Source organism: Diceros bicornis, unplaced genomic scaffold (assembly GCF_020826845.1).
Source record: "Diceros bicornis minor isolate mBicDic1 unplaced genomic scaffold, mDicBic1.mat.cur scaffold_95_ctg1, whole genome shotgun sequence".
Taxonomy (NCBI): Eukaryota; Metazoa; Chordata; class Mammalia; order Perissodactyla; family Rhinocerotidae; genus Diceros; species Diceros bicornis.
This window is the reverse complement of record NW_026691844.1, coordinates 701302-773390: the sequence shown is the minus strand read 5'-3', so window position 1 is coordinate 773390 and position 72089 is coordinate 701302. Positions and strand designations below refer to the sequence as shown.

Sequence of the window (72089 nt, the reverse complement as noted above, 5' to 3'; positions counted from 1 at the left end):
TCCTTCACCTCCTTGGTAAGATTTATTCCTAGGTATTTTATTCTTTGTGATGCAATTGTAAATGGTATTATCTTTTTGAGCTCTCCTTCTGTTAGTTCATTATTAGCATACAGAAATGTAACTGATTTTTGTAGATTGATTTCGTACCCTGTGACTTTGCTGTAGTTGTTGATTATTTCTAGTAGTTTTCCAACGGATTATTTAGGGTTTTCTATATATAAAATCAAGTCATCTGCAAATAGTGAGAGTTTCACTTCTTCGTTGCTTATTTGGATTCCTTTTATTCCTTTTTCTTGCCTAATTGCTCTGGCCAAAACCTCCAGTACTATGTTGAACAGGAGTGGTGAGAGTGGGCAGCCCTGCCTCGTTCCTGTTCTCAGAGGAATGGCTTTCAGTCTTTCCACATTGAGCATGATGTTGGCTGTGCGTTTGTCATAAATATCCTTTATTATGTTGAGGTACTTTCCTTCTATACCCATTTTGTTGAGAGTTTTTATCATAAAAGGATGTTGTATCTTGTCAAATGCCTTCTCTGCGTCTATAGAGATGACCGTGTGGTTTTTATTCTTTGTTTTGTTGATGTGATGTATCACATTGATTGATTTGCAGATGTTGAACCATCCCTGCGTCCCTGGTATAAATCCCACTTGATCGTGGTGTATGATCTTTCTAATGTATTGCTGTATTCGGTTTGCCGATATTTTGTTGAAGATTTTTGCATCTATGTTCATCAGCGATATTGGCCTGTAATTTTCTTTCTTTGTATTGTCTTTGTCTGGCTTTGGTATCAGGGTGATGTTGGCCTCATAGAATGATTTAGGAAGTGTTCCATCTTCCTCTATTTTTTGGAATAGTTTGAGAAGGATGGGTATCAAATCTTCTTTGAATGTTTGATAAAATTCACCAGAGAAGCCATCTGTTCCTGGACTTTTATTTTTTGGGAGGTTTTTTTTTTTTTCTATTTCTTTTTTTTTTTTTAATTTTTTGTTTATTGCAGTAACATTGGTTTATAACATTGTAAAAATTTCAGGTGTACATCATTGTACTTCTATTTCTGCATGGACTACATCATGTTCACCACCAAAATACTAATTACAACACATCACCACACACATGGGAGGTTTTTGATTACTATTTCAATCTCTTTACTTGTGATTGGTCTATTCAGATTCTCCATTTCTTCTTGGTTTAGTTTTGGGGGGTTGTATGAGTCTAAGAATTTATCCATTTCTTCTAGATTGTTCAATTTGTTGGCATATAATTTCTCATAGTATTCTCTTACAATCCTCTGTATTTCCGTGGTATCCATTGTAATTTCCCCTCTTTCATTTCTAATTTTATTTACTTGAGCCTTTCCTCTTTTTTTCTTAGTAAGCCTGCCTAAAGGTTTGTTGATTTTGTTTATCTTCTCAAAGAACCAACTATTTGTTTCATTCATCCTTTCTACTGTTTTTTTGGTCTCAATTTCATTTATTTCTGCTCTGATTTTTATTATTTCTCTCCTTCTGCTGACTTTGGGCTTTGTTTGTTCTTCTTTTTCTAGTTCTGTTAGGTGTAATTTAAGGTTGCCTATTTGGGATTTTTCTTGTTTGTTAAGGTGGGCTTGTATCACTATGAGTTTCCCTCTCAGGACCGCTTTTGCTGCATCCCATATGTTTTTGGTATGGCATATTTTCATTTTTGATTGTTTCCAGATAGTTTTTGATTTCTCCTTTAATTTCATCAATGATCCATTGGTTTTTCAGTAGCATGTTGTTTAATCTCCACATTTTTCTCACGTTCCCAGTTTTTATTCATGGTTCATTTCCAGTTTCATAGCATCATGGTCTGAAAAGATGCTTGTTATGATTTCAATCTTCTTAAATTCATTGAGGCTTGCTTTGTTTCCCAACATATGGTCTATCCTTGAGAATGTTCCATGCACGCTTGAGAAGAACGTGTAGTCAGCTGTTTTTGGATGGAGTGCTCTGTATATGTCTACTAGGTCCATCTCATCCACTTTTTCATTTAAGTCTACTATTTCTTTATTGACTTTTTGTCTGGATGATCTATCCATTGATGTAAGTGGGGTATTAAGATCCCCTACTATTATTGTGTTTTTGTTAATGTCTCCTTTTAGGTTTGTTAATAGTTACTTTATGTATATTGGTGCTCCTATGTTGGGTGCATATATATTTATAAGTGATATGTCTTCTTGGTGGAGTGTCCCTTTTATTATTATATATTTCCCTTCTTTGTCTCTCTTAACCTGTTTTATCTTGAAGTCTACTTTGTCTGATATGAGTATGGCAACACCTGCTTTCTTTTGTTTGCCATTAGCTTGAAGTATCGTCTTCCGTCCTTTCACTCTGAGCCTGTGCTTGGCTTTAGTTCTGAGATGTGTTTCCTGGAGGCAGCATATTGTTGGGTCTTGCTTTTTAATCCATCCTGCCACTCTGTATCTTTTGATTGGAGAGTTCAATCCATTTACATTTAGGGTAATTATTGATATATGAGGGCTTAATGTTGCTGTTTTGTCACTTATTTTCTGGTTCTTTTGTGTTTCCTTTGTTTCTTGTCCCATTTGTTTCGAACTGCCGATTCAGTTTGGTTGTTCTGTCTTATGACTCTTCTAGTTTTCTCTTTGTTTATCATATGTGATTTTGTTTTGATTATTTGTTTAGTGGTTACCTTGAGGTTTGTGTAAAAAATCTTGTGTATGAGATATTCCATTATCTGATGGCCTCCTATTTCCTTATACTAAGTCAATTCAATCACTTTCCTCTTCCCCTTCTAAGTCGTTCTTGTTATACCTTATTTTATCTTGTGTTGTGGCTGTGTGTTTACAGTGATGAGGTTAAATTTATTTTTGATGAATTCCTTCCTTTGACCTTGATTTTAGTATTTAAATGGTTGCTAACCTATTCCAGTAAAGATCTACTATTTTTCTGAGTTTGTCTACCTATTTTTCTCCTTGCTCCAAGCTTTGTATTCCCTTTCTCTTCTTTTTTTCAGACCTGAGGGCCTTCTTGAGTATTTCTTGTAGTGGGGGTCTCATGGCCATGAACTCCCTTAGCTTTTGTTTATCTGGGAGAGTTACTATTTCTCCATCATATTTGAAGGATATTTTTTCTGGGTAGAGTATTCTTGGCTGAACGTTTTTGTCTTTCAGTATTTTGAATATATCATTCCAGTCACTCCTAGCCTGTAAAGTTTCTGTTGAGAAATCCGCTGAGAGCCTGATGGGAGTTCCTTTGTACGTTACTTTTTGTTTTTGTCTAGCTGACCTTAATATTGTTTCTTTGTCATTGACTCTGGCTAGGCTTACCACTAGGTGTTGTAGAGAGGGCCTTTGTCTATTAATATATTTAGGTGACCTGTTGGCTTCGCTTACTGGTATTTCCTGCTCCTTCCCCAGATTTGGGAAATTCTCAGCTATTATTTCCTTGAATAGGCTCTCTGTCCCTCTTTCCCTCTCTTCTCCCTCAGAAATACCTATAATTCTTATGTTACATTTCCTAACAGAGTCAGATATTTCTCGGAGACTTTCTTCATTTCTTTTTAGTCTTAGTTCTCGCTCCTCTTCCATCTGGACCATATCTGTATTCCTATCCTCTAAAATGCTAATTCTTTCCTCCATATTGTCAGCTCTGTTCTTTAAAGATTCCAGATTCTTCTTTATCTACTCCATTGTGTTCTTCATCTCCATCAGCACTGATTGGTTTTTCTTTATGATTTCAATCTCGTTTGTGAAAAAACTCCTAATCTCATTGAATTGTTTGTGTTGTCTCGTATTTCATTGAGTGTTTTTATGATAGCTATTTTGAAATCTCTGTCGTTTAGATTATGGATTTCTATGTCTTCAGGGTTGGTTTCTGGGTGCTTGTCATTTTCCTTCTGGTCTGGTGATTTCATATATCTTTGCACTGTGGGTCCTGTGTTGGCTTTGTTTTACCTCATCCTGGAAATCTCTGGTTGCAGTTTCCACCTGCCACCACTGTGTGGTGGTAAAAGGCTGTGTAATCTAAGCCCCCTGCACTCTGCCTCGGTTTTTCTGCTGAGATCCGTGGGTCAGATCGCTTGGTCTAGTCTGCCGCGGATCACTTGGTCTGGTCTGTTCAGCTGAGCTGCAGGTTCCAGTTTGTGGGGAGGGGGTGGCTCTCTCTTTTGCCCTCTGGGTCCCTGGTGTGGGGGGCTTCTCGTTTGCCCCTCATTATCCGCTCTCTGGGGTGCTCAGATGTTGATGGTAGCCCTGTGACTCTTCTGAGTCCTCTCTCCCCACTTCCTCCGGGGGCCCAGTATGTTCCACTCTCAGATGTGCAGTAGTGTGGATCTTTCTGATCTAGATTTTCACTGTCTGGGATTCCGTTGTTGGTCTGTGACTGTTCCTTTTGTTGTATCTTATCGGGGGAAGAGTTCACGGGAAAACTCACTCCGCCATGATGCTGACGTCACTCTCCTAGCCTCTGTATTTTTTACCATTGATCTATTTGTCTATTTCTTTGCCAATACCATGCTGTCTTGATTACTGTAGCTTTATAGTAAGTCTTGAAGTCAGGTAGTGTCAGTCCTCCAACTTTGTTCTTCTTCAATACTGTGTTGGCTATTCTGAGTCTTTTGCCTCTTTTCCAGGTAAACTTAGAATTAGTTTTGTTGATATTCGCAAAAATAACTTGGTGGGATTTTGATTGGGATTCCATTGAATCTATAGATCAAAGTAGGAAGAACTGACATTTTAACAATATTGAGTCTTCCTATCCATGGACATGGAATATCTCTCCATTTATTGAGAATTTCTTTGATTTCTTTTATCAGAGTTATACAGATTTCTTCATATAGATCTTGTACCTATTTTGTTAGATTTATTCCTAAGTACTTCATTTTGTGCGGTGCTAATGTAAATGGTACTGTGTTGTTTTTAGTTTCAAATCCCAATTGTTCATTGCTGGTATATAGGAAAGCAATAGGCTTGTGTATGTTCACCTTGTATCCTGTTACCTTACTATAATCACTTCTTAGTTCCAGGAGTTTTCGTCAATTCTTTGGGATTTTCTACACAGATAAACATGTCATCTGTGAACAAGAACATTTTTATGTCTTCCTTCTCAATCTGTATGCCTTTTTTTTAATAATTTTATTTATTTTTCCCCCAAAGCCACAGTAGATAGTTGTATGTCATAACTGCATGTCCTTCTAGTTGCTGTATGTGGGACACGGCCTCAGCATGGCCGGAGAAGCAGTGAGTCGTTACGCACCAAGGACCCGAACCCGGGCCACCAGCAGCGGAACGTGTGAACTTAACCGCTAAGCCATGGGGCCGGCCCTCTGTATGCCTTTTATTTCTTTTTTCTTATCTTGTACTAGATAATTGCACTGGATACAGAATTTTAGGTTGACGATTTTTTTTCTTTCAACACTTTAAATATTTCACTTCATTCAATTCTTGCTTGCACGGAATTCTGATGAAATTCTTATCATTGTTCTTCTATAGGTAAGGTGTTTTTATCCTCTGCCTTCTTTCAAGATTTTTCTTTTTGTCTTTGTTTTCTGCAATTTGAATATGGTATGCCTAGGTGTAGATTTTTAGTTTTTTATCTTGCTTAGTGTTCTCTAAGCTTCCTGGATTTATGGCTTGCTCTCTGTTATTAATGTGGGGAAATTCTTAGTCATTATTACTTTAAATATTTTTTCTGTTCCTTTCTCTCTTTCTCTTCCTTTTGGTATTCTTATTATGTATATATTGTATCTTTTGTAATTGTCCTACAGTTCTTGAATGTTCTATTCTGTTTTGTTTTGTTTTCACTTTTTTCTCTTTGTATTTCAGTTTGGGAAGTTTCTATTGACATATACTGAAGCTCAGAGATTTTTTCCTCAGCCATATCCAGTCTACTGGTCAGCCTAGCAAAGGCATTCTGCATTTCTGTTAAAGTGTTTTTGATTTCTAGTATTTCTTTTTGTTTCCTAGTATTTCTTTTTGATTCTTTCTTAGAGTTTCAATCTCTCTCTTACATTATCCATTGTTATTGCAATGTTGTCCACTTTTTCCTTTAGAACCCTTAGCCTATTAATCATAGTTATTTTAAATTCCCAGTCTAATCATTCCAAAATCATTGCCATATTTGAACTTGGTTCTGCTGCTTTCTTTTTCCCTTCACACTGTTTTTCCTTGCCTTTTAGCATGCCTTGTAATTTTGGTTGAAAACTGGACATAACGCATTAGGTATTAGGAACCAAGGTAAACTGGCTGTGATTAAGTGTGATGATTTATGTTGACCTGGCTAGGAGTTACACTGTGTTTGCTGTGGCTGTAGCTCTCTGAGAGCTCAGGTTCCTCTCGTGTCCTTGTTTTTATCTACCCGAGAAAGTCCTTCATAAATAGAGTTTGAGCCTTGCAGTCTTTTCAACTGCAATCTGCTGTTATTGTGCAGGGGTCCTGTTGCTGTGTGGTGAGGTGTTGGGAGGGGGAGTGGCCTATGGTTCTATGATTAGGTCTCAGTCTTCTTATGGGCCAGTGCCCCTGAGATATGACCTTCACAAATGATTCTCAGCTTTTTTCCTGTCTTACATATCACAGGAAGGCTAGAGGCGGCTGGAGTTGGCTAATCACTCTTCCCCAGGTCAGAGGAAATAGTTTCCCTTGAGTGCTGGTCTTTGTTACAGAGAACTGGAGGAAGAACAGGGTGCTCCAACATATTTCAAAATGGTGGCGTTTCCTCTGTCCCTGCTCATAGCAGGAGGGGATTTTCCTCCAGTCTTCACAGTGAGAACTCAGTGAGGCTCCTGAAGGTAAAACTCAAGAAAGTGTAGGGGTCCCCTGGAGTTTGGAACTCTCCAGCTAGTCCACAATCTGCCTCCAGCAGTTGAAAAACTACAGTTTGTGTTCCTGCTGGTACTGGGTCCACCAGCGGACTTCTCCACTTGGGCTCTGCTCCTGGTAACCTGTGATTCTCTGTAAACACCTCTCTCCAGTGTTCAGGGTAGTTGTCTGCCCTGTGACCTCAATTCTCTGACAGATCTAAGAGGAGATATTGTTTTTTAGTTTATTCAGTTGTTTTCTGTTGTAAGGATGGGAGTGATGCGTCTAAGCTTTTCATGTTGCAGAGCAGAAACCTGAAGTCTAGGTTACCTTTCTACTGTGCCTGAGGTTCTCTCTCATGCTGCCAACAAAGAGACCTAATTCCACTTAAATGACCCATTTCCTTGCATTGACTTGATTTTTTTCATGCTATTGGTCTCTTCTCTTGCTTCTTTGACCTACTGAAAGCAACTTGTCCAGCAAGAAGGTGACAGTTGAAATCGTGGTCAGTACCTGGCCCCACAATGAGGTTGTAAGCTTCCAGGTTACTAGAAGGCAGATGACAGCTGGGCCCCAGCTTGTGTGGGGCTTATCTTGCCAAAACCAGCTCCAGGCTGAGCAAAGACTCCGCCCAGCACCCCCATCCTGCCCAGGTCACCTGCTGCTTCTCTGTTTCCCAGTCCTAGGGCTCTCGCTGACTGTTCTTCTATAAATCCACCCTCCAAGGGAGGTTTGGAGAGCATCCCAGGGAGGCAGCAGCAGTGAGAGATACACAGAGCCCCAGAAATGACATGGTTTTGGACCTTGGTCTACAAAGTCTTCTCCAAATTGTTGCTGGGAAAGAGGAAGACTGTAAGAGTTCCTTGGCCTCATGTGGACTGTGGCAGCCAGTACACAGGGGTCCGGTGGCTGGAAGAAGAGTCCCCCAAGTCTTATCAGCGTGGGGGGGGGTTCCAGGACTGAGTTCCAGGCCAGGACTTTGGAAGTAGGCATCACCACCAGACACGACATGGCCTGAAGTCAGTCCAGAGCTGCTAGTGGAAGAGCCCAGGAAGGAAGCAAGTGGAGTGTTGGGAGTAGGGCGAAGGCTGGGCCCAGGGCCACAGATGCCAAACCAGAGATGCCCATGCTGGAGGAATGCTGGGAGAACACCAGCATCATTAAGTTTGCAATAATTCTTTTAAATAATTTTTGAAAATACTTTAACCTTTAAGAATCAAAATGGCTACATTTGGAACACTATGTATCAGTCAGTTTTTTGACGTTAGAAACTGGTAGGCCATGGTCTTCAAGACAAAAAGCAAGCATTGCTGTCCTTTGAAACAGCTGGTGAATCTCGCGCTGCTGTGTGTGCATGAAAGAACCTGCTTTTATACTTGTATTTTTTGTGTTGAATATCTATTTTTAATTTGCATAATTATGTTTTGATTCTTCATGCTTTCTCATTTTATAGAATTAATTTGCATTGACCATAAGCTATAAATAAAAGAAATAAATGTGTGAAATAAGTGGCTAAAAGAGGAGCGGATTTCCTTTGACGAATGGGGGCGGGGTGGGAAGAAAACTGTAGATGGGGTGGATGTGGGGGTCTCCCAGGCCTTGGGAATGTAATGCTCATGAGAGGCAAGTTCCTGCCCTCCACGGAGAGGAGGGGGGTACTGCCACTCCCCTAAGCCAACCCTAAAAGAACATTAGGTAACTTTGGGGGATACCTGCAAGAAGAGCTTGGCATCTTATTTGATAAGACTGTTGATCTGCCCAAAGGAAAACTGGGGGTTTAGCCCTTGGAGAGAATCTGCCCAGCCCCCCAACAAGGCACACACAACAAGGTGTGAGTTTCCTGTGGGTCAAAGAACATCTGGAAAGCTGGCCATATTGAGCCATTTTGCTGCATCCTTTCTAAGCACGCTGTCTGCTCGGTGACAGGTCCAGCATCACAGGAGCATTGGGGTGTCCTGGAATGAAAAGGCAGAGCAGAGGTTAGGGGTTCAGCCAAACCTGCAGGAACTGAGGAATGGGGAGGACCCAGAGGAGGCTGTGGCTGCACGATGTTTCCCTCATCTCTCTCTCTTGCCTCTGGTGCTGAGGGAACAGCAAGAGCCTGTCAGAGGGAGGAAGGAGAGGTTTCTGGAGGCAGAACAATCCCTCCCCATTGCAGGCCCCCAACCTGTCAGGGGTCAGAACTGGATGTGAGTTCAGTGTTTGCAAACTGGACAGATCATTTAACAATTAAATTTATATGAACACTGTGGGCCCTGCCCAAGATGCTACTGAGGGACAAGAAAGAAGGATGCCACAGAGGCAAGCAAAGGTAGTGATGTGAAAACGCTAAAAGACATAAAAACATGTCATGTCACTACTTCGTAGGAAGACTGTTAAATCAGAAGGTTTCAACTGTACATTTTAAAAAGATTTTTTTGTGATTGTTTCCCATCGACATGAGGCAGAAAGAAAAGAAGCATTGACTTACTTTTTTAATGACAAAAGCAATACATGATCCCTGTAAAAATTTATGTACACCACAAAAATTTACAGTGCCACAGTACCCCATACTTTATTTATCTGGTTTCCTAGTAGCATGTAGGTTGTTTCCAACCTCACCCTGCTGCAGTGAGCAGCCTCAGTAACTTTAGGTACTGGTGTGAATATTTCTGTAGAACAGATTCCGGGATGTGGAACTGTTGGGTCAGGAATGTTCACATTTATAAATTGGTTGACATTACCAAAATTGACCTCAATATGGCTGCACCAATTTAGAAGCCTGGCAAAAATGTGTGGGAGTGCCTAATTCATGGGAATGTTTGTCTTCTCATGTAAGATTCCTGTGTGGCCAATGATGACTTGACTTGCACCTGCAGTGGAGGTTGAGGTCCTCTCTCAGCCTTTGTGAGTTAGTGTCCCCAGGCTGCCTCAAGCAGGAGAAGCCTCACAAGCAGACTCATCACAGGTGTGTTTGTTCACTGGACTGGGATCCACCCATAAGTGCTGGGTTCACCGGTTCCCAGTCTTGAGGGATAACGGCATGGAAAATGTGAACAGTAGGGAGGACTAAATATATCATGCCCTGTTTTTAGAAACTTGCAAAAGGGTCATGGGACATGGGCTGGAAGGAGATGGGTGTCTACTCTGAATGTTCTGGCCTCCTGAATGGCCTCCAGCACAGTCTTTGTGGCTCACAAAACATGTAGCTGAATGTCTAAGATCCCTTCCAATTTAAGGCCAGGCGTCCCATCATTTAAAATGTGCTGATGGAGCTACTGGTCATTTAAAAATGATTTAATGTTGCCTTTTGTATCAGCTATACGTTTTCTTTTCTCTTTTTCTTTTCCTTTCTTTCTTTTTTTTTTTTTTTTTGTGAGGAAGATCAGCCCTGAGCTAACATCCATGCCAATCCTCCTCTTTTTGCTGAGGAAGACCGGTTCTGAGCTAACATCTATTGCCAATCCTCCTCCTTCCCCCCACCGCAAAGCCCCAGTAGATAGTTGTATGTCGTAGTTGTACATCCTGCTAGTTGTTGTATGTGGGACGCCACCTCAGCATGGCCGGACAAGCGGTGAGTCGGTGTGCGCCCGGGATCCGAACCCGGGCCGCCAGTAGCGGAGCACGCGTACTTAACTGCTAAGCCCCGGGGCCAGCCCCTGCTTTTCTTATTTAATGCACAAAAATGATCTCAAAGGAATAGATAATGGTCGCATACAGTCAAGGAACATATCTTTAATGTTATCACAAAAACATTTGTGAGTAGGATCCCAAAATATTTGCAAACTAATGCAAATCATTACAGAAAATGAAACTTCATTTTTCTGAATATCATACACAATATGTTAATAAGGCTATAATTCTATCATAACAGGTGGCCAAGCATACTTTCCTAAGTTCAAAAATGCATTTATTTGATTTGTTAGAGAAACAAATCACAATAGATGGCCCAATGCCCTGTTTGGAATTGTATAAAACGAGTCCTGTGCGGGAGCTGGTGTCTTCCGAGAGCCAACCATGTGCATCTCCTTCCAACTCCACTAGCAATGTCACATTGGCAGCCAGAGGTCAGCCACGGTGGGACTACTTACACCATGGAAATCAGCAAATGCTACAGACTTTTTCCCCCAGACAACCAGTTATTAAACATTTTCCAGACACCACTGCATTCCTTTATCATTCTCTTTATATATTACTATATTTTGGAATGAACCATTTGAGAATAAGTTACAAACATCAGGTCCCATTACTCCTTAATACTTTTTTTGTGTGTGTGTGAGGAAGATCAGTCCTGAGATAACATCTGTTGCCAATCCTCCTGTTTTTGCTGAGGAAGATTGCCTCGGGCTAACATCTGTGCCCATCCTCCTCCACTTTATATGGGACGCCAACACAGCATGGCTTGACAAGCAGTGCGCCAGTGCGCGCCCAGGATCCTAACCTGCAAACCTCGGGCCACCGAAGCGGAGCGTGCGCACTTAACCATTGCACCACCGGGCCAGCCCATTACTCCTGAAGAGTGTATTTTCTTAAAACAAGGGCATTCTCCTACATCAAAATCAGGAAGTTAACATTTGTCCAATATTACTATCTGATCCACAGCCATTTTTTAAAATGTCTCTTTTTCTCCAAATAATGTCTTCTATAGGTCTAGGGTCCCACCCAGGGTCACCTGTTGTGTTTACCATCACCTGTTGTGTTTACTCTTTCGTCTCCTTCAATCTGAAATAATTCCTTAACCTTGCCTTTATTTTCTATGACCTTGACATTTTTGAAGAGTATCAGTCAGTTTGTCTGATGTTTCCTCATGATTTATGAATGTTGGGGGCAGGAATACCTCAAAAGTGATGCTGCTGTGTTTTTTTCACCGCATTGTATCAGGAGGCACATAGTATAAATTTATGTCATATCTGGTAATGTTAACTTTCATCACTTGGTTAATATGGTGTCTGCCAGACTCCTCCACTATAAAGTTGATTGATAAGTGTTTTGTACTTCTAAATTAATAAGTAAGTAATTAGTATTTTGTGGGGAAATATTTCAGACCTCTATTGTAGGGTAGAGCTTTCTCTTCTCCTTCATTTATTCATTCATTTATTTATGTATATCAGTGTAGATATAGATACTCTTGGATTCCTATTTTCCTTAATCTGTAACCACCATTAATTATTTGATGTTCAAATTTGGCCAGTGGGAGTCCTTTAAAGCTGACTTTTCTGTACAATTGGCATCTCCCCATCATTCCTTGAACATTTCCTTACTTTCTGGTAGAGGATGTTGGAGACTCATTCCGGTATGTTTTTTTCAACACCACCAAGCTATTAACTCAATTCTGACACCATCTACCTAGAGATAGTGTCAGATCCGACAGGTGAAGGGCTCAGTCCTACAAGATTGCCCCCACTTCACACACCAACTGCAAGTCCAGGTTGTTACCTGTGCTTTTGACCAATGCATGATAAATCAGAGGTTTCCACAATCCACTCCTTGGGTTCAATTAATTTGCTAGAGCAGCTCACAGAACTCATAGAAACAGTTTACTTACTAGAGTACTGGTTTATTATAAAAGGATATAACTCAGGAACAGCCAGATGGAAGAGATGCATAGGGCTAGGCATGTGGGATGGGGTGCAGAGCTTCCCTACTCTCTCCAAATGCCACTCTCCCTGCATCTCCAAGTGGTCACCAACCTGGAATCTCCTCTAACCCACTCCTTTTGGGTTTTACGGAGGTCTTATTACATAGGCATGATTGATTAAATCATTGGCCATCAGAGATTGAACTCCATCTCCAGCCCCTCACCCCTCCAGGGGAGGGGAGTGGGGCTAAATTACAACCCTCTAATCACATAGTTGCTTCCCCTGGCAACCAGCCCCATCCTTAGGGACTTTTCAGAAGTTATGGCATAATTTAAACTCGGGTGTGGTTGAAAGGGGCTTGTTATGAATATGAAAAGACACCCTTACCACATAGGAAATTCCAAGGGTTTTGGGAGCTCTGTTCCAGAACTTAGGTTGAAGATTAAATATATATTTCTTATTATAAATGAGAATATCACACCCATCTTTTCTCTGACCCAGCCCTGGAGTCCTTCATTTCTGTAAGGAGCCTTGGTTCCTTTCAGTGGAAAATAATACTAAAAACCAAGTTCTGGGCGCTAGGAGTGCTCATTGGTACAGGGGTATTGTTTCTAAGCTCTCAAAGCAGCTAGAGCTAGGAATCATCTGTATGCACACATATCCAACTCCCTATCTATTTATCTATCATGCACCATCTATCTACCTATCTATCAATCATCTAGCTATCTATCATGTGTGTGTTCCATCTATCTATACAAAGTAAAAACGACAAGGTCACAGAGTTATTCTTTCATTCTCTCCTTTCCCGTCTGTATTTTTTGTAATTTCCTTTCTCTGACAGAGAAACTTGACTCTCAGCACGCCTGGTGAATTTTCTTATTTGCTTGTTGAGCAATTCTTGTCATTCTTTACTTTAATGTTCAGATTGCCCCACAATTGATGAGTCGGAGCCTCTTCAGCCCAGCCTCTCTGTCCTCTTGCTAGACCCCATCAGTTATGAGCACATCTGTGCTTTCTGGCACCAGATGCTCCAGATGCACACCGTGCTTTCTCTGCCCCAGCCCCGGGATCAGCTTTCTCCAAGTTCATTTTAGTGGGGACTGACATTTAAGACTAGGATCTGAGCCCTAGATGAACTCACTGCTTAAGAAGTGACATTGCTTCTAGATGTTTGTAGAGCTAGAAAATATATACAAAAAATATACAAATTAACTGATACCTCTAATCCAATCCAATCAGGTTTCTCCCTTTTCCCCCCATCCCAGTTTCCTTCTCCATCTTCCACAGGAACACCCCGGCTCCTGGCAACATCAATCTATTTTTCCTCTATTGTTCATTCCTACCATACACACAAACAAGCCTTGGAACTGCCTCTTTTTCTTAAAGAAGGTCATACACACACACACACGTCGACATGCACACAGGCGCCTCTGCCCCCCTGCTGCGCTGAAGTCTTTAGCTTTTGCTGTCATTTTGGCGGGACACTCGGGTGGTGCACTAGGTCACTCTAGACAAAGCGGGAGAGCCAAGCGCTGGCCGGGCGTCGAGGAAGCTGCCCAGGACCCAGCCCTGCGGCCGCGAGAGCGCGTCACCACAGCCCCAGGGCGGGGTCTGAGGGCTCATAAGGCTGTAACCACGTGCCACTGTCGTCCTCTTCGGGGACACGTATCCCTCTAACCGGCAACGGGCAGATGGTGAGGGGATCCGGGTGTTCACCGCCATCGTGGCCTCTGGGCCTGAAATATGCGCAGAGCGAGCCCGAGAAGCTGTCTGTGAAAGTGAGATGTGGGAGCTGTCGGACACACTGAAGGAGGAGAGCCGCCCCGCCTCGCAGTCCAGGAAGACACCCGCGCGCCGGGGCGGCACGCGCAGGGTGAGCGCCACGCGGTGGGGTCCAGGACAAAGTACTCGCAGCGGTTCCACAGCCCCATCACCAGTAGCCGCTGGCCGGACTCAGGCGCGCCGGCCCCGCGCGCGGCCCCGCGGCCAGACGCGCGCCCAGGAAGCAGCGGCCGCGCCGGCCCACGTGCACCTCCCAGTAGCGGCGGCCGGCAGAGCAGCGCTCACGGCTTAGCGCGCACGTCTGCTCCGAGAGCCGCTGCAGACCGCCCGGCTCAGCGGCCAGGCCCGGGGCCGCCGCGCGGGAGGACACGCTCTTGCCATCCTCAGAGACCTCCAGGCTGGGATGCGCCGAGGCCGGATCCAGGGTCACGTCCACTGCGCAGAGGCGTGGGGTTAGTGCCCACAGAGGACGGTTCTGGGCCCCACCTGTCCCCTCCCCTGACAAGCAAACCTCTGATTCTCCTGGTAGAGCAATCCGTGGAATCCTCACATGCACCCCTACCCCAAACACCCCCTGGGGCTGAACTGGCCTGCAAGTCACTGCCCAGCATTTGAAAGTGTTAAGAGGAATCCTATTTCCTGCCCAGACAGGAAGGTTCTTCAATTCCATACTAGGTGCCATGGAGAGCAGAGATAGCAAACAAGGTAGATTCGTGGGGATAGAGGCGGGCTCACTTCCCCAAGTTCTGGTCAAGGAGGAGCTCAGGGCTGGTTCTAGTCCTGGCTGGTGCCACCACCCTGTGTGACCTGGAGATCACCACGTGAGCTCTGGGCCTCGGTTTTATGGCAATATTAGGATTTTAAAACTGAAAGAGACTGCTGAGGTTATCTAGTCCAGTGCCAGGTAGTCCAACACCCCATCCCCCAAAACACACCCATCTGATGGATGGGAACCCCAGGGATCCTTCAGTCAGATGAGAGGTTCCTCACAAACTCTGTATTCTTTCCTGCAAACAGGCCCTGGTAGCAGCCTTCCGACCAGATGGAAACAAACCTAGTGTACTAAAACCCAGAAAGCAATATGCGTGCCTGTGGGAGCCTGTGAGTGCAATCACATGCACGCGAGCAATGCGTGTATGTGTAAATGTGTGCACACGCAGAAATATGTGTCATGTTGTGTGTCTGTGTGTGCAGGCCCCATACTTGGCTCTGGACAGGCCCTCTAATCTCAGATCTTTCCACCTCCCTTCTGTCTAAGTCACAGTTCCTTGGCTTCAGTTACCTGCAGATTGTTGGGCTGCTCTCCACTCTGAAACCAAACAGAGAAGAAAAAGCAGGTCAGAGATCTGAGTCAGGAACTCTGGAACCTCGAGGAGGCTCAAGATGCATGAGGGGTGCCTGCAAACTGAATAACCCCATTCTCACCATGACAGTTGGTTTGGATCCAGGCGGGTCTGGGCCCACCATGGAATTTTCCCGGGTATTTGGGATTGGGTAGGGGGCGCATTTCAGTGCTGGGTTATACCAAGGCTGCACACAGGCTGAAGTTGTGCTGGGCAAAGCAGGAGAACACAGCATGTGGGCAAAGAGAACCAATACATGCGGCTGGGATGCCCTGAAGGACAGAAATGAAGCCTCAGCTCTGACCAGTTCAGTCCCCAGGAGACTCAGCTGAGCATGGCTCCAGTCTTAAGATGTCCTTTAGATATCTTGTCTTGCCTCCTTCCTAACGTGAGCCATTCTAAGTGAATTTCTGTTTCATTTTATCTTGTTCTGTGTTGGGGCCGGCCCCGTGGCTTAGCGGTTAAGTGCGCGCGCTCGGCTGCTGGCGGCGGGGGTTCGGATCCCGGGCGCGCACCGATGCACTGCTTCTCCGGTCATGCTGAGGCCGCGTCCCACATACAGCAACTAGAAGGATGTGCAGCTATGACATACAACTATCTACTGGGGCTTTGGGGGAAAAATAAATAAATAAAAAAATTTATCTTGTTCTGTGTTACAATAGAGAGATCACCAAGTTGTAAAATATAGTCATGCACCACACAATGTTTTGGTCAATGAGAAACCGCATATATGACGGTGGTCCCAAAAGATTAGTACCATATGGCTTAGGTGTGTAGTAGGCTATACCATCTAGATTTGTGTAAATATACTCTACGATGTTCACACAATGACAAAATCACCTAATGAGGCATTTCTCAGAATGTATCCCTGTTGTTAAGCAACATGTAGCAAAAGCAATAGAAGATCTTTTCAGAGCTCCATAAATTTACAGCAAGGCCTTCCAACCCTGCTTTTGCATCAGAATAACCAGTAGACTTTAAAAACATATAGCCCTTGCACAGAATAACTCAATTCTATAAAGATACTGATTCTCCCTAACTTTATCTATAAATTCAAAGCAATTCCATGTAAAACTACATTTAGATTTTTTTTAGGAACTTCATAAATTTATCCTAAAAGTTCTATTTTAAGGAGGTCCATTAACCTTAAAAAGAAAGCGGAAATGGAGGACAACTTGTACTTGCAGGTACTATAAAAACCACACCAATACAAACAATGCAGTGCTAGGTGCCCAATGGACAGACTCTTCTCGACATGGGAACCGAGTATGCACTGAAGGTGACCCCACATCAGTGGGGGGATCACAGATGGCAGAGCAGCTGGCTTTGGGAAAACTGACTCACCATATGGAGAAAAATCACTGGAGTCTCACCTAACACCAAATAAAATGGTGAATTTCAGATGGATTAAAGACCTACACATAACACACATAAAGTGAATAAAAGAAAGTGTAAGAGAATATCTTTGTGACCTAAGAGTGAGGAAGCTCCTCTTCAACAAAACATCAAAAACACAGGGTACAAATTTGATGAATTAGATTTTATCGAAATTAATGATTTCTTTTCAATAAGGGGCAACACAGACAAAGCAAATAGCAGATAACAGAATAGAAGAAGGAATTCACAATGTTTAATATCAATGAGGGATTAATATCCTATATATATATATATATATATATATATATATAAAAGAACTCATGTGAATCAATAAGAAAGAGACAGCATCCCATAGGAAAAAAGGGCAAAGGCCACAAACTGGCAATTTTCAGAAAACGAAGCCCCAAAACTAGCATGTAAAGAGAGGTCCAGACTTCTTAGTGTTCAGAGGAGTGCAGACTAAAAGCACAACGAGAAATCACTCATCCTCATTGACTGGCTAACTTAGAAAGCAGGCTCATGTGGCATGTGGGCATGTGGAGCCTCAAGGCACTGCCAATGGCAGGATAATGGTGCTGCCTTCAGAGGGTCCCTCTACCCCACTTGTGACACATCCCCCATGGGCCACCAACTCCCCTCCTGGGCATACATCCCAGAGAAATCTCCACACACAGCCAGAAGACTACACAGTTGAGGCTACTCATTCAGCGTTGTTTGTGGTGGTGTGGAGTGAGAGGCAGGCTTGAGTCTCCAGGAGAGTGGCTGGCTAAAATGGGTGCTCTGCAGCAGGAAGGAAAAACAGATCAGATGTACATGTGGAGGAAGGTAAAACACAGTGATGAGTGAGAAAAGCAAGGAACAGCATGAGACTATAAATGTTATTTACAGAAACTAAAATGTATGTGCACAAAACAGCAATTCACGTTTTACAAGAATACAGTCATGCATCACTTAACCATGGGGATACGTTCTGAGAAATGCGTCATTAGATGATTTCATCATTGTGTGAACATCATAGCTTGTACACAAACCTAGATGGTACAGCCTACTACACACCTAGGCTGTCTGGTACTAATCTTAAGGGACCACCATCCTATACGCGGTCCATCGTTGACCACCGAAACGTCATTATGTGGTGCATGACTGTATATACAAAATAAAGATACACATTAGACTGTATGCTGTATGGGGGGAAAGGAGGAAGGTACAGGGAGAAATAGTTACATACAGGGTAACATGCCCACTCCAGACCCATGAGTCAGAGTCTTTGAGAGTGGGCACCAGGAATCTAGATGACTCTGATGTGCAACCAGGATTGGCACCAACGATTTACAGTATGCTTACACCTCAGGACAATATCAAAGTAAATGCAGAAGTAAAACTCAGATATAACCTCTACCAAGTGACATAGATTAATATATGCCATGTGGCTGTGGAATAAACCAGAATGAAGCATGTTTGGTTAATCATAGCAATGACTGGGATGCTGAGATGTAAAGTGGACAGTGGGAGGGACATGAGCTTCACTCACCGGCCTGGCCTTCAGCTCTTCTCCAGTCTGAAGCAGCCAAGGGAAAATGGAATTAGAACACCAGGTCCCTGCAGCTTCCCTGCTCACATGATGCATTTTGCACCCACCCCTGCCCCTCTCCCCTTTCTCCTGCCACCCATACAGCCAGCAGGTTTCCAGCCTGGGCATCATACCTAGTTGGGAGATGAGAAGAACACACATGGATACCCAGATGCTAAAGAAGAAATAGTTCTAAGAACGGTCGCTTACCAAGTTCTGTCTGAAGCTTCCCTGTAAGCAAAACGCAGGGAAAACATCAGCCTGGGGATGAATGGAGACGCCTTCCCAAGGCAGTAAGGCCACTGGGAACCACTACTCACCCCAACCCCATCCTTGTCTCTGCATCACCCTAAAAAAAGAAGCCCATCTGCGGGATTCTTACGCCTCATCCTACTCCTTGCTCTAAAGCAGAGATCTGCACAGGCCCAGAAGGGACAACACTCTTGGTACTCAGGAGCCTCTTCCCAGGGCTCATGGCTGAAGGGGCTACTGCTCTTTTGCCCTGAAATCACATGCTTTCCTGGGGAGGAGGTCCTGCAGGAGCCTCAGCGCGGCTTCCTGGGTACATTATTTAAAGGACTGGGAGGACATCACACACAATTATTTCCCCTGGCCAGATACCAAGACTGATATTTTGCCATTAGAAACGCATTCCTTTGATTTTTTCATGCTAGGTCTTTTTTTTTTTTTCCTGAGGAAGATTGGCCCTGAGCTAACATCTGTGCCAGTCTTCCTCTTTTTTGTATGTGGGTTGCTGCCACAGCATGGCTGACCAGTGGTGTAGGTCCACACTGGGAACTGAACCCTCGAACCCTGCCAACCTAGGCCACCAAAGCAAAGCAGGCCAAGCTTAACCACTACACCACCGGCCGGCCCCCCAGGTCCTCTTTTAAAACTAAATGCTCCTGGGAAAGGCAACACCATACACTAATTCCAACTACAGTGTTAATGACTTATTATAGTTGGTTTTTTTGGGTTTCCTTTTTCCCCTTCAGGACTGGGTAGGCTGCAAGACAAACTTCTCCAACCTCACAATTTTGTCTGGAGTTTTACTGGAGCCGGCAAGGTGGTTCTTTAGGTCTTCCCCCTACCCATAGCGGCCTTCTCCATTCCCCTTCCTTTGGATTCACTCTCCCCTCCTCTGTACACACACACACACACACACACACACACACACGCACCATGGTTTCAAGGTGCTAAGTCCCTGTAGGTAGAAAAATGAATCTGATAATTCACTCCACTTTGGTGCAAATTAAAGGCGTTCCTTGCCAGTGGCACTTGTATTCAAGAGAAGGACATTCCAGGACGATGAACAGGAGGGAGTAGGCGTGTAATTGTAACTGAAGCGTATAGTTTGCAGGGGAGGGGCTGGCAGGGTCTGTCCACAGGGTCTCAGGCCAGACCTCCTTGGCAGCTGTGCTCCAGGCTGGGAGGGGAGAGGTGGGAGGCACAGAGGGATGGGTCGCTGCCATCCATCGCTCTTCAAAGGGAGCCTAAACTCATTGAACTATTTCTTCCACTGTGCGCAAGCAGGGTTACCCCACTAGCCCGCAGGCCAGCACCGTGTGCGCGGCACCCAGAGCTTACCCAGTTCCGCTGTGAGTTTCCCTGGAGAAGAAATGAAGAAAAGAGGGAAATCTCGACGATGAACACCGAAGCCTCGTTTCCCCAAAGTGCACGGCCTCGGGCCCCGGCGTTCTGGGGAGCAGGCTGGGGTGGACGCGAGGGAGGGGCGGGCCCCGAGGCTGAGGAAGCGGAAGAGCACCCCTCGGCCGCCCCCTATCTGCCCTGCCCGAGGGTCTGCAGTACCGGCCTTCTGGACCCACCGCCCTCCCTTCTGCTGTCAGGGCTGGGAGCGAAGAGCGCGCCTCTCCCTTGGTTACCTTTGTCCTTCTCCGCCTGCTCCTTCAGCTTTTCTGCCAGGAGGAAGAAAGGGGAGAGGACGTGAGTGCGCGCTCCCGCCTGTCCCCTCCCGCCTCAGCCCCGCCCGCGGGGGGACGGCGCCCCCACCGCCCCTCCCGGCAGGGCCGCCTGGTGGCTCGGGCCCTCCGCTGCTGGCGAGAGAGGTGCAGCGCCAGCGCCCTGGGCAGAGCCGGGAGGAGCGGCAGCGCCGCCAGAGTCCCGAGGAAAGCTCTCTTCCAGGGGGAGGTTCCGGGTGAAAACACGTCTGGAAAACACCCCACAGGGAGTTGTCCCGATTTAGGCGCCACGAAGACACTAAGTGACGACACTGTTCCGGCCCCTGCGTGCCGGAAAACCTTCCGAGGGACCTGTTGGCGCATTCAACCCCCTTGGCCCCACGGAAGCCATCTGTAAAGTGGGACTGGGACCTGCTCTCGAGGGGTGGATCCCGAGGAAGAGCGGCGAACTTGAAGCTGCTCGGCGGAAAGGGGGAAGTGCTGCCAACTGCAGGACGTGCAAGGACAGGGGCTGAGCGGCCGCCCACTCCCCTGGCTTGACGCCCCTGCGACCAGCGCCCTGGCCTCCTCCGCTTCTACTCTCGCCCTGCACCTGAAGATCAGGAGAATCCGAGGCGTGTTGTTGATATCTGGAGCCCAGTGAATTATTGCTCTCTACCCTCACCATGGAATCCACAAGTCATCCGCCTGCTCCTTGCAAATACCTGGCTTCTACTTTTCTTCACACCGTTGGAAGAACTGATAGCAAAGCCCCTCTGTCCTCTCCAGGCTCCCTGGGGAGGATCAGCCCAGAGGCAGGATGTGGCTCAGGGCAGATCCACAGTGGCTACACAGTAAAGAGACAGGTGCAAAAATGGAGAGTAACCCTTTAGAAATTCTTGTGGCATTTTAAGATAATAATTTTGTGTCTATTGAAGACAATTATAAAAAATTGGTGCTTTTATCTCAGTGGTCTTTTTAAAAAATATATTTTCCTTTTTTAGTGTGGTAAAATATACATAACATAAAAACTACCATCTTAACCATTTTTAAGCTTACAGTTCAGTGGCATTAAGTACATTCACATTATGCATCCATCACCATCAGAACTTTTTTCATTTTCCGAAACTGAAACTCTGTCCCCATTAGACTGTAACTCCCCATTCCTTCCTCCCCCAGCCCCTGGTAACTTCTCTTCTTTCTGTCTCTATGAATTGACTGTTCTAGGTGCCTCATATAAGTGGAATTATACAGTATTTGTCCTTTTGTGTCTTATTTCACTTAGCACAACATATTCTTTTGTTTTTAATTTTATTTTTCTAGCAATGCATTTTTATTGTATTGTACAGAAGTATTGGGCCACAATGGATTGGTCTTTCACCACAAATGGTTTGCAAAGCACTGATCTAAGAGTTAAGAGCTAGGGCTCAGGGTCAGATGCCACCCTGACCTGAAATCTCAACATTGTCCCTCTGTCCAGCCTCTCCTGCCTCCTCCCTGCTCCTCCAATAGCCACCCACATTCCCATCCCAGGACCTTTGCACTTGCCATTCCCTCTACCTGAATGACCTCCTTGCAGATATCTGTGTGACTCACACCCTTTCTACAGGATAAACACAAATCTAAGAAGGAAAAAAACGGATTTTCTCTGGTGCAAAAAGGGAAAGATACTCCCCCTTTCCCTTTTCTTAGAGTATTTCCTTTAAAAAACTTGTAAATCCTTTCTCTACCCCTTTGAGATTGTATGTAAATCCTTTTGAAAGCTGAATTAGCCTCTGGCCAGCACAAGCTAGAATTTTTTTTTTTTTTTTTTTTTTTTAAGGAGCTCAGAGCCATTTCTTTGGAATGTAAACATCCCAGGAGAAAGTGTCCCTAGCTCCATGCCATAAGTTTTACTTCCTAGCCAGGTTCCAAGTTGTAACTACTGTGCTTGTCATAGAGATGTAAGGTGTTTTATTTTTCCTTTGGATAAAAACAATTAGCTAACACAGATGGCCACTCCAATTACTAGGTGAATTTCAGATGAACTATGTGTAACACATGGTGTTGTCAAGTCCTCTTCCCTGAGGTCAAGTTATCGCTTATAAGGGTGAGGTTTCTTTCTTATGATAATGTAACTATTGATTTGGACCAATGTGAAAAATGGCTCATAGGTTAGGTTTATCCTCAAGATTTAACATGCCCTGGGCGTCCTGGATGATGGCTTCCGTCTCTGGAGGCAGGCACTGTCCCTGATGGTCTCTCCATTGAGCCTTGGGCTTGGGGTACCAGCCACTGGAGCTGCACCTCAGCTGAATGCCTCCCTCCTTGAAGCCCTCAAGGGAGATATGAGGGTCTGAGCCCAGCCCTGGGAGAGGCAGGAGGAGTGGGAAAGATCAGGCTCCTTCCCAGAACTTGTACGTGAAGTTCATGCCACTACTCAGCATTTGCAGTCACCGTAAGGCATCACAAACTGTGACTGCTCTTAACACACATGTGGGCTCACAGCCCCCACTCGTGGACTATAATAACAGTCTAAATCAGTTGTGCTGTGTGGGACATGGGGACAGTACTACCCTTGAGGGGCATTTGGAAATATGAGGGGGGCCATTTGGCAGGGAAGGACTACTGGCATTTAGTCATATTATGCATGGGACAGTCCCTTAGAATGAAGAATAGCCTCACCCCAAATTTCAATAGCTTGTTTTCTGTCTCTTAGATCCCACCAGAGCTCAAGGGCTTGTGTCATATGCATTCCTTTATCTCCCCATCCTTGTGGAGTTAGCCTTCTATTTTGAATTTGCAAAACATTAATATGGTTTAAACATCACCACTGTAAAAAATGTATATCAAGACAGCCCCAGACCGTTCTCCATCTTTTCATCCCAATGCACCCCCCTTCTTAAGGCAGCAGTTTCGTTCGTTTTTAGTTTATCCTTCCTGTGTTTCTTTTGTGCAATGTTTCTCCATCATCCTTACACAAAAGTGTACATGCTAGAGAACCTCTTTTGCAATTTGCTTTTTTGTCTTAACAACATCTTAGAAATCACTCCACACTGGTTCATGGAGCCCCTCCTCATTTTTCCAGCTGCACAGCATGACTCACTCCATTGTGTGATGGACCATACTCAGCGCCTGTGCCTGGACATTTCAGTCATTTTCACTGTTTAACAATTACAAATAAGGCTACAAAGTGAAACTTATACATCCTCCTCTTTCACATTGGAGGTGTGGGAGGTGTATGTTCAGCGGAAACTCCTAGAGGTGGGACTGCTGTCCAGAGGGTGGATGCACAGACAGTCCTGTTAGCTATTGCCAAACTCCCCGGCACCAGAGCGTCTGATCTTTGAACTCTGTCCATGTCTTCAGAGCAGAGGGCCTACTTCCCAACAGCTCCACCAAAATGTGTGGTCCAGCTGTTGAATTTTTGCCAATCTGATAAGTAAAATAACTGCGTCTCAGCTTTGATTTGCCTTTCCTTCATTATGAGTAAAAGTGATCATCTTTTCATGTGTTTAGGGGCCATTTGTGTATCTTTTTTATGAACAATTCTTTTGTTCGTTTTCTAATGAATCTTTCTTTTTAATCTTTTTTTTTTTAATTAGAGATATTTTTCCTTTTCACTGTGACTCTCTACTCCTGAGCAAAGCAGTTCTATCCAAATGGACCCCTCCTCCCTCTTCCCTGCTGGGGCTTGCCCGGGTCACGCACCTGCTACCTCCGCTCCCAGACCGCTACCCCAGAGAAGTCGCTGGAGAAGAACTGGCACCCATATGGGCCCTGGTCTGCGGGGACGACGCCGCGGAGCTGCAGGATCACGCTGCCATCGGCGATCTCGTCCGTGACGAGTTGGGTCCTGTTCTGGAACTGCGCCATCTGCCGACCGTGGAGCTCCTGCCCGTCCTGGTACAGGTGCACCACGTCGGAGGGGCCGCTCCGGAACCAGCGGATCTCCATGTGCTGGGCGTCCAGGTACGGCGACAGGTGGCACGAGAACTCCACCTCCTCCCCGACAAGCGCCAGGATGGATTCCTCGGGGCCTACCACCTTGACCTCCTCATCGAGCGCCTCTAGGACGAGAAGCCAGAACAACGGACAAAATCAGCCCTCCTCAAACATGTTTTTATCACGCCCCTTTGCAGCTCAGGAATTGACAGCAAACCCTTCAAATGAGGAAGATGAGACACACTACAGGACGACTGGTTCGGTTTCTTGAACAAGTAATTGTCATGGAAAATGTGAATGTGCCAGATTAAGAAATACACAAGGCACTTTACAAACAGATACAATGTGTGGTATTGGACTGGTTATTGGTTTGACCCAACCAGCTGCAAATGCTACTTTGGGGACAATTATATAAAAGTGGCCAGGGCATTCGATGAAATGGAATCTTTGACCAAAAAAACCAAATGTCAAAAAAATGTTACTATTCTCTTATTTGACTAAAAAAATACATATTTGCATAAATGTGCAGAGAAAAAGATCTGAAAGGAGATATACCAAATTGTTGATGGTGGTAACTTCTGCATAATGGGAATAGATGTTTTCTTATTTTTCCTTTGTCTGATTTCCTAATTTTTGTATAATGCATAAGTACAGCTTCTGTGATAACAAAGGGTATCAGAAATAATCTGTGGGCTCCCTGCCTCAGGGGTTTTCCTATCTAAAGGCTAAATCCTGCCTTGGGGAGTTCTGTTTATGAGGATCTTTCATTTGGTCGTCGTCTTCGATGGTGTCTCCATGTGGCCCCGCTACTCCCCCAAGCTAGTCTGTTTTCTGCAGTTTCCATGAGTGTTGCCATTCCTGCAGCAGCTCCTTTGCACGTGATGTTCCCTGCCACCCGGCATGCCCTCGCTCTTTTCTCTGGCTTCTGTGCACTTCATTTCCTTCCTTTGAAGTTCAGCTAAAACCCCATCCCCAAGTTCTCCCTTCATGGATCCCACAGATCGTGGAGGTGCATTTCTGTGTTCACGCCATTTGGGACCCCTTGCTGCCCACTGGGCATAGCCCATCACCCTTCCTACCAGCTTCCCTCTCCGGCTTCTCTCCAGCTGTCTGTCCCCCACACCTGATGCCCGGCCCTCTCCTTGGGCACACCCTGCCTCAGTTTCCCCCCCATCTGTCATCTTGCTGGAAATGTGCTTCCTGGAAGGCTCTGCTCAAACACTACCTCCTCTCCCTGACTCTTCTTGGCTTTCTGGAAAAAACAAATTGCTCTCTTAGCTGTGCTCCCAAATCCTTGGATAAGTTTCTCTTGCAGCCCTGGTCACACAGCTGGACAGCCAGCTGTTGATATCACGTCCGTCTCCCTCTCTTGACCACAAGCTGCTTGAGGAGCTGGGCTGTGCCCAGTCACCTTGGTATTCCTGGTTCCCAGCTCAGGGAATTAGGGAATTGCATTTGCATAATTAGTTGATACTCTGTGTTGGCTGCTTCTTTCATGAGAGATGGTAGTCCCGAGGTCCTTCCTGCCCTTTGAAAGCTATGGCTTATATGCAGGAGTGGAGTTAAAAATATTTACCAACTGGTTCAGCCCAAGCACAGACCAGCAAGAGTTTCTTTGTACCCTCTTGCTACACCCCTGCCATGCCTGTGAGCTGTAGGGTCGTGGACAGTGTGTAAGGGGTGCCAGGTGGCTGGAGAGATGGTAGAAGAATACTCTGGGGCTGGATGGTGCTCAGGGCCAGTGGCTCTTTAACAACTGGAATGGAGATCTTGTATTTTAGCCACTGGTGTGGTGTGGTACAAGGCTACAAGATTTTAGCCTGGGAGCAGCTGGCAGGAGGGCTGGGCAGAAGCAGATGTGCTCTCGTCCTGGCTGGCTGGGCTACAGATCAGACACCTACCTGAGTTCAGCTCCCCAGGCTGGAGGAGAAGGAGGAGGTTGGTGAGGAAGAAGAGGCTGCTGGGCAGAGATGCTCACTGGGACGAGTCCAGGGAGACTGGGAAATCCACCATCTCCTCAGCAGTGGGGCCACCTCGAGAAGGACAAAGAGACGGTGGAGTGACGCTGGAGAGCTGGCACTCAGCCCGTCAGGCCTGAGGTCTGTTGATGCCTCAATTATTTCTTATTTAATTCTTACCAGGCCCAGTGACTGGCTTCTTTTAAGCCACAGTCAGATGTGGGAACTCCTTCTGATTTTACCAGGCAGCACTGCTACCGGCGTCGCTGGCCTTGCAGGACTCACGCAGCTGTGAAGGGACAAGGCTAAAGGGTCCCAAAGGAGGCGGCTCTGAGCTTTGTATTGTTTAGAGCCAAGAATAAAGCCACACATTGTGTGTGGGCTCAGCTAAGATTCAGTGGCTTTCCCCAAACAAAGGGAAATCTACAAGGACTCTCAGATGCATTTTCATTCTCCCTGCCCCACCTTGCTCCCATTTCCCTTTGGCCTGGAACATCAGGTCCACAAAACAGAAGAACAAACACAGAGCTCTGATCTTTCGGAAGTGGTATGCGTGCCTGGAAGCTGCCTGTCAACTCCAGCCACATCTGGGACGCCTTCCTCCAGTCCTGGGACCTCAGGTGGAGTCTCTAGAAGGTCAGCTGGTAACTGCCACTCCATCTACAGCATCTTAGAGGCCACAGGGATGGGGTGGTCCCTCTAGCCATGCCCCCCGATCTGTGGTCCAGGAGACCCAGCCCCAGCACAGGCGGGGTGTCCACTCGCACCCCTGATGCCCCCTGGGCCCTGTGGTCATGTCCGGCAGGCTGACAGCCAGGGCGTGGGGGTGGCTGACACATTGTGGGAGGTACGGAATCCTCTCCACATTTCTCCTCTGTTTAGATGTGCCACATTAGGCAGATTTTTTAACTGGCTAAACCTCAGTCTCTTTGCTGGAACAGTGGAAGAAAACACTGCCCACTCAGAAGGCTGTTAAGCCTCCCTCGGGCTGGCTGGGTGCTCTTTATAATAAAAGCCAGCACCTCCTCCCTCGTCCTCCACCTTCCAGACATCTGCTCTCTGTCTTCTTTCAGAGACTGCACCCCTCTCCTTTCACCCCATCGGAGAGCCCCCCATTCTACTCTCCAGTACCTCAGTCTCCCCTCTCCCTCCTTCTGCCCCCCACCCCTTTGCTTGATTTTCCTTCTCCTGCAGACCTGCCACATGGCGCATGTTCCTGAGGTCCTGTGGCTGCAGAGCCCCCAAGATGCCATCAGCAATACTACCAGCAGGGAGTGGACAAAGGACTTTAAAAGCTGCTGGGTCATGCAGGAGAAGAGTGGTCAGAGGAGGTGTGAGAGTTAGTTAAGCGGCGGGGGTGGGGTCCCTGAGTGACTGTGAGCTGGAAGGCCCTGGGCTGGTGGAAATACAGCCGGAGGGAGGGGCAAGGGCCTGCGAGGCAAGTGGCCAGTGTCTGGGGGCCCTGCCCTCTTGTAGGCAAAGGGACAAGTTGGGTGGCTCCATTCGTTTTTCAGGAAGAGCCCCTTTAGGGGAGGAGGCAGGAGTCTCCTCTGGGGAGGCTTGGCCATTTTGATGGCTGGAAGCTATTGGAATCACTGTTTACCCAATAGCCAGCATAACAGAAGCCTTGGGTCGGAGTCCAGGCTCTGGTCCAACAGTCCAGCCTCTTGCTCTTTTGGTTGATGGTAGGAATGTGTCTGTGACAGGCCTGGAAACCGGCAACAAAGGACTCCGGAGCAGGGGTGCACGTGGCTTTGCATTTTCTCTCCGTCTCCCTGTCCCCTTCTCTTTTGTGTCCCAGTCTTTTTTCTGGACTCTCACATGGAGCCCAGGAGGGCACAGCCATCAGGGCTATATCAGCACCAGCTAACGCCTTCCAAAACAAACAGGGCTCACATGGATCCATTTGGATCGGCTAGATTCTCAGGAATCAGTCAAGACTTGTGTTAGGTGGTACTCAGGTCCTCCCAGAAGGCAGCGAGGGGGCGTTAGGCCTCATGGCTGGGGTTGGGGGTGCCTCACAGGAGGAGCACATGCTCCAACTTCCCTGGGCCGGGGGATGGTGCCCCCTCCTGGGGGGCAGTCAGTGTGTTCCAGACCGTGGAATTACTAACGGGACTGCAGTGCTCTGTTGTGATACACTTGTGTGATTTCCATCACTAAGGTGCAGGGCGAGGAGGTTGTAAACACAGGCACACACATACGTGTGCACATACCCACAGCAATAAAAACTAACATGAACTGAGCGCTTACTATCTACCAGGTGCTTACCTATACCAGAAGTATTAATATTATTATTACAAATAGATCCAAATTACAGACAAGGAAACTGAGGCCAGGGAGGCTAAGTGACTTGCCCTGAACACACAGCTAGGAGGTGGTGGAGTGGGGGTTCCTCTCAAGCTCAGCGCTTCGCTGGACACAGAGTCCTCAGCAGCTGTGCCGTGTGTCAGGGCTGGGTGCATTCTCAGTCCTCCAGCCCCCAAACCATGACCCTGTTAGGGACTTCCTGGCCACAGACCCTGACGCAACACTCACCCTGATGGCATCTCACATGCTCTGAAGAAGTGGCTTGAGTCCCCAGGTGTCAGCCACAAGACCAACCAACCAACCAACCATCAAATGAATAAAAATCTAAAAACCCCACCGCTGATAATACAACTTAAAACTGGAATCTCTCTCAGACCTGTCAACAGCATCTTCTTGGATAGGAGACAAATGCCCCATGGTCCCTTTCTCCCAACACACAAGGACACGGCCTTGAAAGCCTTTAATCAGAAGGAGACAGTCTGGCAATTTCCTGAAGTGACTTCAGAGGGGCTGAATGCCCTTCTTGCCCTCCTTCCCACATGCTGCCTGAAGTTACCCCTCTTCCAACCTCACTCTGAGGTTTAAAGGCTCTGACCCTTATCAAACAAGTACCCTTGTGAGTGGAAACACTGTAAATGGATTTCAGAGTCTATTTCTGGTGGGGAAAGGTGAGAGACTGGACATGCTGGATATTTGGGGAAGAAGGAGGGCCCAGTGAGGAGAGGGACAGCCAGAAAGGGGGTCTCAGACTGGAGCTAAGCTTTGCTGGTGGGGTATGTTCTCCCTGCTTTCTAGGGGCCTCTAGGTTGTTTCCTCCTGAAGACACAGAGGGAGGAATAAGGGTTGTGCACACTAATGCTGAAGAGATCCAGGGGAAGCCCATTTCTCCTCTTCCTCCTCATTTTCTCCCTGGCCCCACTCCAACCCCATTCGGTTTTCTCCTCCTGCAGCTGCAATTCCTAAACAACACTTGACGTTCTCTTGATTTCCAGCCCTTCGGCTCCTGGATGTCTCTTTATTTATTTATTTAATTTTTTGTGAGGAAGATCAGCCCTGAGCTAACATCTGCCAATCCTCCTCTTTTTTTGCTGAGGAAGACTGGCCCTGGGCTAACAACTGTGCCCATCTTCCTCTACTTTATATGGGACACCGCCACAGCATGGCCTGACAAGCAGTGCCTCGGCGCGCCGGGAATCCAAACCCGGGCCGCTAGCAGTGGAGCACATGTGCTTAACTGCTGTGCCACGGGGCTGGCCCCTGGGTGTCTCTTTAAAGATTATTATTTTTTTGCTTTTGCTACTTGGTGAGCTTGGGCTGCATAAAGTGGTGTGCATTGCCCTCCTCCCATTCCCCACGTCCGAAGCTGTAAGCTCCCACGGGTAGGGCTTCTGCACTCTTGCACCTTCTCCCCATCCAGCACCAGCTGCGATGCTTTGCCCCCGTAAAACTGTCAGTTAATGCCCACTGGCTTGTTTTTGTTTGATTTCAATAGGCCCACAAGAGGATTTCCACCCCTAGTCTCCTCTAAGAAAGATGAACCACTCCAAGAAGGAACCTTCAGGGCCGGCCCGGTGGCCTAGCGGTTAAGTGCGTGCACTCTGCTGCGGTGGCCTAGGGTTCGCAGATTCGGATCCCGGGTGTGCATACCGAAGCAGGGCCTGTCAAGCCATGTTGCGGTGGCGCCCCATATAAAGTGGAGGAAGATGGGCACGAATGTTAGCTCAGGGCCAATATTCCTCGGCAAAAGGAGGAGGAATGGCATCAGATGTTAGCTCAGGGCTGATCTTCCTCACAAAAAAGAAAAAAAAAAGAAGGAAGCCTCAGTGAGGCTTGAAATGGCTTGAGGTGGAAATGGGATGTGTCTGAATCCTGCCTCCTCAGTGGAACTGCCTGAATGGGCATCTCCCCTTGGCCACACTTGAAACACCCTGTCCCGCAGCCAGGCTCAGCTGACAAGAAGGTGCCAACCCATCTTGCGCTCTCTCCAAAACCTCCTACTGTCATTTCCTGCTTTCCATTTCTGCAAGGTGGACATTTAGATAGGCAGTGAGAATGAGCCACATACCTGACAGGTAGCAGCAAAAGGTCTGAAATGGCAGATGAGTCCTGGTGATCTCAACTCCCCTGCAAAGGAGACAACTGTTGTAAGGGTCTTGGTCTCAGATGCTAAGATCCCCTAGACACAGGCTGACAGTCGAGTCAGCTCTGTCACAGAGGGGCCAGCTCGTCTGTGACAGAATTATCCGCCCACCTTCCACCTTAAGACACGCACTGCTTGCTCTGTCCTTTGCTATAGAAATCGAGATGGAGAGAACAAAGTGAGGAAGTCCCTGTCACATCCTGTCTCTGTGAGGCAAATCATGAATTGAATTTCCATGGAAAGTGTCCTGCCAAAGTTTTAGAAGGAGAGCAAAGGTATCTGGGGGCTTTGTAGAAACTGCAAACTGCAGAGGCTCAGAGCAGGAAGAAAATGCTCCAGCTGGCTGCCCAGGATCTCTGGGATCCAGGGAGGCAGGATGGCCATCCCTGACTAGCCCTTCTCTCTTAACCATCACAGGGAAAGACACAGAGACTGGACTGGAATATCCGCTAACTAAGGGTTGGGAAAGGGCTGATGCCCAGCTCTTAACTTGCCATACCCTCCCCTGCAGGGCAAGAGCAGGAAGGAAGACAGCCTGGGAGCGTTGCCATAAGTAAAACCCACAAGAGCTGTTCACACACAACTTGGAAATACAGTGGGGCACTGTATTGGGATTACTCTAATGGAGTGGAACTCAAAAAAGAAGAAGCAACCACTACCCTAACCCACCCCATTTTGACATAGGCCTCGGTGCAACTTTGATATTAGTGGGAGAGAAGTACAGTGGACCAAGGTGCCAGTCACCTGGCTGCACCCCACACTGACACCCTCCCTAGGGGACAGATCAGAGCTGTGGCACAGGGTAGCTAAAGCACATGCAGGACACCCCCAGAGACTCTCAGAAATGCCTGATGTTTGGGGTGGGGCCTGGCAGGTGCTCAGGCTCTGGGTGAGCAGGTGGAGGTGAGAACAGTGAGCTATGGGGCACTGACTTGAAGGTGACCCTCCATGTTCAGGCAGGCTGGTGCATATATCCTGGGCTTATGCATGCATAAAGATGTCCTACACAGTAAAGGGGGCTAAGTGGTGAGCTCAAATGGTGGGTGCAGGTCCTTGGGGCTGGGGAGACACAGGAGTGCTCAGGGACAGATTGAACTTAAAATGGACACTGAACAGGATCAGGGAAACAGGAGGGTGAGGGGAGGGGGACAGACATTCTGAGGGGGGGTGTTGCTGTGTGGAGATGAAAAGTCTACGGGCTTGCTGAGAGAGTTTATGAAACGCACCAGTGGAAGGGAAGGCTAGACAAAAATAGATAGGACCCAATTCCAAAGGACCTTTCATGCCACACAGGGAAGTGGAGCGACATCCTGGGCAGCCCAGAGCCATCTGGGAGTTCAAAGGATCTGAAGTGATTCAGGCTAGAGAAGGAAAATGGCGGCTGTACCAAGGGGCTATTTGGAAACGTTAATCCTTGCTTTTCATTGCCCTTTACCTGAGGTCCTCCACACTGCCTGGGGAGAGGTGAGACTGTCACAGCAGGAATGCAAAGGCAGCAGGCAGAGTCCACTTCTGTGATCCCAGGCACAGCCCTGCTGGGATGTGGGAGGGAGACCCCACCTAGCACTGCCTGCACACCAGGGTGCTCACCCAGCAGGAACAGGACCCCATGGCCGTCTCACCAGCTGTATATGGGCACCTCCAGTCCAAGGCCTCAGGAAAGGTACAAAGTCCTGTACTCAAAAAAAGAGTAAGCGCTGGACTCCTGGTGGGTTATAAGTGAGACAGGAAGGACCCTCACCTGTCCTTGGACGGTGGAGAACCCACCACGCTTCAGCCTCTCCATCAGGTCCGTTAGGACAATCCTGCTTGGTGGACACCAGCCCTCACCATGACACGGTCTGAGGGAATTCCTGGGCAGAGGAGCGGGAGAGTCCCTTCCTCAACACAAAGGCCATTCTCACACACAGCTGGGACACCAGAGGAGATGGAATGAAAGTCATATCCAACTCACAGGTAGGTGGATTAATCCTTCTCTTCTGCCAAGGAAGGATGGCAAAAGACAGCAGTAGGGGTGGCTTAAGATAAACTTGTGAGCACAGAGGCAGGCTTGAGAGGGAGGGGAGTCATCTCCCCTCCTGAGTTTGAAAATAAAATGTTTCCCTCATCCTCAGAGTCCATGCAGGAATTTGTGTCACCTCTATCTCCCCACTCAGTGACCATCCTAGCTTTCCATGCTTCTCTCTTTTTATTCTTGGCCCCTAATCTTCACCAGCCCAGCACGTGCAGCCTTCACATTCACGCCCATGCTTTTGCATGTGGTGTCCTGCTCACTTCTTCTCCCTGCCAATCCATGTGCTCTTTCGCCAAGGTCCTCACAACACTTCTTCTTCCAATGTCTTCATGGGTGAACTCTGTGCACAACCTCTTCCTTGTCACTCTTCAAGTTGCTACCTATAGTTTGGACTTGTGAAAATATCTCATGAGGCACATTTGCAAATGTCTTTATGTGACTGTATTTTCTTTTCACCTACAGTTTGGACCCCTGGAGTTCAGGGATCAAGTCTCCTTGGCCCTTGGCATATTCTCAGGCACCAGCAGATTCCACCTGGCATAGGTGAGTCGCATGGGTTGACTCACAAAGGAAGAGACAGTCATTAAGGCAGATGGTTTTTGGTCTACACTGCTCAGGGGCTGTCTTGACATGAGTACAGCCATGTTTGGCTGCTCCATTGACCTACAGCCACCAGCACACAAAGAAATATAAAGCTGCTTTCTGTGTGGTGGGGACTGGCCTTTTCCCGGGAACTGGCCTTTCTCCCATGGAGAGAGTTGCAAATTGTAACATTTCAAGGCTCTTGGAGCGTCGTAGCACGGGATGGACTGGCCATCTGTGCCGGGCTAGGACAATAACCAAAGAGAACAATGCACGTACACAATTACTGGGCTGGGACATTAGCCAGGGGGCTCAATGCACGCACGCCACTGATAACCATTTGTGCATGGAAACACTAAATGCTTGCTCTGCAAACTCTGTAATTGCTTACTCAAAAAATTATTGATGGTATAAAAACTGCTGGAAACTGAGACCTAGTGAGAGTTCCACCTATGGAAGGGACGTCTTGCCCAGGACGTGTGATCCTTGCCCAGCCGCGTTGATTGACAGGACTCTCCCGGCAGTGGGGTGTGAATATTGTGAGTAATTGATTTGATGTGAAGTAATTGATTTGATGTGAAGTAACTGATCTGATGTGTTCTTTTTCAGTCAACCTGGTGTTTCTCTTTCCGGTTGATTTGTGTCATTTCTCTTCCGCTGATATGGATGTTTTCCCTTTCCAGTCGAGCTGATGTTTTTTCCCTCTTAATATTTGACCTATTCGGATCTGTTTGCAGACTATCGCCTTTACTATCCTCTATATAATAAAGTATACCTTCAGTCCATTTGTTTGGAGCGGAAAGTGTTTTTTACGTCTCCGATCGAATCCCCGAACCTCTCGTAACAGGGGCAGAAAGAATGGATTGGATAATTTCCCATCAACCTCCCCCCCAGCCCAAAGCATTGCTCCCGAACCTTCCTCACTACATACTTTCCTTCGTTTTTCTCCAAGGAACTGATACTGAAAATTCCTGTGCCACCATTGTGCTTTTGTCACACAGGCGGTGAAGCACACACACACTGAGAGAGAGGGAGAAGCACATTGCTCTCTGAGCTGCAGGCACTCATCTTTAGCTGGTTCCCGGGGAATGTCAGGGGCTGCAGGGGCTGCACATACTCTTCCACTGCCCAACCAGCCTGAAGTCTCCAAGGTCAACAGGCATTTCTGGGGTAACTTGTAAAGTGCTACCCAAAGGCATCAGCATTGGGCACTCCCACCTCAGAGGAATTCCTGTGCAGTAAAGAATTAGCCAGCATCCTCTCCTAGCATGCAGAGCCGTATAGAATGAGAGTTGGTTGTGAAGGAGCCACCAGTTCAATGCAGGCCCTATGAGAACAGTGCTCACACGAGTGCCATCCATTTGGAGAGGCAGTGGATGGGCTCTGGTGGATGGACTTCATTATGCTTTTTCAGAGAGCCAGCCCAAACTTAGAGTTTGACAGAGATTGAGTTACGAAAAGATTGTAATGGAAGAAAAAGTGATAAGGCTGTTTCTTAAAGATGGTGCTCCACGCCCATGGGCATCAAACCTGTGCTTCCTTCCCCGGCATGGGCGGGCTGCACAGTGTCGTCCACAACCTCTCCTGGCTCCTCTGGCGAACAAACAGCACCTGTTTGTTCTGTTCGGGGGAACCCATTTTAAGGAAAATTATTTACAATTTCTAAATAAGGCCAAAAAGTGGCCAACATGTCCTTCCAATGTCATATGGGGGCACTGGCACAATAAGGATTAATTATTTATTAGGGCACTTGGTTTGACTATTGTTTACTATTACTTGAATGTCCCAGACTTAGTGCACTTGCATATTTAACTTGTAGATTTTGTCCAACAGAGTTGCGAATAATTTCTGTCTAATGGAGAAAATAGTCTCAAAGGTATGGTGGCCCAAAAGGTGGGACATTAACCACTTCATAGATAAGCTGGTAATCTTATCCCAACATTGCTATATTAAGCTGCCTCGATGGACCTAACTTTTCAAATGCTCTTTGAACCACTCTTTACCATATTATTGATTCCCTCAAGAACTAATGGGTTGAATAAAATCTTTGACACAAGTTCATTTATATTTGAATGATTCATGTTTAAATTTTTTTAAAATTATACTTTGTTCACGTTTTAAAAATTATGAGAAAATAAAAACACATTTATTATTGTTTTAAAAATTATACCTTGACAAGTCATTAGCCTAGAAACAGCTTTTCTGGAAAGTGCCCTGACCCTGGCCCTAAATGAGCAGTAACTGGCAGGACCATCCGCCCGGCCTCCTCAGCACCGTGCACTCCTCACTGTCGTGATGAGCCCCAGTCCATCCCTGATGGAGCCCAGATAAAATGGGATCATCTGGAAAACATTGCCAGAAAAATCAGCTTCAACAGTGTCTTCTCCCAAATACTAGAGGTCCTTGTAGGAGACCCTTCTGCCTTCCTCTTTGTCCTTTCAGGATTAGGTTTCTAAATGTCTAAGTAAAAATGACAATGTCATTACAAAGACTTTTAAAAAGGAACATTCACAGCCTTAGTTGTGAGAACATCCACTCACTGCTGTACTTACATCATTGGGCCTAGGAACTAGTAAGGATGCAAATCCCCAGCTAAAATTGAGCAGCTATGTTCCCGTCACAGGGCCCAAGAGGGCAAATGGTGGCCCCTTCTGAAGTTTGAAACTAAGAATCAAGCTGTTTTCAGTAATTGCCTGAGGGAGAAATAGGGGGGTAACATGGTTCAGAGATGACCTCTGGTGACTACTAAAATGTTTGTCCAATATTGGGCTGGGGGAGGGGAGGGGCTGCTGGGAGGCAGAGAAGCCTGCAGTGGATTTGGTGGCCAGCCAGGGCCCTTCCACTGCACATGGGCCACTGTCCTCAACAACCACAGTTGGGACAACACACCAACTCCCAGGAGGAAAACGGAGGCAGCAACAAAGAGACTAGAAATAGAGGTGAGCTCCTCCACAGATGGAAGAACACGGTGAGACCTTAGGGATCATCTTGCCCAAGGCCCTCATTGCGCAATCCAGAACCAGAAGCCCTGGAGTGTGAGGGACTCCACTGACCTAACAGGGAGGCAGAGCTTCTAGGACACCACACATCCTATGGCCGAGTGCAGCTCTGAGAACCTGCCCCAGATGGGCCAAGAGCTAGTCATGGACACAGTGTCCCTGTTGAGACTTGGTTCTGAAGTCTGCAAGGGACGCTCCACAGGGCCCCACTCCCATTGCTCTGTGCACTGTTTCCATCTTGTCCATCTTGGCATCTGATATGCAGAAATTCATTGTTACAAAAAATGCTTCGGTGAATGTGTTCTGTGCATTTGTGTAATTATGTCCTTAGAACAGAAGATTGCCGGATAACAGGGAACATGCATTTAAGGTTTTGATGGCTACCCTGCAAAAATGCTGTGCCTATCAGTACCTCTAGAAGCAGGGTACAATGGTGCCCATCTCTGTACACGCTTTTTAATAAACATTGATGTTACAAATCTTTTGCATTTTGCTAAATTTATTTTACTGCACCTTTTCCTATCCTGGTGAAGTTGTGCATCTTTTCATGTTTATGGTCTGCTTGTATTTCAGGTCTGTGAGTTGTCTGTTCTATCTCATGCTTATATTTATACTCGATTGTTTGCCTTTTCTTATCCATTTGTAGGCATTCTTTAGATATTTTGGATATTGACCAGAATTATTGTCTGTAATCTTTGAGGCAGATATTTTACCCATTGCTTGTGTTTTTACTTTATTTATGGTATCTTTCATCTTAGAGAGATGAAAAATTTAATGTAGATAAATATGCCAATAATTTATTTTACAGCTTCTGGGGTCTGTGTCATGATTGAACATAAATTTAGTTTTAAATGATTAACATATGGTACAAATATTTCTAGGATCTTCTTCTAATAATTCTATAGGTTTTGTTTCGTTTATATCCATTAGGAGTGTGTGTGTGGTGGGGGAATATAAAGTCTCCCATGCGAAGCAAATATCACATCGCCTGTTAGAGAAAACCCCAGTTTCCCCGACTGAAGCGGCCTCTTCATGCTTACTGCATTTCCGTACATTGTTAGGTCTGTTTCTACATGCTCTGTTCTGTTCCATTGACCTACTTATCTCTTCCCATATCAGTAATACACTGTTTTAGTGACAATTTGATATCTGAAGGGCATCTCACTTCTGATTATACTTCCTTTTCTAAAGTGTTTGAGCTATATTTATGTATTTGCTCCTCCATATGAACTTCAGAATCATCTCCTGTATTTTTCAAAATCAGTATCTTGGGGTTTGGATTGGAGTAACTGACACCTTATAACATGTTAGTCTCCCACCCAAGAATATAGTCCACTTTTTGTCATTCAACACAGTCTTTTAGTTTTCTTCTTCAGCCACATTAGTTGTTGAGACTTTTTTCCTGGATTTTATTTCACAGATTGTGTGCTATTATGAAAGGGATTTTAAAGAGTGTTCTAATTTGTTATTGCTAGTGTCTGGGGAAAATCATTGCCCTGTTGTTTATATCTTGTACCTGATCACCCTTTAAAGCTCTCTTATCAGTTCGAATAGTTTTTCGGTTTATTCTCTTGGGTTTTCTAGGCAAACAATTTTATCATCTGCAAGAAATACATTCTTTCTTTTGTATTTCAATATTTATGCTTTTAAAAATCGCATTGTTGGGGTTCTCAAGAACACTTGTAAGTAACAGCATTGATAACAGACATTGTTGTGTTATTCTGGATTTTAAAGCTAATGCTGCTGGTGTTTAATATTAACTGTGGTGTTTGCTACATGTTTTCTAAAAGATACATTCTCGAGTCTTTTCCTTCTATTCCTAGGTTACTGAAAGGAATTTAAAAATATGGAATGGTTGTCTAATTTATCAATTGCTTGTTAAACATCTATTAACTTGATAGTTAATAATTTTTGTCCTTAGTGAAATGAGTTTCATTAATAGAATTCCCAATGCTGAACCATTCTTGTATTCCTACAATAAATTCTACTCAGTCATGGGTATTACTCTTTTAATATTCTGCTCTGTTTGTATACTAATATTTAATTTAGGGTTTGTCTTCCATATTCATGAATGAGATAGGTATATAATTTTCTTTCATTTATCTTTCTTTTTTTCTCCCTCAGTGTTTTCTTTATCCAATTTGGAATAAAGATTGTGCAGTCATCTTAGAAAAAGTAAGAAAGCTTTCCATCTTCTCTGCAAAGTTTTTTAAATATCACAGAACTGTTTGTTTGATCGAGTAACTTAGAGAACCATCTGGACAAGCCCTTTGGGAGAAGCAGATGTGTAACCACTGTAGAAGTGTATTCTATTCAGGTTCTCTGCCTAGACAAACTTACCAATTTTGGTCATTTAGTTTTTCTGGAAATTATTCATTTCATTTATGTTTTCATATATTGTTCATATTTATTGGTTTAAACTATGCATGATAATCTCATAATTTTTAGCCGCTATATCTGGTGGTATATTCCTTTTATTGTTTATGATATTACTTATGTGTTTCTCCTTTTCTTCCTTCCTTCTTTCCTTCTTTCTTTTGAAGTCTTGCTAAAAATAGTTTATTTTTTTACCATTTGAAAGAAAAAGCTATTGTTTTTATTTAACAAATCTATGTATTTTCCTAGTTCTTTGATATCTGCTTTTGTCTTTTAGACTTTTCCTTCTACTCTTTTAGAGGTCATTTTATTATTCTGTTTTGGCATCTGATTGACATGCCTATGGCCTCATTTCCTTTGTGTCACTCTAACAAATTCTCTCTAACAGAGTCTTTAAGGTTCATCCTTATTCACTGTGTATCCCCTAGAGCCCATCCCATGTAAGGTTTATTTATTATTGTTTATTTCCAAGTAGTCTGTCATTTTAGTTTCATTTTCCTCTTAATGAAAGAATGACTTAGAAGAATACTTTTTGTGTGCTTGATCACATCCCTTTGTTACAAGCCTTCTCTGTGATCTTGTTTTAGATATATCTCTAGATAAATAAGTGTCTATATATAAAGCATTTAGAATGGTGTCTGGCATATAGTTAGTGTTTGCTCCTTTCATCCTTATTGTAATCTATTATAAGAAGCATAAGACTTTTTTTCTGCCACAAGATAAAGTTTCCATATTTTAATAGGAGCATGTAATTTGTCACATTTTTTGTGGTTACTGATTTGCTTTGACTTCTTCTTCTCCTAACTTTATGTTCCTATGAAAAGTGATTTCTTTTTGTTGTATGTTTTCTTTTCTGACTGGGTGGATTGTAGTTTTCTCTCTTTGTGTGCCCTCTACTGGTTTGAAAGTTCTATAACCTAACCCACTCCCCTTAGAAATCCATGAACCTGCACTTTCTCTCAGTGGCTAGACGTGCTGGTCACTTCTGAACGAGACACAATGTTGAGTTTGCTTTCACATCTCTTCCTTCCTTTCTACTCCTCCCTCCAGACTCCCAGGTTTGGTGGAAATCACCTGGACGTTTTGTTTCAGATGCTTTTACACACGAGTTTTCCTTCTTCTATTCTAGGAAGTATTCTCTGGAATGGTATTAGAAATCACAGGTGCATTAGCAGCGGTCATCACAACAGTCACCACTTTTGGCAACTTTGTGGCTCCTCACTGTCTCCTGTGTGACACGTCTCATCGCTTTCTCTTTTCTTGGGGTCATTTTGCTTGAAAGATCCTCCAGTATTTCATCTCATTAAATGTCCTTCGGTAGTCTAATTTCTCTGACTCCCTTCATTTCTGAAGATTTTCTTGTACTTTCTCAGTTGAAAGATAATTGTTCAAAATGTAAATATGACCACGGGAGGCAATGGGATTGTAACAGAGTCACGTGGGAAGAGCGGGTAAGGACGTAGAGGGTGGTGTAAATGAGTTAATCCTGACCCCTCAGCGCAGGGAGTCAACAGAGGGGGATGGTGATATAAACACAGGATTCAGACATCAGGAAGTAACTACAGAAAAACCAAACCCAAAGTCACAAAGTTCTCCCTCGGGCAACAAGACTGGGGTGGGGAGGGAAGAGATGAAGAAGGGAGGGAGATTAGGGGGCTGTTGCTTTTCATTACAATGCTTTTTGTTCAGTTTTACTCTTTAAACATGAACCTGCTTTACTTTGATGAGAATATATGTATTTTAAATATAAGGGGCTTTTTAGTTCTGACCAGATCTGAGATGTAAAGTCAGGTTTTATGTGAGTAATTCAGCTATTTTTCTGGCCACATAAAGAGAGATTAAACCACATAGGAGCTCACAAAATGAATCTCTCTTTCTCCTGCTATGTCACACACACACACACACACACACACACTCCCCTCTATGTGTGGGTGAGTGGCTATGTGCATGTGTGTAGCCAGGCCCTCCCTGGTTGTCCCAGCCCCTCGCTGGCTCGCTCTCTCCTTTCCTACCAGGACGGCTCTCTCTCTCCTTTCCTACCAGGACGTAAATTTCTGATATCTCCTTCCACAGTGTCCTCTGGGCTGACCACTTTGTTTCTAGACAACAACCCCTTGACCCAGCCCACCACGTATCCCTCATGACGGTCCTCTGCCAGTTCTTGGCTTCATATTTCTTACTCCCTTCAGGACACACAGGGAACCAGCCCTCACATGTGCCACTCACCCAGTGCTCTGAGACCCCCTGCTCCCTCCGGCCCCCTGGACTCCGTCCATCTTCTGCAACCCAGTCTGTGTCCTCTCCTTAAGGCTCCTCAGGAGACATGCCTCCTCCCCAGGCACAGTCGGTGGGCCTCGCTGCTGACTCAGGACCTCCAGCGCTGCTCCCCACCACTGTCCTGAGGTGGGAATGCTCAGAAGACTGCCGCAGAAGGCGAGGTCTCCTGAGCCTCCAGCAGCCAAGGTCTGTGGTGGCTGGACACTGACACCATCCTGGGCTCCAGTAACAGCCCCTGGGGCCTGCCGTCCTTGCCATGGCTGCTGGTTTTGTTTTATTCATTTTTGTTATGAAAAGCATGTGGTGGTTGGGATTTTTGGAGGGAGGTGCACATTAGCACCCATTTTTCTAATCTGACTACCATGTTGCATTGATGTTAACTTTTTCACCTATTTATATGAAGTTTTGACAAAGATTCCTTGACAAAAATCAGGTGCCTTTGAGCCCTATTCTTCACTACCATCAACCTTGGCCTATAAAGACTGTAGTTTCCCAGCACAAATGATTTCTTTTACCACCCTACCTAAGAGACTTGAACAAACTCTGGCATCATTTCTAACAACTCAAGGCTGTGTCCCTGGGATGACCCATTCTCCTTTGAAGTTCCTACCTGGGAAAACTCAGAGCTCACAAAGGAATTTACCATCTGTGTCAGCCAACACTTGAAGATAGGGTCCCTGTCTCCCAGTCTCTCTAGGAGAGTGGGAGCCAGTGTCCACAAGCAGTTAGCAAACCCAGATAGCCTAGTCATATGGACCAATCCTCCTTCCTGCTTTTTGTAAATTTCCACTTCCCTGCTTTCTCTTCCCATTCCCTCATCCTCCCTTTAAAACATGTAGTTACCTCTGCACTAGTTGAATTTGGGCTGAACTTACACTAGACTCTCTTCTGTCAACTTAAAAAGGAAATTTGCCTGTTATTTTATCTCAAAATGAATTTATTTGGGAATAGCCAAAAGAATTGCAATTTGGAATCTGCATGCTATGGCAAACCGTAGGCAAATCCAGAAAACACAAAAAGGTGAGAAAATGGGGGCAGTAGGGAGGGGCTATTGTAAAGGAAAGTCCATTAGGGGAGAGTAACAGTTCAGGGCAGCAATGGCTTCTCATTGGCTGAGCTGTGGCATTTCTCATTGGCTGGGCTGTTGCCAGGTGGGGAGAGAAATGTTCCTTCAATAGTAAAGTAGTTTTACTTGCTGTCCAATATGCAAACATCTCTTCCTGTTTGGTTTAATTGAGGATGTGTGATAGGGTGTGAGAGCTCCCCCTACAGGCCTTAACACCAATTGTGTTAAGATTTCTACTATTAATTTCCACACTTCCATACTGCAATAGTTATTACTGAATAAAATCTGTCTTGGTTGCTTGGGCTTCTTATGAACCCATGCAGAAGCTCCCTGATGGGCATCTGACCATCAATTCATGGCCTAAAATGAAAATACCCACTACCTGAGAACCTAGAACTTGCCCTTTCAAAGCCGCCTTTCCCTCTATCCCCTCAGTCTAGCCACGCTGCCGTCTCTTACCATAAATCCTCCCTCTGGACCCCCAGGACATCCGGCTTACCTCAGAGTGCTCCTTGGACCCTCAGACTAGCTGAATAACCCATACCTTTGCAGGCCTCTTAGAGCCACCGCTCCATGCCACTGTTATCAAAAGGAGAAAACATCACAGTGGAAGGCCCAACTCCTACATTATACAGACAGGAAACTCAGCCACACAGGCACATCCCCAATTCTGTGCACAGAGGATTCAAAAGAGCATAATATCTGTAGTACATCTTTCTGGAGCATCAATTTTACTATAAGATTTGGAAGAAACAAAGCTATTTAGAGTTCTAGGCAGCTCCCACAAATCCATCAGTGTCGGCTACAAGATCAAAACTGTCCTCAGACAGCAAAGTGGAAACTGGCACCAGCAGCTGAAATGGGAAAAATGGCTCTCAAGAAGAATAGATGATCCACCCATGCCCTTGAATTCTCCTGAAACCTCTTTTTTGAGCTGTAGGAAGATTACTGTACCCTATGATAGACTACCAGAAATGCTTGTGACTCCTACTCTTCAGCAACCAAATGCTCTTTTGGACTCTTGAAGCTTGGAGGCTGAACACAGCAGAAACCTGCTCCTGCACATGGAGCTGCTGTGAATGCAGAACCAGAGTCAGCTGTTGAAAGTCCTTGGTGAAGCTAACTCCCTTCCAGCTCTTCCCTAAGGCTGAGGAGTAATGAGTCCTTCCCCTATGGGGTCATTCCACTGTGTCCTCTCAGTTGGCTAGCAGGAAACCCTGAACCATCTCCTCTCACCCATAAACATGGAAGAAAAGAGGGACAAGAGTAGGAGAAGGGAGAAGGAAAAACAACTTAGTCTCTGAAGTTTTGCCCAGGTGAGGGTGGAGGGGCTGGCCTGCACCTAGGTCCAATGGACCTCTCCTCTTATCTTCCAGGTGGATCCTGGCCATCCTTTAAGCTCAGCAGTTATTTTGGACACAATGCTTTTGAAGGCCATGGAGGTGCCAGATAGCATCTTAGTCTGAAAACCATGGAGAGAATGTCACAGTATTTGTACACCTCCATCCTCCACTGTACAAAGTCCTCTCAGCTGGGCTTGCCATGCACAAACAGCAGCATATATTTCTTGCACTGCTTCTACCCACACTATTTGTGTCCCACACCTGGTCGACTTCCTGCACCATGTTGTTGGGCTCCATGGAGCTTATGATATTCATGCTCCACAAAGTACAGGAAGCATGGCTTGAATTCCCCACACTGTTTCTTGTCTTAGCTGACCACCACTGGATGTTTGATAGCTTCACTCTCTTTGAGCTTCCTGCCTGGTCTTTCCGGCTGACCTGAAACACAGATGTCTTCCTATGAAGGCCACTGATTTTCTGAAAAGTGATGCTGATGAACTTCAGCCCCGACTCCTGGCCCTCCCCAGGCTGTTGGTTTTCTGTGTTGCTTCTCTTATAGTAGCCAGCCCTGGTGGGCTAGTGGTTAAGATTTGGTGCACCACCATGGCTCATGTTTGTTTCCCAGTCAGGGAACCCAGCACCCATCTGTCAATTGTCATACTGTGGTGGCTGGGTGTTGCTGCAATCCTGAAAGCTATGCCACCAGTATTTCAAATATCAACAGGGTCACGCATGATGGACAGGCTTCAGCAAAGCTTCTAGATGAAGAGAAACTAGGAAGAAGGGCCTGGCCACCCACCTCTGAAAAAATTGGCCATGAAAACCCTATGAACAGCAGTGGAGCATTGACTGATATAGCTCCAGAAGGCGAGAGTAGGGTGTAAAAAGACCAGGCAGGGTTCTGCTCTGCTGTACACAGGGTTACTGGGAGTCGGAATCCATTCAACATCACTAACAAACTCTTATAGTAGGAATTAAAGGTGGAAATGGCTTAAACTCTCTGCTTTGGATTTGCAGACACCCTATGCTGTGGCTTGCAGGATGGGAAGGACTGCAGCTGTTGGCTGGCCCAGCTGATGGCAGGGGTTTTATGGTGATGGTGTAGCCCTCCAGCTCTAGTCTTTTGTAGCCCAGGAGCAGATAAGTGGCCATCACTTCATCATACTTCTGGCCCATCAATGAGTCCTGAATCTCATCTCATGTGTAGCCCATAGACACCATTGTGGAAATTAATCAATGGAAACCTCATTACAATGGAGTCAGGAGGTCAAAAGGGGGAGCTCTCACACCCTATGTTGATGGCAGAGCCCAATAGGAAGAAAAGAAACTTTCTTTCTTGACTGGCAAGAAGCTCAGCCAGTGAGACTGTCACAACTCAGCCACTACACTTCACACTCCCAGTCTCCTCCAATGGACTCTTTGTTTACAATAGACCTCCCAACTTCTTCTTCCCCTCTATACAAGTTTCTCCTCCCTTTGCTGCTGGAGTCTTGAACATGGCTTGCCATGGTTGCAGACCTCAAATTGTAATTCTTTGCTGATTGCGAATAAACTCATTTTTGCTGGAGACATAACTGGCTTCCTCTTTGGATAAGGTCAATGCCATCAACTCAGCCAGGGGTCCCTATAGTCAGGAGGTGGCTTGATACGAGGCTTCAGTTCCTCTTCATGGTCCCTATTCATCTGCGGGTCCTTCGCAATTTCTGCTAAAGTGCCTCTCTCACTAGGGTTGAGGATCAGGAATTTCTTGAGCAGATTTTCACATTCCATGAATATGAAGAAAGAAATATGGTATATTCTGTTCAGTACCCATTAGTGCAGCTCCCTGAAGTTCTGTCCATTGAAAGGCAGGGACCCAGTGAACGTGTAAGAAGATGACTGCAGACTTCACACATCCATCATTCTAGGGCAGCACGAGGGGGACTGCCACAGAAGGAATCCAGTTTGTTCCAAAGGTAAACTCATTGCTTAAGCCAAGGTCTGGCATTTTTATGATCAGGTCAGCATCGAAAAGCAGGTTCTCTGCCATTAGGTCCCTGTGGGCAATGCCCTTCTGGTGGTAGTACTGCACAGAAGACATTATCTGCCAGAATTTGCCTCAGGCCTCTTTCTCTTTCATGTCATCGTGGTCCAATAGATGATGGAACACCTCTCCTTTGCTAATGTACTCCATGACCAGGTATAGCGATTCCACTGAATCAATCACTTCGCATAGTTTTGCCATGTTGAGGTGATTCACAGAACAGTCTCTGGAGGCTGAAAGAGCTCTACTAACTCTAGTTGATAACCTTCATGGCCACCTCTGTCTCAGTCAGAATGTATGTGCTGGGCCAACTTCACTTCAGCAAAGCTGCACTGGCCAATGTCTTGAGGCACCAGTAACTGTCCATATGGGTCTCCTTATCAGCAGAGATGGCCTTGAGGCCTTGCAGCATGGTGACCTACTGCTAGCACTACTCACAATATTAACTAACAATACTAACAAACTATATAAAAAAAGAGAAAAAGAATAAAGAAAAATAAACAAATGAAAACAAAAGAACAGAGGAAATAAGCCAACTATGATCAAAGTCCCTGAGGTCACCAAAAACCACTGTCCTGGGCTAAAAGAACCAAAAATGTAGGCCTAGCCAGGGACTTACATACGGGCTTGGGATTCCCTCACAATGGGTCTTTATGAGCTCAGAACAAGAAATGGACCTATCATGACTAGGCATTATTAGCAGTGGTTTTCTCACTTTTTGTCTCAAGATCTCTTTTTTAAAAACATAAAGGGACCCCTAAAGAGCTTGTTGTTTATGTGGGTTGTAGAGATTAATATTTACCTTATTAGAAATTATAACCTGTGGGATGCTTCATTAGCCTTTTCATTTCAAGTTTGAAAATCTACAGTAATTTCTGGCTTTAAAAGAGCTCCTAATGCATGCACTTAAAATAATTCAATTCCTTTTTCTTTAAACTCTGAGCAGTGCCAAAATGATACCACAATTTTACTGGCTTCACAATACCATTGACAGAGACTCTCTCCTTGACTAAACTCTAGTCAGGCTCCTCTAAGCCCTCGAGGCCTCAACCTTGGCATCTGTCAGTGTCCGGCCTGAATTGTCCAGTTGTAGCAAGAATCTTGCCAAATCAGTTTAGAGAGAACCCCACACCCTTGATATCTGATCAAACTCCTCATCCCAACCCTTGGTATCTGATCACCCTGGTCTGCCTCCAGCAAGAATCCTGTTGGGTCTCTTTAACCAGAACCCCTTATCCCTGATGTTTCCTCTTAGTAATTTCCTTCCAGTGTCCTGACCCTGCTCCTTGGCTATAAATCCCCATTTGCCTATCTTTTATTTGGAATGGAGCCCAGTGCTAAACTGAGGTCTCTCTTCCTGTATTGCAATAGTTCCTGAATAAAATCTATATTTACCATTTAAAAGACATAATAAAAAAAATCTGTCTTTACCATCTTAACTAGTGTCCAGCTTTGTTTATCTTTGACAGTTTCTTGTTCACGACTTTAATCCTCATTTACTTTGAATGGCACAGGATGGCATCCTGCAGTTTAGATAAGCTGAAGTTATTTGTTCTGATGTTTGAAGCTAAAGGGATTTTTTAAATTATTATTTGATGTGGGCTAACACTAGTTGAATCTCTGAAACTGTTTAACATTTCCTTATTTTAGTTGTCATATACGATGAACTGCAACTCAGCTGATCACTGCTTTTTTAAATTAAACTTTTCATTTTGAAATAATTGTAAACTTAAGCTGCTTTTTTAAAAGGTATTTTTTATTTTGAAATAAGTGTTAACTCATAGGAAGTTGCAAAAATAGTACAGACTCTTGAGTGCCGTTCAAGCAGCTTGTCCAGTGGTGACATCACAACTACAGTACAATGTCAAAGCCAGAGACTGACACTGGGACAACACTGTTCCTAGATTACAGGCCTGATTCTCTCACCAGTTTCTACATGCAGTCATTTGTGTTGTGTGCGCATGTGCAGCCGCAGGCAACTTATTCCAATTGTAGATGAGCACAAGCACCGCAACAATCAAGACACTGTTCCATCACCTGCCTGTTGCCCCGTTATTGTCATCCCTCCCTCCCCTTCCCCAAGCCTGGCAACCACTTATCTATTCTCCATCTCTATAATTTTGTTATTTTGAGAATGTTATGTAAGGGAAATCATACAGTGTAATTTCATTTTGAAACTGGCTTTTTTTCACTCAATGTAATGTCCTTAAGATCCATCCAAAGTGTTGCGTGTATCAGTAGGCTGTTCCTTTTTATTACTTAGTATATCCCAGCTATAGCTGCTTTTAGACACAATGGTACAGCACTGGTGGTGGTGGTGGGGGACTGGATAAGGTTCTGTGGATTTGCACTCCTGGCCACCTTGTAACTCCCTGGGCAAGGCCAGAAAGTTTTGAACAGTGACAGCTGATGGGCTGGGCACCTCCCCCCACATAGGGCCCTCTTGAGATGCTACATTAAGGAGCACATCCCTCTTCCCCTCTTCAAAGTGTCCACACTCAGGTACACAGGTGTCCTCAGACTTGACTGTGAAAGAAAATCATTAAGTAAACAGTAGTATATCAAGCACAGAGCTGTGGTAAAAAATGTGAATGTTCATATCATTAAGTGAAATAAGCTAGTCTAGAAAGGCTACATACTGTATGATCACAACTATATGACATTCTGGAAAAGACAAAACTATGGAGACAGTAAAAAGATCAGTTGCCAAGGGTTAGAGGGGAAAGAGGGATGAGCAGGCGGAGCAGAGGATTTTTAGGGCAGTGAAACTATTCTCTGTGATACTATAATGATGGACACATGGTATTATACATTTGTCAAAACCCACAGAATGTACAACACTAAGAGTAAACCTACACAGAGAGAGAGAAGTCAAGATGGCGGCATGGGCAGACTCTGAAACCACCTCCTCCCACGGACACAGCCAATTTACAACTACTTGCGGAAAAACTACCCCTGAGAGAGAACTGAAAATTAGATAAGAGGAACTCCTGCAACAAACCACAATCCTGACTGAGGTGGAAGAGGTAGAAATTCCATTCTGGAGAGAAAAAACGCCACCTTCACAAGCTGCAGCACTTCATGGCCGCCGAGGAGCAGCCCCAAAGTTACCGTATATGGACCCCATGGTAATCACAAACCAGAAACCTATAATAAATACACAAAAAACTATGAGAAAGGAACCCAAACATAACACTAAAGAAAGCCATCAAACCACAAAGGAAGAGAGCAAGAGAAGAAGAAAGGAACAGAGAAGGACTACTAAAACAAAGAAAAAAGTTAAAAAATGGCGGTAAGTACATACTTATCAATAGCTACTTTAAACATCAATGGACTAAATGCTCCAATTAAAAGGCATAGGGTGGCTGATTGGATAAAACAACAAGACCCATATATATGCTGCATACAAGAGACACACTTCAGACCTAAAGACACTCACAAACTGAAAGTGAAGGGATGGAAAAAGATACTCCACGCAAATGGCAATGAAAAGAAAGCTGGGGTAGCAATAATCATATCAGACAAAATAGACTTTAAAACAAAAACTGTAAAAAGAGACAAAGAAGGGCATTACATAATGATCAAGGGAACAATCAAACAAGAGGATATAACACTTGTAAATATCTATGCACCCAACGTAGGAGCACCTAAATATATAAAGCAATTATTAACAGACATAAAAAGAGAAATAGACAGTAACACAATAATAATAGGGGACTTTAACACTCCACTTACACCAATGGACAGATCATCCAAATAGAAGATCAATAAGGAAATATTGGCCTTAGGACACACTAGAACAGATGGACCTAGTAGATGTATACAGAACATTCCATCCAAAAACCAAAGAATACACATTCTTTTCAAATGCACATGGAACATTCTCCAGGATTGATCACATATTAGACCACAAAACAAGTCTCCATAAATTTAAGAAGATTGAAATAATACCAAGCATCTTTTGACCACAATGGTATGAAACTAGAAATCAGCTGTAGGAAGAAATTCAGAAAAGCCACAAATAGGTGGAGATTAAACAAAATGCTACTGAACAACGATTGGGTCAACGAAGAAATCAAAGGGGAAATCAAAAAATACCTGGAGACAAATGAAAATGAAAATACGACATGCCAGAATTTATCGGATACAGAAAAAGCGGTTCTAAGAGGGAAGTTTATAGCAATACAGGCCTATCTCAACAAACAAGAAAAATCTCAAACAATCTAAGAGTGCACCTAAAGGAACTGGAAAAAGAAGAACAAAGCCCCAAATCAGTAGAAGAAGGGAAATAACTGACATCACTTCTCACAAGTCTTTCTTAAGCACCTTTATGTTCCTGGGTCTGTGCTAGGAATTAGGAATATGGTGGTGAATGAGGTCTGTGCTAGGAATTAGGGAATCAGGTCCCTACCATCCTGGAGCTTGTGGTCTAATGCCTTCCCTATCAACTGAAGATCTACTCCTTGCCCTGACTTCATGTTCTCCATGGATAAAAGCTTTGGGGCTTTTAAGTCTGTATTTGAAACTGGGCATGAACTTCTGGGACCAGTTATCCCCCGTCACCCCGGATATTGACTGAGGATGCTTGCATTTTTTTTTCTTGGTGAAAGATAGTTTTACTATATTTGTTAGAATTTAAGGATAATTGTACTGCTGCTCCTAAAGTCACACCTGCTCATCTATAGAAGTGTGGGCCTCAGTTCCATGGTGAGGTTTCTTGTCCCATGCAGAGTTCCCTACATCATATGTCTTTTCTCCATGTATAGGGAATCAAGTTGATAAACCTAGTCTGCTTTCCGAATTGGAGCAAGAAGATAAAGCGAGGACAGAGGAAAGAGGAATTCTCCCAGGCACCTGTCCAGGTGAGCACTAGGTATATATGAGTCTTTGTCAGGAACCTCTCTGGCCTGTGGCTTGACAGTTTGGAGTATTACATTAGGAAATGTCCATCAGAGACATTTGTAAAATGCCCTTTTTTTCCGACAAGAAGGCCAAAAACGTTTAGTATGAGCCTCCTCGTGGACCTCCTTTGCTTTTTCTTTAACTTTCTGTTCATTATCTCATACTTTACTTTGGCCTCAGAGGGGGGAAAAAGATCTCTCTCTTCCTTCTTAAATTTAAGTCTCATATGAGCTCTTTGTCTAGTTCCTTCTCACTTTACATTCCTGACAATTCCTTCTTTCCATCAGCATCAATCTCAATCTTTCTAGAGTCTTCTTTAATACAAACCTAAAATTTTCACACTCGTGTCCCTTTCATTGTAAACCTCCTGAAAATCTCTAACCCCTTCGGGTCTACCTTCACTAATGTGTACATTTTACCTTTTCTTTACTTCATCAACTTAAATTTCTTTTCAATTTGTTTCGGATTTGGAGACTCTCCTTAAAGTCCAAGGGTTAACTTCTAAGCAGCATGTTTTTAGAGAAGAACAATCTAAAGGTTTAAAAATGGTAAGATTTCTGATTTTCCACAGTAGGAAAATACCATAAATTAGAAAAGCCACAAAGTTACCAAGGGATTCATTTTCCCAAGCAAAAGTTGTCCCTCTGGAGAGATACCCTGAAACTCTTGTGAATTTGGAGAGAAGCATAAGTTATCTCCAAAATTTTTTCTTCCCTGAGTGTTCACACAAGTAAATGTTTCCATAAATGTGACTCAGATATTGAGTGTTTCAAACATAAATTTGTCTTAAACTTATCAGAAGATGCTCTGTGAATCTGATAAGGACTTATGGCAAAGCATCCACCTTTTTTAACTTCTGAGAACTCAAACCAGCAGAAATCATATACAGGCACTCAAAGTGGCAAAAACACCAATTATAATGATGTTATACATAGCAGAATTCCTGGAAGAAAAATTCCTATGATAGCACTGAATATTAAAAATATTATAAATTATAGTTAGCATTCATTTCTTAATCAACAGGAGAGAAGTCATCTTGGAGTGAAACTCAACAAGTGTAATCAGTGTTTTAAAGTCTTCAGCACAAAATCTAATCTTACTCAGCACAAGAGAATTCATACTGGAGAAAAACCCTATGATTGCAATCAATGTGGCAAATCCTTCAGCAGCAGTTCTTACCTCACTGTTCATAAGATAATACATAATGGGGAGAAACCCTATGAATGCAGTGACTGTGCGAAAGCCTTCAGTAATCCCTCATCCCTTAGACTTCATGTGAGAATTCACACTGGAGAAAAGCCCTATGAATGTAACCAGTGTTTTCACATCTTCTGCACTAGATGTATCCTCAAAAGGCACAGGAGAGTTCATACTGGGGAGAATCGTTACAAATGTAATCACTGTGGAAAGGCTTCAGCACGAGCTCATCCCTTACTGTCCACAATAGAATGCATACAGGGAGAAACCTTATGAATGTCATGATTGTTGTAGAGCCTTTAGGAAGAGCTCACATCTGACACAGCATGTGAGAACTCATACTGGAGAAAAACCCTATGAGTGTAATGAGTGTGGGAAATCCTGCAGCAGTAGCTTTTCTCTTACTGTGCACAAGAGAATACATAACGGAGAGAAAGCCTACGAGGGCAGTGACTGTGGGAAAGCTTTTAATAATCTCTCATCTGTTAAGAAACTTGTGAGAACTCACACTGGAGAAAAACCATAGGAATGCAATCACTGTGGGAAATCTTTCACCACTAACTCTTACCTTTCTGTGCATAAGAGAATTCATAATAGGTAGATATGAATATAATAACTGTGGGAAAGCATTCATGGATCTTCCATCCCTCGGGAATCTTCGGGACTCACATTGCATGTATAAATTATTTCTCGTGTAATAAATTATCCCTAAAATTTAGTGGTTCAAAACAACAAGCATTTATTATCTCTCAATTTCTGTAGGTCAGGAGTTCAGGAATGGATTAACTATGTAGTTCTAGCTCAGGATCTCTCATGAGAAACAAGATGTCAACCAGAACTGCAGTCATCTAAAGTCTTTGGGACTGAAGGGTCCACTTCCAAGGTAGCTTACTCACATCCCTTGCAAATTAGTGCCAGTTGTTGGCAGGAGTCCTTCAGTTTCTCCTTATGTAGGTCTCTCCATGGTGCTGAGTATCATCACAATACGGAAGCAGGTTCCCTCCAAAGGAAGTGATCCAAAAGAGCCCATGCAGAAGCCATAAGTCTTTTATGACCTAGCCTCAGAAGACCATATTCTCTCTTCATCTGGATTGTGTTGGTCACCCAGACTGATCCTGCCACACAGTGGGAGGGAACTACACAGGATATGAATACCAGGAGACAGAGATCACTGGGAATCCTCTTGGAGTCTGGCCTTCAGTGAAGAAAAGCCTTCAGCACACCCTCATCCTTCTAATCTGACAATATGGAGTAGCATTCAATAACCCACACGTTAACTCACTCTGGAGAGAAGCCTTCTAAGTGCACTCTATGTGGTAAAACCTTCAACACAAACTCTGACTCTACTGTGTGCCAGAAGATGACCTACTGGGGAGAAACCTAAAGAATGCAATAGCTATAGGAAAGCCTTCAGTGATAGCCTTCGGGAGTCACGTCACAATTTACACTAAGGGAAAACTCTATGAATATCATCAAAATGGAAAACCCTTCAGAGGACCCTCATCCCTAAAGACACACATGAGAAATACACTGCAGAGGAACACTCTGTATATAAGGAATGGCAAACACTGGCACTCTCCCCTCTAGTCTACGCTGCTCTGTGCTTGGGGAGGTTGATGGACTATATCAAAGAGCTCATTTGCCTTAGGCTTCTGTTTGGGTTGGTCAGTGGGGAGCCCAGATAGGAGATCAGAGGGATGGAGGAGAGTGACTCCATGCCGTGACTATATCCCTGCAGGAGAACTGGGGTCCAGATGTTACCCTTGAGCTCTTCTCAGCCCCTGTGGTGCAGCTGTCTCCCCTCTGCCCACTATGACCCCAGACTCACCCCCCTCCCCTCACCTTTTCTTCCTTGCTCTTCCAGTGACTGAATATGCAGTATCCCTCTTTGGTTTCCGTACACCCTAGTCCTGTTAACATGAATAATTCTGGCCTAGTGACACATCAGTGCATGGAGAGCATAATGGAAAGTCTGTACCATTTCCTACAGGGCCCCCAAATAATCAGGATTCATCACATCACTGACCTCACCTTCCACCACTCCCCTATTTGCTCCATCCACTGTAGCCATACTGGTCTTGCTGTAGCTCCCTCACCCCAGCACAATTCAATGTCAGGGTCTCTGTACTGCCTAGACTGATATCCCCCAATGTAGCCACATGGCTCACTCTCAGTTCACTTAGGTCTCTGCTCAAGTGTCCCCTGAACAGAGAGGCATTCATTCTCACTCCAGATAAATGAGCAAGTCTCCAATTCCCACATTTCTTATCATTATTGGGAGATATTCGTCTCAATAGCACATATCACCATCCAATTAACTCTCTATATACTTATTTATTTGACTAATATTTATTCCATCCCAACCCCCACTAGGTTGTAAGCACCATGATGGCAACGACTGTGTGTGTGATCCATTACTGTAGATCTTGTGCCACAAATCACACCCGGTACTCAGGCAGTGCTCTGTAGCATAGAGTTTAAGAGTATGGACTCTGGAGAGAGACCATTTGCGTTCAAGTCTAGACTCTACCACTTAATAACCTGCTCACCTCAGGCAAGTAACATGTTTTGTGCTCCAGTTTCTTCATCTGTAAAATGGGAACATGAAAGTGCCTACTTCGTAGACTTGTATTAAGGATTCAATTGGTTGATATATGTAAAGCACTTATGAAACTTCCTGGTATATAGGAAAGACTGTATATGTATTTCATCTTCTATTGTGAATTAATTAAAATTTTTTGCAGGAATATGCCAAGCAAAAGAAGCCAGACAGAAAGGAGTAAATACTATATGATTCTATTTATATAGGTTTCTAGAACAGGCAGAAAATAATCTCTGTTGGGGGAAAAAATCAGAACAGTGGTTGCATCAAAGTGTGAGGTGAGGGAGGTGAGGCAGTAGCTGGGATTGACTGGTAAGGGACAAGAAGGAACTTTATGGGGTGAGAAAAATGTTCTATATCTTGACAGGAATAGGTTACACAGGTGTATGCATTTATCAAAATGCATTAAACTGTACACTTAAGATCTGTACGTTAAACTGCATGTAAATTATACCTTAATTTGCATCAAACTCATTTTGCTAAGCGAAAGAGACAGAAAGCCATATGTTGCATGCTTCCATCGTATGACATTCTGGAAAAGGCAAAACTGTAGGGAAGGACAACAAATCAGTGGTAGCCAGGAATCATTCTGGCAGTACTGTGGCGGAGAATAAATGATTCTATGCATTTGTCAAAGCCCACAAAACCGTGTAGCACAGAGTGTATGTAATACGTGCAAGTTTAAAAAAAATCAACCCATGTGACTGAGTATCCCAGGATGGAATGCAAACTGTGACAAATGAATCTAACATTATTATAAATTTATGATATCATCATACTGAAGGGGGTTGGGGGGCAGAAGCTAACTTGAGTAACTTTGGAAAATGGGTGTTTTGACTAGAAATTGTAAGGCTAAATATAATAGGAACTGTACACTGTACGTAAACACTGTATTCTAGTTGGTAAATTTGTTTCTTCTGTGAGAATAGCCTAGAAATTCTGCAACTGCTTTACCCATATGCTGAGCGTGAAGAGTATGGATGGTAGGTAGAGGATGGTGGGAACCAGGTTTCTCTGTTGGAGATAGAAATTATAAAGGAGCAAGAAAGGAAGGTTAGGATGAATCCTGTAGTTCAGGATTATAGCTGGAGACATCAGTACAAACTCAAGTTTACCTTAATATGTATACAGATGGACAGATACAGAAAAAACTATAGATATGCCGACATACGTGGTTTACTATATATACATATGTTACTAGCTCTGTCTGCTTTGTCTGCTGAGAGGGCCTAGAAGTAGTGACAGCTGAGTAGCAATGAGCATACCCAGCACCCAAATCTGCTTTCTAATACCCTTTTCTCCAATAAAAGGAACCAGAGCTCTTTGGAGAAATGAGTGACTCGAGGGCAAAAGAATGGGAATGTGTAAAAAGGACACAGAAGCCAACTCGAAAGAAAGCTCACAATGGGCAAGGCTAGAACAATTTGAGCAACAAAATAAATTTATTGGATTATAGCCCAAAGTATAAAATACATATACATAAGTCCACGCTTATATAAATGAATGAGTGACTAAACGGGGGAGAAATGACTTCTCTACAGAAGAATTCCATTATAATATATGTAGACACTCCCTCCCAGCAGGAGACGGAACTTAATTCCCACTCCCTCCACCCCCTTGAGAGTGAGCCAGACACAGTCACTTGCTTCCAAAGAATACAGCACGGAAAGGGAAAAACAAACAGTAACTTTACAGTGGAGAAACCTGGCAAATACTACCTTGGCCAAGTGATGGACGTTATCATCAACAGTAATGTCACGTGGATATTATGCTCCCCATACGATGTGACTGGAAGAACACTTCATCTCTGTGATATTCGTGCTAAAAACTGATAACCCTAGTTTATCCTAACAAAAATATCAGACTAATCCAAACTGGAGGACATTCTACAGGACACCTAGCCAGTACTTCTGATGACTGTTAAGGAAATCAAACAAAGGCTAAGAAACTCTCACAGAACAGAGGACACTGGAGAGAGCTGACAATTAAACATAACATGGTACCCTGGGTTGAATCCTGGAATAGAAAGAAGGCATTAATGGAAAAGTCAATGAAATCCAAGTGAAGTTTGAAATTTATTTTTTTTTTTGGTGAGAAAGATTAGCCCTGAGCTAACATCCATGCCAATCCTCCTCTTTTTGCTGAGGAAGACTGGCCCTGGGCTAACATCTGTGTCCATCTTCCTCCATTTTCTGTGGGACACTTGCCACAGCATGGCTTGATAAGTGGTGCATACGTCTGCGCCCAGGATCCGAACCTGCGAACCCTGGGCCGCGGAAGGAGAGCACGTGAACTAAATCACTGCACCACCAGGCTGGCCCCAATAGCTTTTTTTTTTTTTTTTTAATGGTTATAAATCTGGTTTCTCCTTCTAGAGAATGGGACTCATAATACTGTGAACATCACAGGAGTTTTGTGAGGATGAACTGTGATAAATTCACATAATGCACCATGTACTGTGCACCATGCCTGGCTCAGTCAGAGTTAACAGCTCAATGATTATTGGTTGCATTATTGTTTCTAGAGCAATGAAATGTACCCAGCCTCTTGATGGCAGGGCCTATGACACCGTTCTTTGGGAGTTTCCAGAAAATAAAAACGATGTATAACAACATCAGTAACAAAAAAAGCGGCAAGGTGCTGAATGAACCGCTTCATATATATGCGTATGAATTTAATATGAATATGAATTACTGGAGAATCTTGTTAAAATGAAGATTCTGATTCACAAGGTCTGGGCTAAGGGCCAAGGTTTTACTTTTGAACAAGCTCCCAAATGACGCCAATGCTGCTGGCCCAAGGACCAAAATTGGGGCTGCAACTTTTCTATTTCTGCATGTTTTTAAATTTTCCTTAAAAAATACAATAAAGTTTTCTCCATCTATTCTTTATCTCTTCACCACAAAAAATACTCTTATTTTTAAACCCAACTATATCATATGTAACCCACCAGTCGTCAAGATCTTAAATAAGCAACTATTTCAACAGTACAGTCTTCCCCGCTTATACGCAGTTTTGCCTTCCACAGTTTCAGTTACCTGCAGTCAACTGTGGTCTGAAAATATTAAATAGAAAATTCCCAACTTCGTAAGTTTTAAACTTCGTGCTGTTCTGAGTAGCATGATGAAATCTCGCTCCATCCCACCTGGGACGTGAATCAACCCTTTGTCCAGCGTATCCACACTGCATAAGCTACCTGCCCATTTAGTCACTTAGTAGCTATCTCAGTTATCAGATTGACTATCGCAGTATCACAGTGCTTGTGTTCTAACAACCATGGACATCATCTGCTTATGACATCCAACCATCAACATCATCACGGCTCAATGATCCTCCTCATGTATTGTCAGAAGGTCAATATTAACCTAGCGCTACATCACAATGCCTAGATCATTCACCTCACTTCATCTCAACATGTAGGCATTGTATCATCTCACATCCTCACAAGAGGAAGGGTGAGTACAGTACAATAAGGTATCTTGAGAGAGAGAGACCACATTCACAGAACTATTTTTACAGTATATGGTTATAACTGTTCTATTTTATTATTGTTGTTGTTAATCTCTTACGGTGCCTAATTTATAAATTAGACTGTATCACAGGTATGAATGCATAGCAAAGAATATAGTATATACAGGGTTCTGTATTATCCGCAGTTTCAGGCATCCACTTGGGGTCTTGTAACACATCCCCCGTGGATGAGGGGAGGCTACTGTACAAAAAAGGGGTAACTACACATTAATGTTTGCCCCCACATGATCTCATACCTACGTAGATAAAAGTAATGTCTTGCAAAGTCAAGTCATATACAATTCTCTTAGCCTTATCAGATAAAAAAGCCTAAATACTTTACAGTAACCTAGATTAACCACAATCTTAGGAAATTGTGTGAAAATTTTAATTTGGTAAATTCTGTTTGGAAACAGAGTATCCTATTACTAAGGCTCCTGCTTAACGATTTGAGTTTTCAAAGGATAAGAAGCGATCTTAGATGATCTTAGATTTAGTAGCATATACAGGATATTTGAGAGAAAAAAGAGGAAAAGATGAAGAAAGCACATGCTGAACTGAGAAATAGGGAATAACAAAAAATGAGATGTAAAAGAGTCATACTTTCCTGCAATTAATGACATCACAGAAAATTTTAAAAACCAGTTTCCTTAACTCAATGATTTCTAGCCATTCTGGCTTTGTGATTTCACACTTTCCCATCCTCCTTAAAATGTTTCTTAACACAAACTTTGGAAATTTAAAAAATGACATTTTTTTAAAAACTCTGAGATAACTGCAAAATAAGCTCAGCAAACACCATTTTAACTGGTATTGACTTTAAAAATTGTTCAAATTTATTTAGTGAAAGAAACTAACTGATTTTGATGGCAAGAAATCTTTCTGGTATGTGTATACATAAATACAATGTTTCCAAACACAGTATACCATAGTAGAATTCAACAGGACACTAACAGATCCATGGTGCAAACTGTGCCCTGTGTTCAAATTAACTCTGAATCGGTTTTCCTTAAATTTCACAGGTCATTGAGGCTCTAGGGCTTCTCAAAGCCTCTAAAAAGCCTTTAAAACTCTGAATTTCTAAAAAGGAGGTTTTCATTTGGAACATTTCCAGTGATCATATTCCCTATTCACTGCCTACCCAGAACACTTTACAAGCTGAGATCCAAAGGTTCTTGAACCATAAAATTATAATTAACATATTTTCTATAAGCCAAGGAAATTGAAGTGTTACAGGTCAACAAAGCTCCATTGCCAGCTAGAGATTAATTCTAAATGGTTGAGACCATTACAGCACATCACTAACAACCTTCCTCACCCTGTAAGAATTTTTCAAGAGCATAATATACAGAGACTAATTAAAGTGATTCAAATAAATTCTCAAATTTACATGGACAAACATATTATTAAAATTTAATCTACAGGCAAGCAGAGAAATTCTTCTGAGTATTAAGCATGTATCAATCATCCAAAAATGAGCAAAATATGATAATATATTTCTGGTCTTTACCCATAAATCTAGTCCTGGAGTAAATCATCATTCAAGATAATTTTAAAATAAAAAATATCTACCCAGGATTTGAGAAATTTGGTTGCAAATAACAACACATCCACACAGTGAGGAATTGATGCTCTGAAATCTTCCAATAGTATCTTCAGAAAGCTTAACTTCAGTTACATAATAAACTTTGTGCTGAGCTGAAACTGATGTACAGGTGCATCCTGACCCAGATTTCTTAGTAAATAAGTTTCAAAACTGTCCGTTATAGCACAGCCCAAGAGACATTTTCCTATGTATTCTTCTTCCCTTCAGTCAATGGTTATAGAAAGCTTTCTACATGGAAAGAATCAAAAAACCATTTTTTTTAGTAGAAAGCTAATTATACCAACCAAAAATGCTAAATGACTTCTTAAGTCTATTTCATTTCATAAACTTCATTTTCATAAAGGAAAAAAGAAACGCTAAAGCAAAAATACATTTCAAAATTCTAGCCAATAAAAACCAAATTTTACTTTAAAAACTATTTACAGGGGCCGGGCCGGTGGCGCAAGCGGTTAAGTGCGCGCGCTCCACTGCAGCGGCCCGGGGTTCGCTGGTTCGGATCCCGGGCGCGCACCGACGCACTGCTTGGTAAGCCATGTTGTGGCGGCGTCCCATAGAAAGTGGAGGAAGATAGGCACAGATGTTAGCCCAGGGCCGTCTTCCTCAGCAAAAAAAGAGGAGGATTGGCAGATGTTAGCTCAGGGCTGATGTCCTCACAAAAAAAAAAAAAAAACTATTTACAGTGTATATTAATTTTAAAAGGAGAGCATATTTCTCCTCGCATCACTCTATATTAACATTCATAGTTACTGAAACTTTTGTTGTTTGCAAGAAAATCCCTATGTCTATAAAGTTCACCTCCTCACTCTTTTAACTAACTAGGCACAATCTCCCTTCTCTGTACTGCCTTGTTATAAAAGCTTTGGGGAGGGGGTCTCAGGGTTAGTAACAATGACAGTAGAGCAAAGGAAAAGGATAGCATAACAGCAGTAAGGAAGAAAATGAAAGCAAAATAGAAGCAGGTCTTCCTCCTCCTGATAAACAAACACCAAGGCAGTTGAAAGAGTTAGATAACTCGACAATCATACTTCTCAGAAGCACATACCTTGTATGGTAGAAATGGTGACTCAGAATAATTACAGAATATGCTTTGCAATTATTTTAAATGAGTATGCATTATAAAAGACTCCTGTAAGTAAATCTGCTTCCACAGGGTTTAACTTTTTTCAACTATACCATCTAATTTGACTTACTACTCACCTTTGCTTTAGATATGGCAGTAAAATATATAAAAGATTACTCGAACAGGTAAGCGGTCAGAATATAACAGCACGCGATCTCTCCGCATACTCAACAAGAGGATTTACTCTCAAGAGGCTTACTTCCTATTTTCCAGGTAGTTTTGTTCCTGTGTCTCCTCTAGCTATTTCTACCTATCAACCATTTCACTGCTCACTAATGAATAAGACAATGCGGGACAATGTGACTCTCCTATTCACTTACTATAGTCAATACACCTGTAGAGATCTGAATCAAAACTGAGATTCAAAAGTCTTCTAATTTACCTCTCAACTCTGGTGATTCATAAAGTTTTAGATAGAGTTTGACTAGAATCACCAGAAACTCTGTTATCTAAAATTTTATTACACATTGTACAAGTGATAGGATGAAACTTCAAAATCATTTAGTTCAACTCTTAATTACTTTACAGTTGAGAAATCATTCAGAGAACTAGTTAGATGGTGTCCACTCAGGTTTTGTAACTCCAGACCAACACTTGTTCTGCTAAATCATGCTGCTTTCTGTAACTACTCCTCCTTCTCTATGATGTTCTTGTTATCCAAACAGTGCACCTGTGAAAGCTGATAAACTCAAGTATTCCTAGAATGACCAGAAAATCCCAAGTCTCAGGTCAAATACATATACCACTGCTTCATTTTCTACCCCAACATTTTTTCTGAAACCCTCCTAACTGCCAAAACTTTCCTGTTTCTTGTCCATCACATTTCTCTATCACTATAATTAATGTTTTAGTTATCTAGTACCCTATGTTACATAAAACATAATGCTAATCATAATAAGCAAATATTGAGTGCTCATTATATCAGGAACTATATTAAGACCTTTAGATGTAGCATCTCACTTAATCCTCAACTTCAAATAAGATAAATAATACTGTAATCCCCATTTCAAAACTGCAAAAATCAAAGCCTCAGAAGTTAATTTTTTCTTTTTCTCTCTCTCTCTTTTTTTTTTTTTGCTGAGGAAGATTGGCCCTGAGCTAAGATGTGTTGCCAATCTTCCTCTTTTGGCTTGAGGAAGATTCACCCTGAGCTAACATCTGTGCCAGTCTTCCTCTATTTTGTATGTGGGTCGCCGCCACAGCATGGCCACCAATGAGTGATGTAGGTCGGTGCCCAGGAACTGAACCCGGGCCACTGAAGCAGAGCATACCAAACTTAACCACTAGGCCATGGGGCTGGCCCCAGAGGTTAAATAATTTGTCCTAATTCACAGAGCTAACCAGAAGTAGAACCAGGATAAGTAATCAGGCAGTCTCACTCCAATGTCCATATTCCTGATGTCTACATATGATAAGTATATATAACTACATGGACTTTATTATTAATATGCAGATAACTCAAAATTTGGGGGCTACAGAAGAATTTAAAGAGTCTTTGTATTTGAAGAGGCTTCTTTCACATTAAAATAGCTTAATATGGCTTATTCCCATAAACTATATCTTCCTTAAAAAGACATGGCCCAAGTAAGAACTCTTAACTCACTCATATATAATTAAAACTCAAATTAAAGAAAATAGCAGGAAAAAAAGAGTTGCAACAATACTTTAACAAATATCCAGATCAGCATTGTCCAAAAGAACTTTCTGTAGTGATAGTAATGTTTTCTATCTGCACCGTCCATCATGGTAGCCACTAGCCACATGTGACTATTCAGCATTTGAAATGTGTCTAGTGTGATTGAGTAACTGAATTTTGAATATTGTGTAATTTTAATTAATTTACATTTAAACGGCCACATGTGGCTAGTGGCTACTATATTGGACAGCACAGGTAGAAGATAAAATGCCAGAAAAAGATGAGGAAAGAAATTCTTATTGCCTTTATTTAGAGAGTGCACTAACAGTCAAATCAATTTAAATCTCTTTTCCTACTTGTTCTAGCTTCAGTTATTAACCCAAACAATATATACCTCCAAGGAGATTTAAGTAACCCAAACTTCTATACTTAAATTCTTCTTTGTGTATCTCAAAGGAAAAAAATAACTAAAACCTGTATTATCAACAAAGCTCCTTATATTAGAAACTTTTTACTGTTTGGATACCTAAGAGGAAGAATTTGAACCCGAAAACTGCCATCTACTAAGAAAACTAAAAAGAGTCACACAAGTTTTCCATTCTCTTCATAATAAATACTTGATAATAAAGTGCTTACCTTGATTCTCCACTACTGTTTCTAACACTTTCTTCATCACTGTGTCCATTCATTGTAAATATCAAGTTTTAAAATAAAATATAAATCTTCCCAGTTTAAAAGATGAATATAAATACTGACTCCTCCTTGAATACCAAAAATTCACAGACGAATTTTCTTCAACATTCACAGGTTTCCTGGGACCCTTTTTGATTCACCTAAAGAAAACATATTAAGAAAATAAGAAAACTTCCTGTAGAGAAAAAGATAAGTCTAGTTAGAACTTATACAAATCTACCTAGGCCAATCAGAAATACCTAGGCTTCCATTAACTACATTCCTGACTACTTACTAGAATTTATATCACACCAGTGCTTATTTTTGACAGAGGAAATCAGAAAATCTGCTGAGTGATAAAACTTTTAGACTAACTGCAGCTGTGTAGCGATACATATATACACATTACGGATAACTAGCTAACTAAAGAAAAACGGTAATATATAACATATACATACATTCCAAGAATAGAAAACGGAGTCTTATTAGATACTTTGTCAAACCAAGTAAGGGGGGAAAAGGTTACCTTTAATCAAACACTAATTCATATCACCAAGAACTTCATACACTTGAATGAGGCAAAGTTTTGAAAATGCTCACATAAGAACAGAAGAATAAAAGTATCATACAATCTTCGCAAAAACTGTACAGGTCAAAATAAACGTGTACTTTCACAGGTAAGCCGACAGTGGAATGATACAATTTAAATAATATTTATCCAGGTTGGACTTGCAGAGATTTCATTAAAAAAGAAAAAAAGGTAATGGAATATACACTATGATTTTTTAAGTAACAGGTTTGGGGCAGAAATCACTGACCAAGACACAGCATTCCCACCTTTCAAGATTTCAGCACAACACTGGAGAGTCACCTACAAGCCATCCACGAATAAACAAAGATCTCTGGCAGGGGAGGGAGAGGAGGAAGCGGGGGAAGGAGACGTCAGATCCTTCCCCAGCCAGAAAGGACCGAGATAGCCGACTGAGAGCAGAGCTGTCCTCCGACCTCAGCAAAGAGAATTCAGTCCTACGATGATCTCCATTCCACAAAAAAAGAGGAGGAAAACAGGCTGTTGCCAACTTCATCACAGCAAACTCTACATCTAGATCGAGATTTTAATTCTCCAGAGACTAAGGTCCAGTAGACTCTTTGCAAGAACTGGTTATCCAAAAAGTAACTCTTCCACACAACATTTATTCCTCATGTTAAAGATTAATTCCAACCCGTCAAAGAGCTTTACTGTTCAACAAGTCTTAAAAATCTAGGGACTCTAACAAACCGCCTCTTTCCCGAAAGTCTCTCTGCGTTGAGAAAGTTCACTCCTCTGTTCGTTCTTTCCTTTCCACCTTCCTTTCGCTCCTCAAAACGGCTTTCTCTGGACATTCTAACTTCCTTTTTCCCCCTCATCTGCCTTCCCCGAGTCGGTCCTCTTTCTGAGGCCCTGCTCACAGCCCTGAGTGCTGCAGCTCCAGGCGCACGCAGCTCTCTCCAGCCTTTCCCGCGTCTCAACAATGAAGTCAAACCTCCCCAACCCTCCTCCCCTGGGCCCGGTCCTTCAACAGCTGCTCTGCTCCTGCTGAGTTTCCCAAGCGGGGCTCGAAAGGAGGCTGGAAGCCTTCCTCCTCCCGCCTCCGTCCATCGCAGCTTCGCTCCAGTCAGTCTCCCGGCCGGACGCACACTCCCACCCCCGTCCCTCCCAGGGCCTCCCTCCCGGTCCCCGAGTCTCTCTTCCCGCCTCACACTTCCCGCCGCCCCGCTCCGCGCCCTCCCGGGCTCGCCTGGGCCGCCGCCCCTCCCCCTCGCCGCCGCCCCCCACGTGCCGGGAGGCCGGGTCGCGGCGGGGGCGACGCGCCGGCCAAGCGCTCGCCGCTCGTGCCCCGCGGCTCCGCCCTCGCGGCCCCGCCGCGCCCACGCCGAGGAGGCCCGGGCTCCGCCGCCCGCCGGCGCTAGGACGCGCTCCGCGGAGCCGCCTGCGCGCCACTCACGCGCCCCCCGCGCGCCCAGCCCGGCCGCCGCCGCCGCCGCCCTCGCAGAGCCGCCCCGGCCTTCGCCCGGCGCCCCCGCCCGGCCTCCCCGCCACATCCTGACCTGCCCGCCGCCCCCTTTCTTACCGGCGGCCGTGCAGGCTTCGCGGGGGCGGAGGGAGCCCACTCAGGTCTCCGCCGCCGGGTGAGTCCTCGGGCTCCGGGCGTCTGGGGGTAAGCAGGAGTCCGGGAGGGGGAGGGGGAGGGGGAGGGGAAGCCCCGGCCCACGGCTCCCACGCGCGACCCCCTGCGGAGCGGATCCAACAATCCATTGCACCACCGGCGAGGGCGAGAAGGAACGAGCCGTGGAGCCGTCGTCGCCGCAGCCACGCGCGCGCTCCCGCTCCCGCCGCTTATTGGCTCCCGGCAGCCGCCGTAACGCCGACAGAGCAAGCGCAGCCGTCTCCGTCGTAGCCGCCGCCGCCGCCGCCGCCCGCGCGACGTAAGCTCCCTGCTCGCTCCCCTTCCCCACTGGGCGCGAGGAGGGATTTGTTGATGCAACTGGATTCAAGGTCAGGAGGAGGAGGGAAGCTGTACATACAATGGAATGGGATGGAGCTGATTGATGACATCCATTTGAAAGGTAATATGTTTGGAGATGAGTAGGTGTGGAGATCATTGGTGTAGGACTTACTGAGTTTCTGATGCCTTTGAGTCATCCAAGAGGCTTTTGGATAGAAGTCTAGAGCTGAGAAGTAAGATCTAGACTGAAAACTAACTGTTGAGTATGTAGGGAGAAATTAAAGTCTTGAGTATACATGAAATAGACTTAGCAGACAACCTAGGAGTGTGCAATGAAGAATTTAAATTAATTTTTGGCTAGGTAGAGGAAGATGAGCTGGCTAAGGAGTTGCAGATATCAGATGGGTGTTGTGCAATGGAAGACAAAGGCATAAATGATTCAAGGAAGGAGTGGTGAGTAGTGTCCAATGCTGTTGAGAAGTCACGTGAACTAAGGCCTGAATAATATCCATTAGATTTAGTAACATAAGGGTCATTTACCTTAGCAAGAACTATTTTGTTGGAATAATAGGACCAGAAGCCAGATTGGAGTGGGATGTGATAAATGAAGAAATGGAATCAGTGAGTCTCAATTTCTCTCTCAGACAGTTTGACTTTGACTTGAGAGTGAATATGAATTTTTCTGTTTGTTTTTTTGGGGGGGCTTGTGGATTTTTGTTTGTTTAGGTGAAAGATTTAAGGTGTTTCAAAGACAATGGGAAATATCCCTTTGAAAGAGAGGTTGAATATATTAGAGTTAGCTGTAAGAATTAACACATATACCTTTTTTTTTTCCAATCGGGAACTGAACACTAGATATCACTGTTTATAGTTATGGGCTATAGACACTTAATTGGTGTAATTTGAGAATTTCTGTGAGTCTTTTACTCCCCAGATACATGCCTCATGCTCTACTAATGTTTGAAAAGTCCTTGGTAGAAATCTATTTGAAAGCATATATTCCTGGGAAGAGTAATATGTTAAGAAGGTAGTTCTCAGCTGTGCCGAAGTTTAGAATTACCTAAGGAGCTTTAAAATAAAAATGCTCAAGGGGCCGGCCTGATGGTGTAATGGTTAAGTTCACGCAGTCTGCCTTGGCGGCCTGGGGTTCGCAGGTTCAGGTCCTGGCTGCGGACCTATGCACTGCTCATCAAGTCATGCTGTGGTGGCAAACCGTGTACAAAAATAGGGGAAGATGGGCGCAGCTGTTAGCTCAGGGCTAATCTTCCTTAGCAAAAAGAGGAAGATTGGCAGCAGATGTTAGCTCAGAGCTAATCTTCTTCACCAAAAAAAAGAAAAAGAAAAATGCTCAAGACTTACTTAAGAGATTTCATTCCATTGTTCTAAGGTGGGGCCTTGGCATATGCGTTCTTTCAAAGCTCCCCTTTTACAAAGATGATTCTAATGTGCCATTAGTATTGAGAAACTATGGACATCATTGTATTAACACTGCATTGACTCATGACATTTGGTTTAGATGAAGTGTGGAGAGGCCAGAATATTTATTTAGAAAATAGTGGTTATTAACAGGGCAGTGGTGGGTGGAGATTTTGCACCTCAGGGGATGTTTGGCAAGAATCTGGAAACATTTGTGGTTGTCACAATGAATTGGGTGGGGGCTGCTACTGACATGTATTGGGCAGAGGCCAGGGATACTGCTAAAGATCCTAGAATGCACTGGACAGCCCCCCACAACAGAGAATTATCTGGCCCAAAATGACAATAATGCCATTGTTGAGAAACCCGGCTATAAAGGATGGCAAACTAGGTAGTATCTTTTAGTGAAATCTCAGTGGGTGGGGGTTGTGGTTTGGTAAGGGTGCTAATGAATGAGGAGGATCTATTCTACGTAACAACTTAGCCTAAAACTAAGCCTTGCTTGTAACCAGCAACAAAAGAGCCTCAAATAAAATCCGTTTGCAGAACTAAGAAATGTGACTAGCACAATAGACTGATTATATTATTTTCCTTGTTTAAAAAAAGATTATAGTGCAACTGAAAGTATTATTGCTGGTGGGGGTGTAAATTGGTTACAGCCACTTTGGAAAATTCACAGGCAGTGTACATTGTAGCTAAACTTATGCCTATCCTATAATTCAGCAGTTTCACTCCCGAGTGTATATCCATGAGAAATGAATGCAGGTGTCTCCTAAAAGCATTGTATAAGAATCTTCCTAGCAGTTTGATTCATTTTGGCTTCAAACTGGAACAAAGTGAAGTATATTCATACAACGGAATATTACCCAGCAATAAAAAAGAATAAATTGCTACAAACAATAATTTATGTTGAGTGAAATAGACACAAAAGCATTCATATGATATAATTCCATTTATATGAAATCAAGAACAAACAAAACTAGTTTATGATGATAGAAGTCAGGATAGCAGTTACCTTTCTGGGCATGGGTATTGACTTGGAAGGGGCGTAAGGAAGCCTCATAAAATGATGGGAATGTTCCGTATCTTGATCTGGGTGGATATGAGTGTATATGTATGAGAAAGCTCATCAAGTCGAACATTTTAATTTTGTGAACTTTACTGTGCATATGCTATACCCCAATTTTTAAAAATTAAAAATTAGGGAAAAAACCCAGGAAACCTAATTTTGAAGTACTGGAAGTCTTGCATCTCCAGTGTTTGGTTAGATACAGGGTCAGCTGCGTAGTGTGGTCTCAATAAATGTAAACAACTCTAGTGCAGTGTTCAGTGGGAATGAATTTGGGGTTTGGAGTCAGACCTGGTTTTGAGCCCCAGCTTGATTATTGGCTCTGTGATGCTGAGCAGTTACTCACCTCAGGACCTGTTGTGACTATGGAAGAGCAGAAGAGCAGCGAGTTGAGAGAAGTACTGAAAACTCCTTTTCTTTTGTTTTTGGGGGGGGATTTTAGCTTTGGTTTGTGATCCCCCAGCACTGAGAAATATCCACAGGCGTTTAGGGGTGGCCTCAGCAGGTGTGTAGTGTTAGGTGACTTAACGCCTCTGGCTTTAGCAAGGATGAACCCTGACCCCTGTCTGGACCAGTCAGATTGTCCTGAGGATTTACACTTGATTGAGAAAGTTTATCAGACAGCTGATCTGTTCTAAGAAACCTATCAATTGAGGCGAGGGCTGCCATGTTTGGTAGCAGCATGTGGAGATTGAGAGGTGTGTTGTAGAACAAGAATACTCTCAGATCACTTACCTCGTCACTCCGTGTTCTGAGTGTTGTAACTCTGCGAGGTTGGTACTGTTATCCCTACTTTATAGGTAAGGAAACTGAGAAGCTTGGCTAAATTAAGGAAGGGCTAAAGCTAAAATAAAACTCAGGCAGTGTGACTCCAGAGTCTGTGCTTTCATGGAGCAGTGCTGACATATCAGACACGGATCTGATAGCTGCTTTCGTTCCTGATAGTTTTACCGTTCCTGATCTCAGTCCTTTGAGAAGGTCGAGTCTGCTCCCTATCTTTGAATTATTTATCATAATTTATCCTTATAATACAATGTCATGTCTTTGCTTAAACTGGTTTAAGTGAATTTCAGCCAATTACAACTGGAAGAGTCCTGCTCCAGTTTGACTGTGAATGGGGTTGGAAATAACAAACCTCAGAGAAAGTGAAACTGGCTGAATCAAGGTGGGGTAGCAGGCAATAAAGACTTTCCTGCCCTAAAATGGGAACTTGTTTGTGTGTGTGTTATGCAATAGTAAATCATTTACACAGGCTTTCTCCAATAGTGTCTTAGAACTCCAACTATATAGTCACTGAGGTAGGGCTTTAGAGAACTTGGTAGCCAAATATAAAAAATGTCAAGTGTGGCAGTTACTGAACATGGAGTTTTGGAAACTATATTAGAGAAGAGAGGAATTCTAAACAAAGTTCTCAGATGAAAGTAGATTGGAGCAAATTTGACAATTATTGGAAGCCAATTTGCCTTTGGTCTGAGAATATATAACCAGATCAGGAAGTTACTGAGGAAACCCACTGCATTGCAACATAATTTTTTTTTGCCACCTTGTGTCTGACACCAGAGTTTTTACATTGAATGCCAGAAAGTGAAATTTTAGTCATAAGAATGGGACTCACAAGGAGGAGCAAATGATATTAAGGAACTCTAATTCCTCAGCTCCCTCCAAAAAATTTTCCACTGCGCATCCCCTTCCATGCCTCACAAAAGTGTGATGATCCTTCACATTGTCTGTCAATATCCACTAGGATTCAGCATCTTGTTACTCCACGCGTCCTGCAACACTAACGGCGGCCTATTGCTCTGAAGAAACAGTGTACTAAGAAAAAAAGGAAGAGGCTGCAGAATATGCTGAACTTTTGGCCAAGAGAGTGAAGGAGGCCAAAGAAAAACACCAGGAACAGATTGCCAAGAGACGGGGGCTGTCCTGAGAGCTTCTACCTCTAAGTCTGAGTCCTGTCAAAAATGAAATTTTCTAAGAGTAACAAATAAGATCAGATATCCAAAAAAAAAAAAAAGAAGAAGAAGAAGAAAGAAAATCTTCATTAGACAAACACCATAGTGATAATTATCAGAGGCAAAATATATTGAAGGATGCTAAAATTAGTGGGTAAAAGTTTGAGGAGAAGCAGGATATTTGCATAGTCTCAGTATTTCCCCTAAGATATTTATTAATGACAAGGGAAGGGGAATAATTACATGGAGAAACTTGGCAGAGACCACCATGTCTCCTGACTTTATGCTCTGAGAAGGGCACAATGCCATTTCTGTGGTGTTCTTGCCAAAAATGCATAACCTTCATCTAAACATGAGAAAGCATCAGACAAACCCAAATCGAGGGATATGCGACACAATAACTCCACCAGTATCTCTGCCAAAGTGTCAAGGTCACGAAAGAGAGAGAAAGACCAAGGAACTATCTCAGATTGAAGGAGACTAAGGAGACTTGACAACTAAATGCAATGTGGGATCCTGGATTAGATCCTGCATCAGAAAATGGACCTTAGTGGAAAAATGTTAAAGTCTGTAGTTTAGTCACTAGTATTGTACCAACATTAATTTCCTGATTTTGATAACTGTACTGTGGTATGTAAAATGTTAACATTAGAGGAAGCTGGATGAAAGGTATATGGAAACTACTATTTTTGCAACTTTTCTGTAATTCTGAAATTATTTCAAATTTGAAAAGTCAAGAGGGCATTTATAGCAGTTCCCTAAATAACTCTGCATAGATGGTGGGAAAAAAAGATTTCGATGGCCTTGAAATATCTGGATAATATATCTTTCCAACTCAGTCCAATAACTCTTTACCTGGGCATATACAGTTTGAGAACTTTACCTCTTTTAAACGCATAGAAGATCATAGCCTTTTTCTATATGAAATACTCTATTTTTTCCTCATATGACATAGGCACTCAAAAACTATTTGTATAAAATGGAAATAATGATTGCTGTCCTGCTTTTCCCTGCTGAACTTACAGTGTGGTTATAAAGTGTAAAAAAGATAAAGGAAGTGGAAAGTATTTTGCAAGTTGTAAGCATTGTACCGGTGTAAGCTGTTATTTTGATTATTGATGGAAAATTGTCTAAGGTATTTTTGTAATTTAGATATACATCGAATCAGTTTCTCCTCTTACTTTCTCTTTACTCTAATCACATTTCCACATGTTTACCAGGCTTAAAATTTCAAAATTGCCCTTGAAAATAAGGACTGAAGGAGAGGGGATGGGTGTCAGTTACCAAAACTCCGGCTAGTCATCTTAAAACATGCCCTTCACCTTTGTCCTTCACTTTTATTCTCTTCTATGCCGTAAGAAATTATAAACAAAAAAAGGAAAAAATTTAGAGCAGGGTAGGGCCCTAGAGTAATCTAACTCAGTTCTTTTAAACATACCTGATTATAAGCATCACATAGTGAGGTCATTTCAAATATGAATTCCTGGAACCCTGCAATCATAATCTATGGGAGGGAGCCTCGAATCTGTATTTCAAAAATGAGTTTCGGCTGGTTATTATTGACAAGCAAATTTAAAAGCACTGTCATTTTATAGATAAATAAATTGAGAAAAAATGACCAAATTTATTTAAAAAATAACATAGATATTAGCATAGATATTAATTTCTGGGATATAGTCTAGAATAGGAAACAATTTTGTAAACAACTCTAGTACATACTTCACTAGGGGACCAAACAAAGCTGAATGCAACTAATCCTTCCTTGGGAGGAAGAGGATCAGGAAAGCCACCAGAGACTTTTGTAATACTGCACCTGCTGGGTAGACAGCAGAGGGTGAATATTCCAAGAAGAAAGGACGATATGTAGAGACACATCCACGTGCATGGCATTCTCAGGGACTGGGAGTGCTCCAGTGCCCTGGACTGTGGTGTGCAGTGGTGTGATGGTGAAGCTCAAAGAAGAAAGGCAGGCTGGGGTCAGAATTTGAAAGCCTGGAATACCTTGCTAAAAGGTTTGTTCTTATATATCACGAGAAGCACAGGCAACAAAAGCAAAAATAGATTAAGTGAGACTGCATCAAACTGAAAAGTTTCTGTGCAGCAAAGGAAACCATCAACAGAATGAAGAGGCAACCTACAGAATGGGAGAAAATATTTGCAAACCAGTTATCCAATGAGGGGTTAATATCTAAAATATATAAGAAACTCATAAAACTCAATAGCCGAAAAACTAATAACCAATTAAAAAGTGGGCAAAAAACTTGAATAGACATTTCTTCAAAGAAGACGTACAGGGGTCTGCCCGGTGGCGCAGCAGTTAAGTGTGCGTGCTCCGCTTCGGCGGCCCAAGGGTTTGCAGGTTTGGATCCTGGTAGCGCACCGACGCACAGCTTGTCAAGCCATGCTGTGGTGGTGTCCCATATAAAGTAGAGGAAGATGGACACAGATGTTATCCCAGGGCCAATCTTCCTCGGCAAAAAGAGGAGGATTGGCATCCGATGTTAGGGTGCCATCCGATCAGGGCTGATCTTCCTCACAAAAAAAAAAAGACATACAAATGGCCAACAGGTATACGAAAAATGCTCAACATCACTAATTATCAGGGA

The 72089-nt window shown here is 43.8% G+C and overlaps 1 pseudogene; it reads right to left on the bottom strand.

Annotated features, from left to right (window-relative positions):
• Positions 1 to 13734: 13734 nt before the first annotated feature.
• On the bottom strand, positions 13735 to 63040 carry LOC131403917 (butyrophilin-like protein 9; annotated as a pseudogene).
• Positions 63041 to 72089: the final 9049 nt, after the last annotated feature.